At 35.2% G+C, this 72,089-nt stretch overlaps 1 protein-coding gene across 1 annotated transcript; it reads left to right on the top strand.

Moving 5' to 3' along the window:
• Positions 1-12,113: 12,113 nt before the first annotated feature.
• Positions 12,114-51,213, top strand: HAS2 (hyaluronan synthase 2). The gene is made up of 4 exons (XM_003760357.2): positions 12,114-12,719; positions 32,623-33,249; positions 46,164-46,265; positions 48,264-51,213. The coding sequence occupies exons 2-4, from the start codon at positions 32,623-32,625 to the stop codon at positions 49,191-49,193; spliced, it is 1,659 nt and encodes a 552-aa protein (XP_003760405.1). The 5' UTR covers positions 12,114-12,719; the 3' UTR covers positions 49,194-51,213.
• The last annotated feature ends 20,876 nt before the right edge of the window (positions 51,214-72,089 follow it).

Below are 72,089 nucleotides of genomic sequence, written 5' to 3'. Positions count from 1 at the left end.
ATATTCGAAGGCACAAGAACTGAGATGCAGCCAAGAAGAAACTACCCAGCTAAGCTGAGCATTTTCTTCCAGGGAAGAAGATGGACATTTAATGAAACAAATGAATTCCATTTGTTTCTGAAGAAAAACCAGAACTAAACAAAAAATTTGATCTCCAAGAATAGAACCCAAGAGATGCAGAAAAGGTAAAAATAACTCTTGAGAACTGTATTTCTGTTGTGGATATACAAAAAGAATACATGTATAATTTGATTGTACTGATATAACATAAAAAAGGGAAGTAGATATGGAAAAGGGATGATGGCAGAATAAGGTGGGAAGGAGGGATAAAAGAGGAAACCACATCCCACAAAGAGGCAAAGGAAACTTATCATATCTGAGGGAATTTAGAGAGGGGAGGAACATTGTGTGAATCTTACTCTCATCAGAGTTGGCTCAAAGAAAAAAATAATTGACATTTGTTTTAGAGAAAATTCTCTCTGCCTCATTAAAACGGGAGAGGAAAAGGAAAAGAAAAAGAGTAATAAGGGAAGGAAGGGGAAAGACTCAAAGGGGGAGGAGGGATTATAAAGAGGATAAGTATCGTGATACAAGAGGGGTACATAAGTTTAAAAGGGGAAAGAGGGTTGGGGAGGCAAGAATAAGTAAAGCACAATCTGGGGTTATTAGGATGGCAGGAAATACAGATTTAGTAATTCTAACCGTAATGTAAATGGGATGAACTCCCCATAAAGAGGAGGCAGATAGCAGACTGATCAAAAGTCAGAACCCTACAATATGTTGTTTACAAGAAACACATTTAAAGCAGGGGATGCATATAGAGTAAAAGTAAAAGGCTGAGCAAAATCTATTATGCTTCAGGTGAGCAAGTCAAAAGAGGGTAGCCATCCTTATCTCAGATCAAGCAAAAGTAAAAATTGATCTAATTAAAAGAGATAAGGAAGGAAACTACATCCTGCTAAAGGGTACATAAACAACGAAGCAATATCAATATTAAACATATATGCACCAAGTGGTATGGCACTCAACTTCCTAAAGGAGAAGTTTAGAGAGTTGCAAGAAGAAATAGACAACAAAACTGTAATAGTAGGAGATCTCAACCTTGCACTCTCAGAATTAGACAAATCAAACCACAAAACAAATAAGAAAGAAATTAAAGAAGTAAATAGAATATTAGAAAAATTAGGTATGTTGGATCTTTGGAGAAAATTGAATGGAGATAGAAGGGAATATACTTTCTTCTCAGCAGTTCATGGAACCTATTCAAAATTGACCATATATTAGGACATAAAGACCTAAATTAAATGCAAGAAAGCAGAAATAGTAAATGCTTTCTTTTCAGATCATGATGCAATAAAAACTACATTCAACAAAAAGTGGGGGAAATAGACCAAAAGTAATTGAAACTAAACAATCTCATCTTAAAGAATGATTAGTGGAAGCAGCAAATTATAGATACAATTAATAATTTCACTCAAGATAATGACAATGATGAGACATCATACCAAAATTTGTGGATGCAGCCAAAGCGTAATAAGAGGGAATTTTATATCCTTAGAGGCTTACTTGAATAAAACAGAGAAAGAAAAGATTAATGAATTGGCTTGCAACTAAAAAACTAAAAAGACCAAATTAAAAACCCCCAATCAAATACTAAATTGAAATTCTAAAATTAAAAGGAGAAATTAAAATATTGAAAGTAAAAAACTATTGAACTAATTAATAAAACTAAGAGTTGGTTCTATGAAAAAGCCAATAAAATAGATAAGCCTTTGGTAAATCTGATTAGAAAAAGGAGGGAGGAAAATGAAATTAGTAGTCTTAAAATGAAAAGGAGAACTTTCCACCAATGAAGAGGAAATTAGAGAAATAATAAGGAGTTATTTTGCTCAACTTTATGCCAATAAATTTGATAACCTAAGTGAAATGGATGACTACCTCCAAAAATACAGACTTCCCAGACTAACAGAGGAAGAAGTAAATTGCTTGAATAGTCCCATTTCAGAAAAAGAAATAGAACAGGCAATTAAACAACTCCCTAAGAAAAAATCCCCAGGACCAGATGGATTTACATGTGAATTTTACCAAACATTTAAAGAACAATTGGCCCCAATGCTATACAAATTATTTGATAAAATAGGGAATGAAGGAGTCCTACCAAATTCCTTCTATGACACAGACATGGTACTGATACCTAAACCAGGTAGGCTGAAAACAGAGAAAGAAAATTATAGACCAATCTCCTAATGAATATTGATGCTAAAATCTTAAATAAGATATTAGCAAAAGACTACAGAAAATCATCTCCAAGATAATACACTATGATCAAGTAGGATTTATACCAGGAATGCAGGGCTGGTTCAATATTAGGAAAACTATCAATATAATTGGCCATGTTAATAACCAAATTAACAAAACCATATGATCATCTCAATAGATGCAGAAAAGCATTTGATAAAATCCAACATCCATTCCTATTAAAACACTTGAGTATAGGAATAAATGGACTTTTCCTTAAAATAATCAGCAGCATCTATTTAAAACCATCAGTAAGCATCATATGTAATGGAGACAAACTGCAACCATTCCCAATAAGATCTGGAGTGAAACAAGGTTGCCCACTATCACGCTACTATTTAATATTGTATTAGAAACGTTAGCTATAGCAATAAGAGCTGAGAAAGAGATTAAAGGAATAAGAATAGGCAATGAGGAAGCCAAATTATCACTCTTTGCCGATGACATGATGGTATACTTAGAGAACCCCAGAGATTCTGCTAAAAAGTTATTAGAAATAATCCACAACTTTAGCAAAGTTGCTGGTTATAAAATAAACCCACATAAGTCATCAGCATTCTTATATATCACTAACAAAATCCAACAGTCAGAGTTACAAAGAGAAATTCCATTTAAAGTAACTACTGATAATATAAAATATTTAGGAATCTATCTGCCAAGGGAAAATCAGAAACTTTATGAGCAAAATTACAGACCACTTTTCACACAAATTAAGTCTGATCTAACCAATTGGAAAAATATTAAATGCTCTTGGATAGGGCGAGCAAATATAATAAAGATGACAATATTACCTAAACTAATCTATTTATTTAGCGCTATACCAATCAGACTCCCAAAAACTATTTTAATGACCTAGAAAAAATAACAACAAAGTTCATATGGAAAAACAAAAGGTCAAGAATTTCAAGGGAATTAATGAAAAAAAAAATCAAATGATGGTGGCTTAGCTGTACCAGATCTAAAACTATATTATAGAGCAGCAGTTACCAAAACTATTTGGTATTGGCTAAGGAATAGATTAGTTGATCAGTGGAATAGATTAGGTTCAAGGGATAAAACAGTCAACAAATATAACAACCTAGTCTTTAACAAACCCAAAGATGCCAGCTTTTGGGATAAGAACTTACTGTTTGATAAAAATTGCTGGGAAAATTGGAAACTAATATGGCAGAAACTAGGCATTGATCCATACTTAACGCCGTACACCAAGATAAGGTCAAAATGGGTTCATGACCTAGGCATAAAGAATGAAATTATTAATAAATTAGAGGAACATAGGATAGTTTACCTCTCAGACCTGTGGAAGGGGAAGGTTTTTATGACCAAAGCAGAACTAGAGATCATTACTGATCACAAAATAGAAAATTTCGATTATACCAAACTGAAAAGTTTTGTACAAACAAAACTAATGCAGACAAGATTAGAAGGAAGAATAAACTGGGAAAATATTTTACAGTCAAAGGTTCTGATAAAGGCCTCATTTCCAAAATATATAGAGAATTAACTCTATTTTATAAAAAATCAAGCCATTCTCTAATTGAAAAATGGTCAAAGGATATGAACAGACAATTCTCAGATGAAGAAATTGAAACTATTTCTAGTCATATGAAAAGATGCTCCAAGTCATTATTAATCAGAGAAATGCAAATTAAGACAACTCTAAAATACCACTACACACCTGTCAGATTGGCTAAGATGACAGGAAAAATAATGATGATTGTTGAGGGATGTGGGAAAACTGGGACATTGATTCATTGTTGGTGGAGTTGTGAACGAATCCAACCATTTTGAGAGTAGTTTGGAACTATGCTCAAAAATTATCAAACTGTGCATACCCTTTGATCCAGCAGTGTTACTACTGGGATTATATCCCAAGAGATTATAAAGAAGGGAAAGGGACCTGTATGTCACGAATGTTTGTGGCAGCCCTTTTGTAGTGGCTAGAAACTGGAAACTGAATGGATGTCCATCAGTTGGAGAATGGCTGAATAAATTGTGGTATATAAAAATTATGGAATATTACTGTTCTGTAAGAAATGACCAACAGGATGATTTCAGAAAGGCCTGGAGAGACTTACACGAACTGATGCTGAGTGAAATGAGCAGGACCAGGAGATCATTATATACTTCAACAACAATACTAGATGATGACCAGTTCTGATGGATCAGGCCATCCTCAGCAACGAGATCAACCAAATCATTTCTAATGGAGCAGTAATGAACTGAACTAGCTATACCCAGAAAAAGAACTCTGGAGATGACTAAAACCATTACATTGAATTCCTAATCCCTATATTTATGCACACCTGCATCTTTGATTTCCTTCACAAGCTAATTGTACAATAATTCAGAGTTTGATTCTTTTTGTACAGCAAAATAATGTTTTGGTCATGTATACTTATTGTGTATCTAAGTTATATTTTAATATATTTAACATCTACTGGTCATCCTGCCATTTAGGGGGGGGTGGGGGGAGGTAAGAGGTGAAAAATTGGAACAAGAGGTTTGGCAATTGTTAATGCTGTAAAGTTACCCATGTATATATCCTGTAAATAAAAGGCTATTAAATTTAAAAAAAAAAAAAAAAAAAAAAGAATATATAATGATCTCCTGGTCCTCCTCATTTTGCTCAGCATCAGTTCGTGTAAGTCTCTCCAGGCCTTTCTGAAATCATCCTGCTGGTCATTTCTTACTGAACAATAATATTCCATAATATTCATATACCACAATTTATTCAGCCATTCTCCAATTGATGGGCATCCACTCAGTTTCCAGTTTCTAGCCACTACAAAGAGAGCTGCCACAAATATTCTTGCACACACAGGTCTTTTTTTCCTTCTTTAAAATCTCTTTGGGATATAAGCCCAGTAGTAACACTGCTGGATGAAAGAATATGCACAGTTTGATAACTTTTTGAGCATAGTTCCAAATTGCTCTCCAGAATGGCTGGATGTATTCACAATTCCACCAACAATGGATATACCGAATTTTTAATCATTGGAAGTCTTCATAAAAGATTGGATTACCAAAGGGAATCTTATCCAAGAATACCTATCCAGGTATCTCATGTCAAAAATTAAACCTGATATCTCTTTCAAATCAAAAGTTTTATGGGGAAAAATGTCTTTATATCCAATCTAACTTTTTGGGAACATTCTAGATTTGGGATCACAAGGCCTGCCCAAAGGTCAGTCTTTTTTTTTTCTCTGACCAATGGTCTCTATAATAAAAGGCAGCCATGTGAAAGAAGGATCAGACTTTTTCAATGTTTCTGCAGAGAGTACAACTAAAGACAATGGCAGGAAAGAGCAGAGAAGCAGTTTTCAGGTTACTTCCTAATAATTTGAATTACTGAGGAATGGAAAAGGACATCTTAGATGGTAGTGGTTTGGATATCCTTAACTGGAATTTTTTCAAAGTCTGGTGGCCACTTATCAAGAATATTCATTATAATTATTGATGGAACTGTAAATGGATCTAGCCATTCTGGAGAGCAATTTGGAACTATGCTCAAAAAGTTATCAAACTGTGCATTCCCTTTGACCCAGCAGTGTTTCTACTGGGTTTATATCCTAGAGTTTTTAAAGGAGGAAAAGGGACCCAAATGTGCAAAAATGTTTGTGGCAGCCCTTTTTGTGATGGCAAGAAATTGGAAACTGAGTGGTTGCCCATCAGTTGGAGAATGGTTGAATAAGTTTTGGTATGCGAATGTTATGAACTGTAATATTGTTCTATTATTGTTCTATGAGAAATGATTAGCAGGATGGTTTTAGAGAGGCTTGGGGAGACTTACATGAATTGATGCTGAGTGAAATGAGCAGAACCAGAAGATCATTGTACACAGCAACAACAAGATTATATGATGATCAATTCTTCTGGATGTAGCTCGTTACAACAGTGAGATGATTAAGATAAATTCTAATAATCTTGTGATAGAGAGAGCCATCTACATCTAGAGAGAGGACTCTGGAAACTGAGTGGTTCCCAATATAGCATTTTCACTCTTTCTGTTGTTCTTTGCTTTCATTTTGTTTTCTTTCTCAGTTTTTTTTTGTTTTGTTCTTAATCTGATTTTTTTTGTGCAGCAAAATAACTATATAAACGTGTATCCATATATTGAATTTAACATATATTTTAACATATTTAACATGTTTTAGATTACCTGACATCTAGAGGAGGGGATGGGGGGAAGGAGGGGAAAATTTAGAATGTATGGTTTTACAAGGGTCAATGTTGAAAATTTACCCATGCATATGTTTTGTAAATAAAAAAAAACTTTAATTAATAAAAAATTGAAAAAAGAATATTAGTTGTAGACATGATTCATATTTAGGAACAAGTTAGAGACCTTCCAAGATTCCCTTCAATTCTGAAATTATATAGTTCTATACTTTGTCTAACTGGCCAAGCTAATTGTTTTAAGTAAATGTAGATATTTTATGATGAAGAACATTCTGATATTTAAAGGTAACTCTGAGTGTTAGTACGTATCTCTATCTGCTAAAATTGCTCGATTACTCTTATCAACGTTACTCTTTCCATTGCAGATGCTCATGCAGAAATTAGATGACTAGTGTATACACACACACACACACACACATATATATATTTAAAATCATTCTATATATACTTCTATTTATCAGTTCTTTTTTTGGATGCAGATAGTGTCTTCATAGGTCCTTTGTAGTTAATTTGAGAATTCATAATAATCAAAATAACTGTCGCTCAAAATTATTGTTAAAACAATATTGCTGTTACTTATACATTGCTCATTTCACTCTTCATTATTTTGAGCCAGTCTGTCCATGTTCTTCTAAGATTATTGAGCTCATCATTTCTTACAGCTCAGTAGTATTCCATCACTATTATATACCACATATTCAACTATTTACCAACTAATGATTCTTTGCCACTACAAAGAAGGGTTACTATAAATATTTAAGACCATATAGTGCCTTTTCTTCTTTTCCCATGGTCATTATCTTTGGAAATAGACCTGGTAGTGATATTGGTGGTGATTTTATATAGGGGATTTATATTTCCTTTTGAGTTTGAACTACATCATCTCTGAAGAAAATTTCCTCCTATTTGAGCATGCTATGATCTACTCATGTTATCTAAATTATTATTTTTTTATTTCTAAGGCTTGTTATTTTCAAATATATGTATAGATAGTTTTCAACATTCACCCTTGCATAAACTTGTGTTCCAAATTATTTTCTCTCTCCCTTCTCTCATCCCCTCCCCTAGATGGCAAGTAATACAATATATGTTAAACATGTGATGCTATGATCTACTCATGTTATCTAAATTATTATTTTTTTATTTCTAAGGCTTGTTATTTTCAAATATATGTATAGATAGGTTTCAACATTCACCCTTGCATAAACTTGTGTTCCAAATTATTTTCTCTCTCCCTTCTCTCATCCCCTCCCCTAGATGGCAAGTAATACAATATATGTTAAACATGTGAAATTCTTCTATATATATTTCCACATTTATCATGCTGCACAAGAAAAATCAGATCAAAAAGTAAAAAAAAGGAGAAAGAAAACAAAATGCAAGCAAATAATAATAAAAATAAATATATTATGCTGTGATCCATACTCAATCCCTAAAGTCTTCCCTTTGGAGGCAGATAGCTCTCTATATCACAAGACCATTGGAACTAGACTGAATCAGCTCACTGTTGAAAAGAGCCACTAACATCAGAATTAATCATCATATGATCTTGCCATTACTGTATACAATGTTCTCTTGATTCTACTCAATGCATTTAACATAAATTTATGTAAATCTCCCCATGTCTTTCTGAAATTATCCTTCTGATAGTTTCTTGTAGAAAAATAATATTTCATGACATTAATATACCATAACTTATTCAGCCGTTCTCCAACTGAAAAGCATCCACTCAGTTTCTAGTTCCTTGCTGCTGCAAAAAGAGTTGCTACAAACATTTTTGCACATGTAGCTCCTTTTCCCTTTTTTATGATCTCTTTGGGATACAGGTCCAGTTATTTAAATTCTTTAAGAAGGAAAAATTATGTAGTGATTTGTAAAATGAAAAACTCTGATGACTATTTTCTAGCTGGTAAAAAAGAATGAAGTCATTTCAAAGAATTCCCATAACTGGAAAAAAATGTGTAATAATAAGACAATTTTTTAAAAAGTTTATTTGGGTTTTGTTTTAATATGACTTTTATTTTTCAAAATTTTTCCTTCAGCTCCCTTCTCGGCAAACTATATCTTTTAAGAAAGAATTTACAAAAGAGGGGGGGGCAGAAGGAGTACAACAGTAAAAAATTACCAATATATCAATTATGTATGATAGTATATAATATGTTCCACATCTATAGTCTTTTACCTTAGCAATGAAAGTGAAGTGCATATTATCATTTTCTGAGGCCAAATTTAGTCTTATAATTATTTAGTGGCAACAAATTTATTTTCAATTTAATTTTTATTTTCTTCTTGCAATGATAGCTAGTTAAGAAATTAAGAGCATGTGTATGGGGGGGGGTATGGAAAATGGAGAATGGACATGAGGTAACATGTTGTTGATGGAAATGTACATTGATGCAATCTTCTTGGAATAAATAAGGCAATATCCCTTACTAGAAAATCTGCAGAACTGGCCTTTGACCTGATAATCCAACTATTGGGCATAAGTAGTAAGGCCATAGCAGAAAGAAAGAATAATGACTTGTTGATAGATGTTTATAGCTGCGCTATTTATAATAAGGAAACAGAAGATCAGAGATATGAATTAAGTTGTCCACTGTGTCAAGCTGTCTGGTATGGTTCTGCCACTGATCAACTTGTGACCCTGGACAACTCACTTTTATTCTTTTCTTATCAAGAGAGTTAGTTGATTTCTACCACCACAAGTCTTCAAATAGATTTTGTAGGATAAATTGCTTGAGGTAACATGACAAGATTTTATAGGAAAATCTCTGCCTAAATTTTCCATTTTACCACTTCTTTTTAAAAATCATATGATTGCATCTTTTAATCATTCAAGAGCTCCAAATTCCAGTTTATCCAAGGCAATTGTTTTCTAAAAGTCCATTTCAAAAGTTGGTTCCTATTTAATTGGCACATGGGTAGGATATATAGAAATTGGAGTTCAATGTCTAATTACTTAAATTTGTTTACATCTTGGGGGTAAGAAGAGTTTGGGAAGTAAAGAACAATTAAAATCCTTGTGAATGTGTAATAATAATAATGACAATTATGCTAATGTTAAAAAAACTTTCAAGGGTGCATTTGATATCAACTTAAAGCAGTGTAAGTTGTAGAAAGGAACATTGTGGTTCAAATATGAAGAAGAATGTTCAAAATCAGAGCTATACAGATAGGAAATGAGCAACTTTGTGGGGGTAGTGAGTTCCCCATCACAGAAAGTATTCAAGTTTACTTGTCTAGGTGAAGAGGATCTGCTTCTTACTATTTGTGTGATTTTTGCCTAATAATGTTCTTTATATAGGCCTCAGTTTCCAGAGCTCTAAAATGATCATGTTGAATAAATAAATAGAGATTTTTAAACTTGGGGTAGACTTTGAAGTTCATTTAACTTCCCTTCTTCACCCTGTCTTCCATTCCTTTTTTAGAGATGAGTGTTTAAGCCCAAAGAGACAAATGAAGTAAAGATTATCCATTTAGGTATTATCAGAAGTCACAAAAACTAAGACTTCCTGATTCTCCAGTACTTCTTTCTAGCTTCTCATTCATTTTTGTTTTGTTTAGCTTTGTTTTGTTTTTTCTCATTCATTCTTATAATTTGTTCTGGAACTACAATTTCTTTCTTGTGGAGGAATTCTGGATATGGAAACTTCCTTCAGCAATGCAGATCTGCAACCCCTCTGTAACTTCTCATTTTGAGACAGTTTCCTGAAGACAGTTGTGACTCACTCAGAATCATACAGCCCTAGTGTGTCACAGGAAGAATGTGAACCTAAATCTTTGTGACTCATAAGAAGCCCCTCCACCTTTGAAAATCTCATGCATTTAGAATGTATAAAGGTATCCAGAATAAGTAACACAAACCAAAAGGGATACTGAAATATCAAAAACTAAGCTAAAGTAAAAAGTGTATCTTATCTAAAAGCTTTCTTATCTAAAATTTTACAGGTTGGTTTCAGGAGAAAGAAACCTCTGAAATTTGCAAGATACTTTTATGAGGTCATTTGTCTACTGAAATGAAGGCAATTTTAGGAAGTTTGCCAGGACAGATGGTTGCATGTGTCTATAGAACCAGGTGAAGTCATAGGACCCATGTAATTAATGTTCCCTTTGGTGTACCAAGGAAAACTCTGTTTCAGGCTGAACTGTGTGTGTGGCTATTTATATCAGGTTGAACAGGGAGCGGCCTCTGATCTTGCCTCTAACCCCTCCTCGGAGATTGGTCGGCTTGCATTCAAGAAGAACCAGTACCCAGATTCTCGTGAAAAATGATGAAGCATCCCTATCATTATCTTGGTTTGCCTTTCTCACTTGTGATATTATTTCAGGGAATTAGGAAAACCTTAGTAGACAGACACACATGAATTCCAACGTCACACACACACACACACACACACACACACACAGAGTCCCCTCGAGCGGTTCCTACTATGCTTCAACTGGAGCATCATCCAGGGCCTGTCGAGTTAATGGAGAAGTCCTCTCATTATTTCCTAAACAGTGCCATCTTCTGGTCGTTCGGAGTCAGCACGAGACTGTCTGGAAGAAGTAGGGGGCGGGGTGGGGCAGTGACCACGCCGGGGAAGTCCTCGGGATTGGGGCATTGGTTCGGGAGACTGTTGCAGTGTTTGCAGATACCAGCACCCAGCCTCTGGGCTGCTAATATTCGAGGAAGGCATTGAGGAAACGAAGGGCAGTTAACGAGATTTCCGCGGCAATTGCGGTGATTGTCTTTAGGCAGACAGACCGTTCCTTTTCCTTTTGTAGAGGGATTTTAAAAACACTCTGTTTTAACATTTTTACTCCGAGAGAAGGCGAGATTTAACAAAGTGTATTGTACTTAGTTTATCATAATTATGACTTTCTTAACCCGCTCAACTCCGCTAATTCCGGAAAGGGGGAGGGACTTTTCCTCATGCCGAATTTAGTATCTATCAGGGGAAAGAAATGGGGCTGGGGAGTGCAGTGTGGGGGTAAGGGGAGACTGAGGGAGAAGCAGACAGAAATACGAGGCTTGGTATTAAAAGTTTCTTGCCACTTCCTTACCTTCTGACCCTTAACATATAAGTTATAAATACAAAGATAAATTTATATGTGCATATATAAGCACAAATATATAGATATGTTGTCTATACGTATATGTATGTGTGTGTATATATACACATATATATGTATATGTATCTCCCATTCAATTCAGCCGAAATCTGTGAATGGTATCATTCCCCTCTTCTTCCACCCCCCCTCCCCGTAAAATACCATACAGAAATGGTCCATGAAGTTCAGAAACTGCTAAAATGTGCTTTAAAAAAAAAAAAATTCAGATTATTGTACATGAAGAGGAAATCAAATTGTGCTAATATGTGTGTATAGCATTTTTTTTTTTTTGCAAACTTTTGCAATTAAATTAAAAAAAAAATTCATTGGCGTTTGAACTAGCCCCAAAACTAAGAAAGTGACTTTCTGTGAATCTCTCTCTCTCTCTCTCCCCTCTCCTCTCTCTCTCCTCCTCCTTCTCTCTCCTTCTCTCCTTCCTCCCTTCCTCATTCCCTTCTTCCCTTCTCTTTCTTCCCTCCCCTCCCTTCCCCACCCGCCCTCCCCCAACACACCTCCTTTCTCCACTCCCCTCACCCCCACCCCCATCGTCCGCCCTATTAAAACAACCAGCAAGTCTCACTTGTTTAAAGACCCCCTTAAGTTGGAGAAGGCAGAAAGGCAATAGCAGGAAAGAAAAAGTCAAGACGTCTGGAAAAAATTACCCAGCCCCTACTCTGAGAAGCTCATTGAACTAGGGACTTGAACTGGTCGGCATCAGCCAAAGAAGACTTTCTCCTGATGCTGCACATCTTGGGAAGACTTCTGCTGACTCTTCATGAGAGCAGCTTTTGAAACTGAAAGGACACTTTCTCATATATAGAGCCGGGAGAAAGAGGGGGAAAATTAGTAATTTATTTCAAGGGCACAAACATTATACGTCGAGACTTTGAGACCCGACTCTGAATTTAAATAAGTACAGAAAATAATAATTACAATATCCACTAAAAGTGGGAAGAACAGTCCATCTTAGGATTTTCACAGAACCCCTCTTTTTAATGTTATTTTTTATTTTTTTAATTTTTTTGGCCGGTCGTCTCAAATTCATCTGATCTCGTATTACCTCAATTTTGGGAACTGCTCACTACCAACACTTTGGGACCACACAGCAGGCTGAAGAAGACCTTTATGACCAAAAGCTGAACAAGGTAAGTTATTTATGGTGGCATTTCAGTGCATAGGACGGGTCTGAAATAAAACAGAGATAGGCAGAAAGATATGCATGTATAGAGATATTTGCATATTTATTTTTAAAATATCCTTAAGAAAAAGTTGGAGTTTCAAAGGTTATAATCAATAGAAAATTTCAGGTAACTTTTTTAAAAGTGCATTTTAGGTTGAGCAAATCATCTTTTCTTTCCCCACTAAATCTGAGCTCCCTTAGATAAATTCCCTTTTTATGGAGGTGCATGCAGGTGAGAGAAAAAAGGGAGGGAGAGAAGGAGGGAAAGAGAGAGAGAGAGAGAGAGAGAGAGAGAGAGAGAGAGAGAGAGAGAGAGAATGTAAGAGCACTGCATGTCTCAGGATGGAGTTTCCTATCTTTGCCTCATGGGAGCTTTGCAATGGCTTACAGTTTAGAAAATCAAAAATCCCAGGAAGAGAGAAAAGCACCCATTGACAGCTTTTTCTCTCATCCCATTGTCTTTTCATTTCACCTACTCCTCTCACGTATCTGTACATCGACAAATATCTTAACTCTGTCATTAGTTCTCTTCTTGCTACGCTCACCTCTTTTCTTAGCGGAAAATAAAGGGTTAAGAAATCTTGGTCCTTCTCTCGAAGGAGAAGGGATCCCAGCGAGGGAGGGCCCTAGTGCCACCTCGTATGTTCGCGGTAATGCGCGACCCGGCGGGGACGCAGCCACTCCCACTCTCCTTCCCCTAGACTATCCTCCCTCACAAGCTCTACATCAAACCTCTTCCCGGCTTTAGAGCGCGGGGACTCAGTCCTTTTCTGTGTAACTTTCTTTTGGAGCATCTGTTCTTTCTGCTAATGCACATCTGGCTAAGCACCCTTAGAGAGAAAGGAGGAGGTGGGAGGATGAACTAGCTGGCTGGGCCGACGCCTCTCAGTTAATTGGGTCCGTCCTTAGAACATCCCACTGTGTCCAGAGATCAAGTCTTGATTGGGGGGTTGGGGAAGAGGGGAGGAAGAAGACCAGCTTCAGGGAAAGTCGTGGAGGCAGCTTCCAGAAGACAACCCACCTCCGTATAAACTGAACTCCGTGGTCTAGTTCGCTCTCTGATACTCCACGGTTTGGCGGTTGCGGGAATTGTTGGGGCTCGGGATTTGGGAAAGAAGCAGAGGGCACCAGCCCTGGGGGTAGCGGGGGTGGACATGGGAGCAAGATTGTGAGACTGAGTCGGGATTTATCCACACCTTAAAACTGAATTCGTCACGCTGGTTCCCGCCCAGCCTCATTAAGAGGAGAGCGCTCTCCAAAAGGCGTCCCTAGAAGCAGGAGGGCGGGTCTGAAAAGTGGGTTTGTGTGAGCGTTAAGAGACTTTCTTGGAGCCCAGAAACGACCCCGAGGGGAAGTCGCGCTGAAAAGATAATTAGGGCTTGAGAGAAGGGGCTGTGACTGGGTGGAGAAGGGAGATGGGAGGAGGGCTTAAGAAGGCTGGCTCATGTTACACTACTGAGGTTGCCAACTACCCCATCTCAAATGCCCTGACTGAGAAATAGGTGCGCCATGGAATGCCTCCCGGGCTAAGGGACAGGGTTTAGGCTGCCGACCAAGTCTAAAATTTGGAGCCTTTGGGGTAGGTGTGGAGAATCCTCAGCTCTTCCTCTCCTTTCAATTCCCCACAGAGCTGGATGCTGAGCAATAGTCGGTGGTGTCTCCCAGCAGCTGCGAGCGAATAGGGAAACTCAAATCTCAGATATTCCCCTTCCCCTACAAAACCCACGTGGCAGGGCAGGGAATGCCTTTGACGTCACATGGGGGGTGGGGGAGAGATGTGACACAATAGATCTGAAGGTTCCCGATTGGGTAAAAGGGGCTTTCCCAGAGTTGGCTGAGTGAAAAGACGCTTCTCAAAAAGTAGAAGAGACTGGGTTCTAAAATTTTAGAGAATTTCCTTTACTTGAAATGCAGTTAAGTTTCTTTTAGCTTAGCTTTCGAGAGAATAACTTCCAATTTCCATTTCAAGACTGTATCTAAGGTTTCAGTCTGCCTTAAAGTCATAGAGAGTATCTTTGAAGGTATTAATAGAGATTATGATTTTCAAATGACCCTTTTAAGATTAAAGCATTCTAGATTCAAGACAAACCCAAGCCAAAAATTTCAGTTACAAATGTCATCTTTTAAAATAAGTTCAATGTAAGCTTCAGCCAGCTAGAATGCAAACTTTAAAAAAAGGGGGGGGGGGGGGAAGTGAATGGTGATGGCTGCATATAATTTTTAAATCATTTAAATTTTACTTCAAATTTTGCACTAAAGAATCAATCAAATAATTTCTTATTTTTGAAAGTCTCCTGATTTAAATGTTCACAAGTCTACTTCATGTCTTTTTGTTGTTGTTGTTGGGTTAGGGAGGCTCAATGTCCCAAAGAAACTCACAAGATAACCCACAGAAAAAAAGTTCTGTGCTTCAAGAATTGTAGTTATCCATGCAAAGTAACCTTTGACTCAATAGATTTCCCCAGTAGTTTTCCTTTAATCCTTTAATAGATGAAGATATGTATATTCATCATTAGCATGCACTAATAAAAATATATACATTATGCAATATGCATTATTAAAATAAGTTAGCATTAAAAAGTGCACACACACACACATACACACACAGAGAGAAATATGTCCATCATAGTATATGTCTAATGATAACAATAAAAGAATCCTTGTTATGAAAATCCTTTGGTTAAAGCAATGGAAAAAAAATTCAAAGGCAAAGCATTCATGTCTCAATCCTGAATCAGTATTTGTCTCTAATTAGCTGTGTGACTAGAAAAAGCATTCTACTCTATTTTTACCTTACTTTCTCTGTAAAATGAAGGGATTGGAATTGGAATACCTTTCTCAATGTCTCTTCCAGCTTGTGAAGTATTATTTCCTTTGAAATACTTTGTCTCAGGGTGATGCATTCTGATACCTTCGCTACAAAAATAAACCACAATTTGAACTATAATATTATCCTGTGAATAAAGTTAGATTATATTTGTATATGAACTTGAAGTTTGCAAAGCATTTCATATCCTTTATCTCATTTTATAGGTAGGACAGTCAAGTGAGGTATGTATAGGGAGCTGGACCTAGTTTCAGCAAGACTCTTTTCTTGAGTTCAAATCTGTCCTCAGATATTTACTATCAGTATGATCCTGGTCAAGTCACTTAAATAGATTTGCCTTGGTTTCCTCATCTGTAGAATGAGCTGGAGAAGGAAATGGCAAAACTGCCCCATATCTTTGCCAAGAAAACCTCAAATGGGGGTCACAAAAAGTCAAACAAGACCAGAAGCAACTAAACTTCAACAAATTCCTATCCATCATCCTTTAGGGAAAAGAGAACTGCATTTGGAGGAACTCATAAGATCATAGACTAAGAGCCAGAAGTTAATATAGTATAGTTACTCAAAAAGCAAAATACTCCTCATTTTACAGTTTTGGAAACTGAGACCCAGAAAGGTTATAATTTGGTCCAGGTCCCACAGGTAATCAGCTACAGAGACATGATGTGGACCTAGATCCTTTAGCATAATAGAGCTATAGATTCAGAGGAAGGAGGAACCTCAGAGGTTACCTAGTCAATTTCTCTCCTCTCCCCCTTAATTTCATAGATGGCATAGTGAATGATAAAAGACAAAATTTGAATCCCATTTCTCTGATTTCAGAGCCAATACTTATTTTATTTCATTGGACCAAAGTTTTCCCCTATCAAAAGAACTGGTTTTAAATCCTTGCTCTGTAACCAAAAAGTGGCTCTTTTTCTAATGCCATCTTAATCACATAATAGCTGTGTGATCCTGAGTAAGTTATAAATGGAGAGAATAACTCCTATTTTATAGAACTATTGCAAGGTACATATACTGTGCCACCTAGCTGACCCATACATATAAAGTACTTTGTAAACCTTAAAGTACTATCTCTTTATTACTTATCTATGTGACCTGGAAATTTAAGGTAATATTAATAATGATGATGATGATTATAACTAATATTTACATAGATAACACTAAGTTTTGAAAGGTGTTTTATAAATATTATCTCACTTTATCTTCACATGGGAAGTAGGTGCTATTATCTCCATTTTATAGGTGGCATATTTGACAAAGTGAAGAAGAGGTTAAGTATTTTTTCCCAGAGTCACATAGCTGAGGCAAGATTTGATTTCAAGTCTTCTTTCCTCTAGGTCCAGTGTGTTATCCATTGCAGCAATTAACTGCAATTTTCCATGAGCCTCAGTTGTTGTTTTTATCAGGTGCTAAAAGAGGAGATTGGATTAAATGATTTATGAGATCCCTTCCAGCTCTACATGTACAGATGAGGAACCTGAAGCAAAGTTAAATGACTTGCACAGAGAGAAACAATTAGTTAATGTCAGAGATATTAACAATGTGATTTGAAGTATATAGAGGCATTAGTAAAACAAAAACTGGGTTCATTTAATAGCCAGTCACTGAAATACTGAAATCTTATTTATAATGTTAAAGGACAGGATTCCCTTTGAAAATTCTCAAATAGATAAGAGAAAACATTAGGCAATAAGGAACCTGAGATCTCATCCATTGTCTGGCCAACAGGAGCCAGTTTTCAAGCTGCATCAGTATATATGTCCACCGCATATTTCCTTCTACTCCAGAAGTTTGCAAAGGAATCTTCTGACCTAGCAGTAATGGAAGTGATGATGGTGATAGTAATAGTAGTAATAGTAGTAGTAGTAGTAGTAGTAGTAATCATAGTAGTTGTAATAGTAGTGATGGTGGTGGTGGTGGTGGTGGTGCTGCTGCTGCTGGTAATGGTAATTGGTAGTAGTGGCAGTAGTTATATGCTTACATGTACATAAAACTTTAAGGTTTACAAACAAATCACATTCCTTCACAACAATCCTTTGGGGTTATTAGCAATATTTTATACATTAAAACAACCGGAGAAATTGTGAATTGTTTAATGTTCCATACAACTCTCTCTGCCTTTCCTCAGGACATTATCCAGATCTAACCTGACCTGACTTGAGCAACCTCCTTTCTAGTTCACTTCACCTTTCTAACCCTCAATTTTCCTATTTATAAACATCAAGACAATAACGCCTGTAGGTCATAAATAATGATAAATAAAGTGCCGGACCTGGAATTAGGAAGACTCATCTTCCTAATGCTCAAATGAGGTCATGTATATTAAACAATTTACAAATTTTAATATATTATGTATGTCATCTATATGTATGCATAGACATAGACATATATTGATATCTATGTAAATATTTCTCCAAGATTACAAAAGCAAACATTACTGTGATAGCAATATGAGCTATTAGCTGTGTTATATACATACTTATATTTGTACATATACACATAGTATAAACTAATTTAAATATGTATGGAATGAGAAACAGAAACACACATGTGGAGAGAAAGAGAGAGATAGAAAAAGAAGAAGGGTGGGAAGGAGAGAAAGCTGGCTTGAAGTTGGGAAGATCTGTATTGAATTCTCCATTCTGACATGTGGCAAATCATTTAACCTCTCAATGTCACTAGGTAACTCTCTAAGACAAGAATTTACAGTGCAGGTATCCATCTGCACTGATAGAAAATTCCTCAATAGGAGCTTCCAGTAGTAAAGAAATCACTTTGCTTCAGGTTCCTCACCTGTACATGTAGAGATGGAAGGGATCTCATAAATGCATGTATGCATATCTATATCTATATCTGTCTACCTATTTACCTATCTATATCCATGTATGTTCGTGTGTAGGCATAAAAAGGGGCAGCCAAGTGGTATAATGAATGTTGTACCAGGCCTAGATTTAGAAAGCCTATCTTCCTAATTTCAAATCTGGCCTCAGACACTCATAAGCTGTGTCATCCTGGGAAAATCATTTAACTCTGTTTGCCTCAGTTTCCTCATCTGGTAAAATAAGCTAGAGAGGGAAGTGGAAAAGCCAGCCCAGAATCTTTGCCAAGAAAAATCCAAATGGGATCATCAAGAGTCATGTACTAGTGAATGATGATCTTAAATTGTATCCATTTTGAAAGCTGCCTATCCCCCTCCCCAGTAGGATTTATGTAAGGAGGCAGGTAGCCCATTTCCTCTCTTCCTTTGTTTTGTAACCACAAATTGTCTAACTGTTCTAAAGCAATCATATGATTTTCTCCTTTCCTTTGCTCAAAAAAGCCTTAATTAAATATAGAATCTAGGTAACTTGTAGGTTACTGAAGTTTGCCTCGGCCCCCGAGGCAGAGTGTGTGGACCCCGGAAGAAAAGAGATAAGGGCAAGAGAGAGGGGAAATGGAGGCAAGTCAAATCATTCTGATCAAGCCTCATTTTAATGGGTGCAATAGTACAGATATATATAGCAGTAGAAAAGAAGGCAGGGTTGTACAAACACAGTACAGGGTGGGGGTCCATGACAAAGGGTTGGTATCCCGCCCAAGGATGAGCTGCTCAGATGTTTCTGGTGGCAGGAAGCTCTATGATGTGATTAGGGGATGCCAAGATATCTGCCTATTCAAAGTTAGGATGTGATTAGGAGATTCCTATTCAGGAAGTCTTTGGTATGATGCGATTAGGAGATTCAACCTATTCAAGGTTGGCCTTATGTGGCTGTAGATTAGTGCCGGCTCCCAACAGAAGTTCATATCCTTTACTCAACATCTGTCTTCATCAACCACAAAATGTCTCAATTTGAGTACTTAGGAAAAGCCTAGACATAGAAGGCTTCCTGCTTCCTCACAAGTTCTGCCTTATCTTCCTCTGATGCGTAAAGTTACCTTAGACAGTCCTCCCATTCCATTCAGTCAGACTTGTTTGTTGACAATTCTTTCTGTGTAGCTCCTAGTGGACAAACATGACCCTGAATGGCCATACCCAGGAGGTCTAGCAGCTATATGAGGGACAACACTTCTACTGGGAACTTGTTAGGACTGCTTTGATATGATTTAATTCTTCCTTCTCCTTGCACCTTGCACAACCTGCACTACACATCTGCAACTTCATTACCTTTACCTCAGATGTCCTGTAGTTAAATCAAGAAAGCAAGTCCTTATTGAGTCTTCACCATGTACCCTACTGCCAGCAAGCCATGAAAGAGATACAAAGTAAGTACGTTCATGTGCTGACAACTTTGCTGGGGAGGCAAAATTCATATGCCTAAAGAAATTAGATAATTGAAATCTTCAGTTGTATGGTATTGACGTAAGGGCAAAAGCAGTTGAGCCTCTAGAAGAAAACAAAGCATGCTCTAGAATTAGAGAATTCTCTATAATTAAAGAATGATGAAGATCTGAGTTATTGGAGGATTTTTGAATTGAGTTTAGGAGGATTGGTTAGGACTTAGGTGAGAAAAGAGGGGGAAAGAAGGCATTTCAAATAGGGGAACAAATGTCAGTGATGTTGGGGAGGGAATTCCTGAATCAGGTAAGGAGTTGTATCAAATGGCCTCTGAGATCCCTCCCATCTTTCTAAGATTTTGTACTTATATGAGATTGGTTTGAGCTTGGAGAGTGTTGGGAGATTAAAGCTAAACCATTAGAATAGAACTTCAGAGAAAGTCACAGCATTCATTCTTTACAGAGGTAAGGAACTATTAGTGTTGTTCTTGGCATATGCTATTAGGCTAGATTGATATGTTGGTTAGTTTTGCAGAATTTATTATTTTGTTTCTTTTTTGTCCCAAGGGATGACTTTCTAGATAGAAGAGAATAAATATATTCAGAAATGAAGATGTTAAAAACAAAAGATAAATTGTTTTAAAAGATAGGTGTAGGATTTAAAAATAAACTTGCTATATTAAAAATAAAAATAAAAACCTGTGGATCAAAGATTCATGTAAAAGGTCAGGCTGGTGGCAGTGGCATAAAAATGACTATTCCATCAATCAAGATTTATTAAACATGTGTCAACTGTGCTAGGTACTTGGGATATGAATTTGAAAAAGAAAAAAAGACAACCTCTATGCTTATAGAATTTAAAGGCTAATGGGAGAAGACAATGCACAAAAGGAAGTTTGAAAATTGGGCTATTGGGGTAGGAGAGAAGATACCCTATGGGAGAAGGGGCCTTGGTGGGAAAGTCAGAAAAGTCTCAAAGTAGTCTAGCCAGATGAGAAATGAGGAATAATGAAAAAGAATAATTAATCTCAAAGATTAATTAATTAATTAATGAGTGCTGATGCACTCATCAGCAAAAAGACGCTTCAGTCAAGAAAAAAAAAATCTTGAATGTTGTGAATAGTGATAAGGTACTAGATTCAGAGAAAATAATGGAAATGGAGATTAAATGATAAACCTTAAATAGTGATGGACAGAATATCATGCAAAAAGAGGGAATTTGTTAAAAGGGCAGAGATGCTGGTATGTAAGTGGCACAGGACTTGAGAATTAGAACACCCAATTTATAAGCCATATATAGCTTTTGGCAAGCCAGTTGTCCTTTCTGCCTCTCAATTTTCCCAGCTATAAAATGGGATTAATGATATTTTAAACTTGGAAAACACTTCCTAATCTGTAAAGTTCTAGATCAAAGTTATTGTTTTAGTAATTACTACTAATCCTTTGAGTCTGAAAGGGACAGTGACATTTAATGTTTTCCATTTATGAAGCATTTTGAGGGCACTTCATTTGTTTGATACTTCTCCCTCTATTCTCAGCCTTTAGTCAGATAGTCAATGTTGTCAGATACTTCAGAGCTTCACACCATAAATATGTATCCATGCAAATTGTAGCCAGCATCTTTCTTTGAAATAAATTTAATTTGACCTTTGGCTAGACATTAATGCCAAAGCCAGTATGATCATGAAGAAGAGAACCCACCTGAAGGCTTAGACCTCTAAAGATATCTAAATGTGTCTAAAGATGTCTAAAGATATAGTTTTGTCTTATGCTTTAGCTATGTTCCTGAGCAGCTATATGAATATAATGAATATTTGATTCCTCTCCACCCTCCCACTCAATGATCTGAGACACCTACCCTCAAATATATTAAATTATATTTATTATATCAATTCAACTTACCATGCCAAGGGGCTTAAATTTTCACGTTAGACATTGATTTGAGTTAAGGCAGTAAAACCGTTATCAAATGAGGTAATATTTCTAAAGTGCTTGGCACAATGACCGGCAAATAATTAAGTGCTTAATAAATTCACGTTCCCTTTCCCCTTGCCCTTAAATTGCAAACATGAAAGTATCCTAATGTAAAAGTTGAAAGAATTCTTGATCAGATGATTTGATACTGAATCCTGCCCTTACACTTTATTAACTATGTGATCATAAGCAAATCAATTAACTTCTCTGAGTCTCAGTATCCTGGATAGCATGTCCAACCCAAGTGAGAGACTAAGACCAGAGAATTATCACTTTTTTAGCTCCAGAATTTTCATCCCATCCTTTTTCTGACAAGTGTTCATCATGCCCTCTCTTTCCAGTTCAGCAACCACCATCAAAGTAAACTCTGGCATTGTTCCTAGATAGACCTTTTGCTCTAATCAACTTTGGCTCCATTCACTCTTCCAGTAACTTTACACACTAAAGTGCCCCTTCCTGGCCATCACTCTCCTAGGTATATTGTCTGTCTATTGTAGATCATAAGCTCCAGAGGGTAGAGACTCTCAGGTTTTGTATTTGTATCCCACTCTGTTTCTCTTGTGGCGAGGGTATAATAACTAAAGCTCCTGTTGTTGCAGTGAATATAGCCCTGGTCTAGGAGATTCTAAAACTTTTTGGTTCTGGGAAACTTTGTGATCCTAAAAGTTATTGAGGACCCCAAAGAGCTTTTGTTTGTATATGTTATTGCTATTGCTACTTACTGTATTTTAAATGAAAAAATCTTACTACTTTGTGATAATAACATTTGACCTAAGGGATCTCCTGAACAGGACTCCATGCTCCCCTTTGAGAACCACTATTCTACGATACTTGCAAAGGGGAAATATGTATACATTATATCTTTTATATAATTCAGCAAATTATAAAATTATTAAGTGGCTATTTCTGCACTGTGCAAGCTAGGAATACCATGTCAAGAAACAAAAACAAGCACTGTTCTCAAAAAATTTACATTCTACTGGATATGGGGAATACTAAGAGATTCACATATGCAAATAGCTGAAAATTAATATATTTTTTCTAATTATTACCAAACCCCCTATGAAACTGGATTCTAAAGAGTCAGGTAGATTTTGATGGGGAAAATAGATAAGAAAAAAGAACTATCATATTATCATCATCTCTTTTTGTAGAGTTCAATAGAAATGGTTTAGGTATATCATGCCATTATCCTACTATTAGTCTTTTCTATTTAATGTTTTGGACTGTTGTACAGATTGATAAAACAATAACTTTTGTAGCTGAAGAAAAAACATTAGGGTGTAATTCCATTTTCTGTATGTTCACTGAAAAACCTCCTCAATGCAGTTCAAGTAGGAGAAAGCACTACAGACATGACAATTAACATCCTATTCCCCATAATTTCATCTTCTTTCTAGATCTCTTAAATTTTTCATTTCTTGAATCTTAGAGATTATGAATATGTTGATATCTATGAATATGTTTTTAAATATGTATGAATCAATATTATATCTAGGTCATTGATTATATATAAAGACTTTGGGCTGTGAATCAATAGTCTTGTTCTAGTAGAGTTTATTAGTTAAGTTCTATAAAGTAGTTTTGAGGTCTATATTTGTAATATTAATATTTGTACTTGTCAGCTGACTGACTAAATCTATATCCTATTAACCCATGAAAGTAGTAGGCAAATGACACCTCTTCTTACAGTATTAGGGCTCAGTACTCAGGCTTTAGCAATAGGAGGAATAGAAATATTGCTAATGATTTATCTCAATTCCACATTCTTTGTTGAAATAGATCAGAGGAGGAGGATGTAGACTTGGGGTATTTATAGAGGCTTTCCTAGTTATGTATACTTGCCAAGCAGCTGGGCTTAGAGTTAGTTCTTTATGATTTCAAATCTAGCCTCAGATTCTATCTTGCTATGTGACCCTGAGCAGGTCACTTAAATCTGTATTCCTCAATTCTCTCATCTATAAAATGAGCTAGAGAAGGAAATGGTAATGATCTCAGTATCTTTGTCAAGAAAATCCTAAATGGGATCATGAATATGAACTGAACAACAACCAAGCTGGATGATATGTAAAGAATTTATCAAGTTACAGAACTGTTTAGTTGGAAGAGACTTTAGAGGCCATTTCATACAAACTCCTCCCATTCTTCATCTATCTATCTATCTATCTATCTTTCCATGTAGCTATCTATCTACTTTTCTATCTCTTTATCTCCCTTTTTGTTTGAGGAGACTGAGATTTCAGAAAAGTCCCTTTATGGGACTAGATAAATTTGAGACTGATTTGACCTATTCATTATCATCATTATCATCATCATCATTATTATCATCACCATGTGAAATGTTTCATTTTTTTCATAAAGTTTAAAAAAACTGTCCAGGAATGTTGATATTCAGTGTTTTTATGGACGATTGTAAGGGTGGATAAAAGAGCCACTTATTTTTTTTGTACGTGGAGACGAATGGTAGGATGTAATTTCATCTTCTACATATTAAATGAAAATCTTCTCAGTGCAATTCAAGTAGCAGACAGTACATAGTGACTTCCTCAAGATTATTAGGCTTTTCAATGACAGAACAAGAATTAGGATCCAGATCTTCTGATTCCCATTCTAGTGGATTAGAACTTACTTATTGTACAACATGGAAAATGAGAGGCAGCAAGATGTGGTGATTTATAGCAGATGGACATATAAGTGTAAGGTACATTCATGTGTCCTCAGTATTCCATGAATGTGAAATCTAACATTGCCCTGCTCTTCATTTGTGTGGAGGATGGATCTCTTCCATCACAACTGAAAGAATTTCAAGATAAAATAGCTATCATTTCTACTATCACCTAGCTACCTAATCCTGAATTCTGAAAGCATTGTTTTTTTTTTTCCTCAGTTCCATGTGGTGGTCAATAGCTAGTAGTTATATAATGTATGTTTTACATACTTGAGACCTGCTAAAGGTTTTACATATGTTAATATTTTTTGGTGCCTTCATAAACCCTTTGGGACAGTTGCTATTATTCCTCCTTTTAAAGCTGAGGGAACTTATGTGCTTGCCTAGAATCACAAAGCCATTGGGTGGCTAAGGGAAGATTAACTCAGTTTTTCCTTGACTCAAATACAGCAATATATTCATTGTGTCACCTAGCTGCTCAGACCTAATCACTGCCGAAGTCCTATCATTCTACCTCTCTATTGGGTCTATAATGTCATCTCTCTCTTTATATCCTCACTTGGACTATTTTAATCAAGATCTTTACTTTCTTAAGATCAGACTATTGCAGTGGTCTCCTAATAAATCTTTTTTCCTATAATGTCTCTGTCTGGCTCTCTACTATACTTATATACAACACTCCAAAATAATCTTGAAGGACAGTCATGATCATTATATCCTTTACTCAAAATTTTTCAATACCTCCCCATTTTCTACTGAATCAAGACCGACGACTTATCCTTGATCATACCTATTTTCTCAATATAATATTCCACTACTTATTTTCCTGTATATAGTAGGAAACTTAACTTATAAAGTTGTCTTGAGATTTTTATTGTTACAGTTAGATATATACCCAGCATATAAGATAACTGAACTATTTGCTCTCTTTCTCTCTGTTTCTGTCTCTCTGTCTCTTATCTCTGTCTCTTTGTCCCTCCCTCCCTCTTTCTCTCTCTCTTTTTCTCCCTCCCCCCTCTTCCCCTCTTCCCCTTTCCCCCCTCTCTCACACACACACACACACATACTTAATGGTTTCCTGACTCCATATTTTTAAACATGGTGATCCTTTCCCTTGAGATTTTTTTTTTGACCACCAATTCCTGCTTTTCACAATTTTACTTATTCAAGCACCATCTCAAACTTTACTTCCTTTGAAAAGCCTTCTCTGATACTCCAAGATAGCTAAAAGTCTTCCTCTTCAAACCCTAGAGTACTTTTTCATATTTTCATGTTCTGAGCATTAGTTTAATCTTATCTTGTATCATTACTAAATTGTAAAGTCCTTGAGATTAAGCGTTGTTCTCTCATTCATTCTTCTCTGTCAGGAAAACTCTGTGTATAGTAGGCATTCAATAAGCATTTATTGAATAAAAAAGGGAGGCAATGAAATGTTTAGTTATATTGCATTCCATATAATTCTATTTTTTTCTAAGAAATCATGAAGTTCATCTGTGATTGGCAACTGGCTACTGTCCTTGGATCATATATAATTGATAGCTGAAAAATTATAGCTATTAATTAGGCAAAGCTACTGACTTTGGGGAACACTTATAGAAAAGTTATAGATCAGAACAGAGAAGGGAGGAATTGAACATTTAGAGAGTACTTGTTGTATGAATACTTACAACTATAAAGAGGCCATGGAGCATAAGGGAAAGAGTGCTGGATGTGGAGACCAAGTGTGGAGTTTACAATGCTGACTCCTGCTTTCTATGTATGAGATCATGGACAGATCAGACCAAAATCACTTCATCTATAAGAAGAAGAAATAATTTCCTTCCTCCCCATCCCAATTTAAACAAAGAATAATTTCTGAGGGGATTAGACAGAGTTAAGGATTGATTTTTTAAAAAATAACAAATTACAGAAAAAAGGGGTAAAAGGCCTTTTTTATCCAAAAAGCTTGATAGTCAAATTGAAAGGCATTGTGCTTTAATAATAGTGCTCCAAGATCAACTAAGCCCTTTCCTTTCAACAAGTTATAAAGTAGATAGATTGTAAGAAAGAGTTCATCTATGTCTATACTCTGAATCATACAAAACATTTTATATATTATCTTGTCCAAGCAGCAGAGCAAGCCTATGAAGTATATGGAATAGTTATTATTATTCCCATTTTACAAACAAGCAATTTGTGTCTCCAAGAAGTAAAATGATTTGGGTCAGGTCATATATATTATAGATATCAGAGATGGGCTTTGAAATCAGGTCTCCTGACTACAAATTTAAGTTGTACTACCTCACTGAAAGTACTTTGAGAGTCAAGAATTTCCATAAAATATAATAGGGCTATAGTTTACCTATCGAGAGCAACTCTTGATGTACCTAACAACTCATATACTTCAAGGGTCAAATAAAATAAATGAATGATCATTTTATAACTATAAATACTATTTAAATAAATACTAGTAAGAAAATTTTGATCATCTAATGTTCTAAATCTCTTCCTTTTCTTTCTTGTCTTTTTATTGTTCTTTTTTCCTTTTTCTTCTTCCTTTTCCATCTTCCCACCTTTCCCTCCTCCTCCTTCTTCATCAGGTTCTGCGACAACACATTCATTTTTCTTAAAATTGGGACTTGAACTTTCTACATCTCTTATTTTAGTTTAAAACTCCTTCCCAGTCTCAATCATTTGTTGATATATAACACATATTCACTGAATACCTATATTGTGAATAGAACCATGATGGCCCAAAGCAAATATAAAATAAATTATAAGACCTATAAAATCTCAAGGAGTTTACAGTATAATTGTATCTATAGCCTACATATTTGGGAAGGAATTTTATAATAATAATAATAATAATAACAATAAGGTAAGGATTCATTTTTTTATCTGCATAAGTGCTTTGTCTCTAATCACAATCTCATCTCTGTTTTTGATGGCTTCACGATTTGCTTTGCCAAAAAAATATCAATCCCCTTTTTAGGGTTACACATTTCTTCAAGAAAGCAAGGTTGCCCATGAGTCCTGTCTTGAAAGCTTTCCATTTGACAAGGACCTGGCTCATGTTCCTTCCTTTCACAGGCACTGTTAAGCTTTTTTTTTTTTTCAAATGATATTTCATTTGATCCTCTCAATCCTATGGGGTAAGTCCTATGATTCCCCATTTTACAATTTAGTAAATTGAGGTAGTCAAGTGACTTGTTCAGGATCATACAACTGACAAGTATCTGAGGCTGAATTTGAACTCAGCTCTTCCTAAATCCAAGAAATTGTAGTTAAGGAGGATCAAGATAGGCTCCATGAAGTAGGTGGTGAGCCCTTATCCTCTCCCTCAGATCCTCTGTGTTGAAGTGAAGAGGCTGTGTTAGCATTAGCATTTCATGTGCAGCACAAATGATTGATATCAGTGACTTATCTCCCATTTCCTAGCAACTTTTCCCAAGATAATTTCAATGGGATGATTAAGAGGCCCTACCAAGGTCAGCAGGCTGTGTTTCAGTTTCAGCACAAGTTGTGGTAAAGCCCATCAGTGCTTCATACACTGATAAATACAAGGAAAATGTGAATAACGGAAAGCCAAGAAGAGGAGCTCCAGCGGCTGCCCTTGGCACTTGTTAAACACACCCATACACACTTAAGCTTCTCCCTGGCAAAGTGTCTGAACTGTGTTGGATTTTTTTCACAGTTGTGAGAATGACTCATTTCTTTGAAATGAAAAGTTCTGAGACTGAGACTGTGCTCCTGGGGTCCTTATGGTCCTGGTTCACAGAGCCCTTGGGACCTACCAGCATGCCAACTGCCCAGCACTATTTATGAGGAGATACCATGCTTGCAGGTCTGGCGCTAAATGTTAAGCATTTCTCCAATTCATTTCACTGCTCTGATTTCCAGTGATGTCATAAGTTCCCTCCCGCCCAGGAGAATGAGAGCCAAAAACTCTTTTGAAAGTGAGAAGAGGGAAGAGGTAGGAGGTAGCCTGGTTAAATGAATCCAAAGCTTGATTGGATGTCAAGGCACTAGGAATCTACTCTTGATTCTTCTTTTTCTTTTTTTTTTAATAGTAACTTTTTATTTTCAAAATATCTGCAAAGATAGTTTTCAGCATTCACCCTTGCAAAACCTTGTTTCAATTTTTTCTCCCTCCCTTCCCCCCATCCTCTCCCCTAGACAGCAAGTTATCCAATATATGTTAAACATGTGCAATTCTTCTATACATATTTCCACAATTATTATGCTGCACAAGAAAAATCAGATCAAAAGAGGGAAAATGAGAAAGAAAACAAAAAGCAAGTAAACAACAACAACAAAAAAAAGTGAAAATATTTTGTTGTGATTCACATTCAGTCCCCATAGTCCTCTCTCTGGATGTAAATGGCTCTCTCCATCACAAGTCTATTGGAATTGGCCTGAATCTTCTTATTTTTGAGCCAAGTCCATCTGAATTAATCATTGCATAATCTTCTTGTTGCTGTGTACAATGCTCTCTTGTTCTATTTGCTTCACTTAGCTTCAGTTCATGCAAGCTTCTCCAGACCTTTCTGAAATCTTTCTGCTGATCGTTTCTTATAAAACAATAATATTCCATAATATTCATATACCATAACTTATTCAGCCATTCCCCAACTGATGGGCATCCACTCAGTTTCCACCTACTCTTGATTCTTCTGCTAATAACCATATAACTTTGGGCAAATTAATTCTCTTATTTCCATCATTTGTGAGATGGAGAAGTTGAATTTCTGGTTTTAATTTTTTATACCCAAGGAAATTATACTATTATTATTTTCTTCATCTTCTTTTCCTTTTGTCTTATGGAGGGTACAGGTGCAGTTGGTAAGAAAAATTAGAATTAGTTTTAATTAAAAAGCTAATGTTCAAGATTTTCAAATACTTTACCTAGGTTATCTCATTTAATCCTTACAATTGTCATACCTGCCCTGTGAGGCAGGTGTTATAATTTAAGGCTTCTTAAACTTTTTCTACTCAAGACCCCTTTTTGCATGAGAAATTTTTATGTGACCCTAGATATGTTGACATACAAAATAAGTATACAAATCAAACATTTATTTGTTGATAATAAATCATAATTTTGTGGCACCCACATTCAGGTACATAACCCCACATGGGGTCACAATTCATAGTTTACAAAGCTTTACTATAATTATCCCTTCAGGAGGGTGAAGATTAAGTAATAATATTAGTAATGGTGCTGCTGATGATAGATAACACTTATATAGCACTTACTATGTTATCAAATATTATCTCATTTGATCATCACAAGTCTGGGAGGTTGATACTGTTGTTATCCTCATTTTGCAGTTGAAGAAAGTGAGGTAGGCTGAGATAAAGTTACTTGTCCAGGGTCACATAGCTAATAACAATCTAAGGTCAGATGTGAACTCACAATTCCTGGATTCCACATCTAGCTCTCTGCTCCCTGTGTCACTTAGAAGTCTTAGTAGGGGTTCTAGGAATTAAGGAAGAAGTACATAAGGGAGACAGTACTTAAATTAGATCAGAAAAATTTGTGATTGAGTCCTGAGTCACTACTTGTGCAATAATGGGAAATTCACTTAACCTTTCCGAACCTGTTTCTTAACATATAAAATATGGATAATTATTCCTAAATAATTATTGCTATCTTATAAGCTTGCTAGGAGTATCAAAATAGATAAAATATTTAAATTATTCAGGAGATATTAAAGTATTGTGTAAATGTCAAATGAGAGAACCTTTGCAGGCATGCCATTAGATGTTCTCCTAACACATCTTCCATTACTCTAGATTATGACACATAGGCTACTGCCAATGTTTTTGGAAACCTTGAGGAAGAACTCTCTTCCATGTAAAAAAATTAACTCAATAGTAAAAATAATCCTTTGTAACACAAACAGGTATTGAATAATTACTTACTCTGGCCCTACCACTGTTTTACATACCATGGAGTATACAGATATCAGAGCTAACTAACAGGCTCATTTGGGAGTCTAGACTAATGGGAATAGAAATTGACAACAGAAAAAGTAATTCTCAATGAAGGGCTAAATTTCCTAGTGTAGATTATGTTGATTATAAAAATTCAAAGAATAAGATTAGTGAAAGGGCAGAAATAAAGTTAATTTGTATATCTATCCTTTCTCTACACTTCCCTAATTTTTTGAGATCTCTTCATCTCTCCAGTCACTAAGACTCATACTATTTAAATAATTCTTAACTCTTCCTTCATGGTTAATTATTTGCCAAGTCTTACAACAATTTCCACATCTGTCTCCACTCACCTGCTTACCATGCTAGTTGAATTCTTCATCCCATCATCCCTGAACTATTACAATTATTTCTAAATTGGTCTCCCTGTCTCTAGGTATGTTTGGGCATGGTACACATTGAGGATAGAGGAGAGGGAGAGTAGAGAGATGGAAGAGCTATCATAATAGAACCTTATATACAAAAGGTGTTAAACAAACAGCAAACATTTATTAAGTGCTTTGGCAGCTACATGGAACAGTGGATAGAGTGCTGGGCATGGAGTCAGGAAGACATGAGTTCAAATCCAGCCAACTAACTGCCAGACCCTGAGCAAGTCACTTAATTCTGTTTGCCTCAGTTTTCTTAGCTGTAAAATTACCTAGCTTGGGGAGCCACCCAAGAAAAGCCCCAAAATGGGATCATGAAAAAGGTGACCATGGCTGAAATGATTCAACAGCAATAAAGATGTCAAGCAATGTGCTAAATATTAGGAACACACACACACACACACATACACACACACACACACACACAAAACAGCAAAAGACAAACCATACACTCACAGAGACCCAGCTCCCAGTCTAATGGGAAAGAACAGGAATACATATATATTTATGTATAAATAATATACATATTGACAGGATGAATTGGAGATAATCAGCATAAGGAAGATAGCATTAAAGGGATCAGAAAAGGTTTCTAATAGATAATTTGAAGGAATTGAAAAACCAGAGGTGAGGAATGAGAGTATTCCAGGTGTGAACAGTTAGTGAAAAGGCTTAGAATGTGGAAGTGGTTTGACTTGTGCCAGGAACAATGAGGAGGCCAGTGTCACTATATGGAAGAAGATGTGTGTGGAAGAGGGGAGGGTTTAGTGGGATTGGAGAACAGGAGGTGGCTTAAGGTGTAAGAACACTAGAGGAATAACTAGGTTAAGAAATTGTGTGTTTAATCTTAGAAGTGGTAAGGAATCACTGAACTTTATTGAATAGAAAAGTATACAGAATGGTCAGATCTGTGAAGTCTGATAAGTGCTTGTCCTAGCTCTGTAATCCTGGGAAGGTCATTAAACCTGATTGTCTCAACAAAAAAGAAAAATACTTACCAAGAACCTACTGTGTGAAGCCCCTGGTACTAGCTAGGTGCTAGCTGAAATATTAGAGATGTTACATGACTGGATCTTGGTCAAACATCAATGAAGCATCATAAGTCTCTAGATCTATAGATTGCTTCTAAGTGTAAATTTATACACACATTATATATGTACAAATACATGCATACACATATGTGTGTTTATATTGTATATATAAAATGAATGATCAGTCCCACCCCTTTATCTCTCCTTATTTTGCTCATTTTTTTTTGAAATATTGGAATATGTGGTTATTGAATGTAATTTCTTGATTCCTCCAATGGTTACTGGCTTCTTTCCTCAAATACTTTGTATTTAACTGCTTTGCATAAGTTTTATTTCTTTATGCTGTAGATGTTTATATAACTACAAACTGTTTCCTCTCCATTGGAATGGAAATTCATCGATGTTTGCTATGTTCCCAATGCTTAGTGCAATTCCTGGCCCAAAATAGGTACTTAAATTAAATACTTTATTGCCAGACACAGTGCTGAAATATGAGAATACAAATATTGAAAAGAATAGTCCCTTCCTCAGGAATCTTATTCAGACAAAAGAGGAGGAGAATACATCTTGCTTATCAATAAACTTTCCCAGTTTGCTTTGATATCCTTTAACTAGTTACCACATGGGCACATATGGCCAGACCTTCTAAGCTCTAGTGGATATGAGAAAATGGAAATTTTAAAAATATATCTTTCTAGGAATAACCCAAAAATGTATGGCAAGACATTTGCCAAGCTCTGGTTCACTCTGTTTATTTTATTCTATTGCAGATGCATTGTGAGAGGTTTATCTGTATCCTGAGAATAATTGGAACTACCCTTTTTGGAGTCTCCCTCCTCCTGGGGATCACAGCTGCTTATATTGTTGGCTACCAGTTTTTCCAAACAGAAAATTATTATTTCTCTTTTGGACTCTATGGTGCTTTCTTAGCTTCACATCTTATCATCCAAAGCCTATTTGCCTTTCTAGAGCACAGGAAAATGAGAAGATCACTAGAAACTCCTATTAAGTTGAACAAATCTGTGGCTCTTTGCATTGCTGCATACCAAGAAGACCCTGATTACTTAAGAAAATGTTTACTTTCTGTGAAAAGGCTAACCTATCCTGGGATTAAGGTGGTCATGGTCATTGATGGCAATTCAGATGATGACCTGTATATGCTGGAGATCTTCAAAGACGTCATGGGCAGGGACACTGCGGCCACTTACATCTGGAAGAATAACTTCCACACAAAGGGCCCTGGTGAGACGGACGAGTCACATAAAGAGAGCTCACAGTACATAACCCAACTGGTCTTGTCCAACAAAAGTGTTTGCATCATGCAAAAATGGGGTGGAAAAAGAGAAGTAATGTACACAGCATTCAAAGCACTGGGGAGGAGTGTGGATTATGTGCAGGTACGTCTTCTAGACTCATTCCAATGCAAACATCCATTTAAATAAAGCCACTTTTGTATCTCTCCTGCAGTATGCTATAGACCATCCTAGGGCCTTCTGAACACAGTGTTTCTTTCAGTCTGTTTGAAAACAGCATGACTGTTGAAAGCATGTTTAAAAAAAAAAAACTACTGCAAAGCTGTTAGAAAGTATCTATGAAAATCCTTCATTTGTGCTGTATGATTGGTTAGAAATCAAGACTATTTTGAACACGAGACCTTTTTTCTGTCACTCCCTCCCTTTCCCCGCCCTCTCTCTTTAGCCAAGTCAAATCCAAGGTCATTTTCCACAACTTTTCAAAACCTCCAGCCCTCTAAGCAAATAGTCTCTTATACTGGCTGCCCCTGGTACAAAGCTATTAGGAGTCTGTTCTATTCCACCAGCCAGACAAAAAGGAAGGCACTGTGTGGCCTTTAAAAACATTTTGCACAAAGATGAGTGAGATAGAAGAGGGTGCAATTTAGAGATTAGGGGGGAGGGAGACAGAGCAGATGAGAAGAAAGGAAAAAAAAAAAAAAAGAAGAAAAACACCCATTTGCAAAAAGCCAAAATGGTGTTTACTTCATCCTAATAACAGCATTACCTCATTCCCAACAGCCTGACCTTTGAAAACTTTCATGATGAGATTCATGTCCACACAAATAATTACCCCATGTCCTTTATTATTCCCTGAGCATACACTGTAGGGTGGGATCCTTCCATTTGTACATCAATCCTTATCTCTTACTAGAACTTTTACTGGGCCTTGGTATTGTTATAAATGTCCTTATGTGATGATGCAGATATCTCATGAATTTTCAAGTGTCAGCTTTTCCTAGATTTTAAAAATAAGAACAGAGAAAAGTTCTTGCAAAGTAAAAATTAACAGGACTATTTCTCTGCTGTCATTTTCTTTATTTTTATTTATTTAGTTTTGCAATATCATTGATGTCTTTTGTTTTTATATTACACTCATTTTAGGCCTTACTAACCTACCCACCCTCCCCTTGAGCCTTCCCTGGTAACAAGAAACCAGTGGACACAGAAATTTGCCCTGACCATGTATATAATCATCCACATCCATATTCTGACCTTCCACCCCAACTAGGAAGAAGAGGTCCATAGCTTTCCTTTAGGGTCAATATTGGTCATTGTAATTAAATTGCATTTCATTTTTTAAGTGTTGTCTTTTAAATTATTGTATTTATGTTTTCTCCTGGGTCTGCAATAGTTTATACAGATCTGCCCATGAGTCTTTAAATTTTTCATATTCCTTTTTTTCCTTATTGTTGTTGTTGAATTGTGTCACTGCAGGATGGTTTGCCATTTTCTTCTTCAGCTCACTTTACAGATGAGAAAACTGAGGAAAACAGGCTTAAATAACTTGCTCAGGGTGATACAGCTATTAAGTATCTGAGGCTGGATTTGAACTCAAAAAGAGGAATCTTCTTGGCTTTAGGTCAAGCACTCTTTAACTATTATACTACATACATACCTCCTGATAAATTCTTTTTTTAGAATTTTATAATTGAAATTAATTAGCAATTAATTTTATTGCATTATTAGTTATAGTAGTCACAGTTGGTTAATAATATAAGTAGCTATAATTTACCCATAAATAAGTACCCACTTTGTATCTAGTTCTTTGCTATCACAATAGATGCTTAATATACCTATTTTGAAATGTATGACGTTTTGGATTTTTAATTTTTTTTTCCTGTCTGGCTTAACCCAATTCTCCTTTAAATAGTAATACTACTTTAAAGAGTAATAGAGCTATATCATATAGCTTGCCATCTTGAGGAGAAGAGAGGGGAAAAAACTGGAAATTAAAATCTTATAAAAGTAAATGTAAAAACATTAAAAACAAAAGAAACAAAAAAGTGATATTACATACTACCGACATTTTTGATAATTCTATAAAAGACCTTCTGTTCATTGCTCTCTAAGGTAGCTTGATTAACAACATGATACAGAGGAAAGCCTAGGGCTCAGGTGATCTGATTGAGTAGAACTCAATATCTGAAACTCAGGTAACCTCACTGGGTTCTATCATTACATATGTGTGTGACTTTGGGCAAATGGTTTAGTCACTTAGTGCCTCAGTTTCTTTCTTTTTAAAATAGGAGGTTTGGATACCTAAATAGCAGAGAGGAGAATCTTGGACTTGGCCAGGACATCCTGAGTCCAAATTCTGTCTCAGTTTTCTCATTTATAAAATGGTGATAATATCATTAATCTGACGGGCATTATGAAGATCTAATGAGAAAAATAAATGAAGAGCTTTGCAAACCTTAAAGTTCATTATAAATGCTAGCTCATTTTAGATGGCTTTGAGAAGTTTGAGAAATTTGCCCAAGTGATTCAAACTTCTTAATTTGTGTCGTTATTATTCATTTTTTCCAATTGTGTCCAAATCTTTGTGATCCCATTTGTGGTTTTCTTGCCAAAGAAAACACTAGAGTAATTTGTCATTTCCTTTTTCAATTCATTTTGCAGATGAGGAAATTGAGGCAAAGTTACTTCTCTAAGGTCATACAACTAGTCAGTGCCTGAGACCAGAGTTCTGGTATTCCTGACTCCAGGCTTGGTGCAAATACTTCCTACTTTTACCTTCTTTGTAACATCATAAGAAAGTTTTCTCCTACTTTCTTTCCTTGCTCATTCTTGTCAAATATTATGATATATGTGACTTTCACAGCAAAATAAAGGCTGTCGCCACAATATATTTAAGGACAATATTAATAGTAATTGTAATTAATAGCAATAGTAAGAACAATATTATAATAATTCTTATTTCTGTAGAGAATTAAGGTTTAATTAAATACAGTCTTTACAGACACCATTGTAAGGTATCATTATTCCCATTTTTCAGATGAAGAAACTGAGGCTTATAAAAGTAATTTTCCTTTTAGAGGATATGATTTGCCCATGGGTATGTAGCTTATTAGTATTAAAGTTATAATAATCTGTGAAGTCCCCTTATAGTGAACAGGACAAAATGACCTCTTCCTCTGCTTTTAACTCTAGCTAAATCTTATAGGAGTGATTTCTAACTGCTTTAAGCAGTTCTTATTTTCATTGGAACCTCTCCTCTTATAATTTTGACTTTGGATTTTGCTTGTATCCTTGACAACCTACACTGTGCCTGTCCAGGAAAAAAAAATACAAACTTTTGAAAACGTGAAAGGGCTGATTTTCTGCTAAGGCAGTGATCAGACTTGGGAATAACAGAACTGGGGCCCTGCCCATTGTGACATAATCAACCTGGCTGAGTTAATGCTTTCTTTTGAAACAGCAGGATATTTTTTAAAATGAAATTCAAATAATAATGCTGATTATGATATGAGTATGTCTATATATATACATATATATGTGAATATGTTTGTTTATATGTATATGTGTGTGTGTGTGTGTGTGTGTGTGTGTGTATGCTAGATTCAGAGCTCTAATTTCTTTCTGTAGGAAATTTCCCATGAGAGAATCTTGTTTATCAAAGCAAATCAGTGTCTCTTCTCAAACTTATGGTTGTTTCATATATTAAGAATAAAGTGACTTGCCTCAGGCATCACAAGGAATATGTGTCAGAGTCAGAACTTAACCTTCACCTGCCTAGAGAAGCAGCTAAGTGGTATTGTGAATAGAGATTAGATTGATTTAGAAAGATCTGAATTCAAACCTGACCTCAGACACTGTGCCTCATTCTTAAAATTACATGAATTGTGATTCAAGCCTAGGTCCTTAATTCCGATTCTAATTTTCATTACATTGATCTCAAATTGCTACTCTAAGAAAACAAAAAGATATACTTGATGGTGAATAGTAATCAAGCTCCTTCCCATGCACTACCCAGGTTTGCCTTAGATTATTTTTAGAGATGTTTTCCAACAGGACTGTCTAATATGATTTAAAGAAAGGTAACAGACTAATTGACTCTTAAATGTTCCTTTTGATGCTTAAAGTATTACATTAAAATTATGGTACATTATTAAATATCGAAGCTATAAGGGTGAGGAAGAGGGACTGGCCTTATAATTTCATAAGTTATAGAAAATTTCCAAGTGAGGAAATTCTATATCCTTATGAAAATTGGACCTTCCCTGTAACTTACAGTCTTAGAGTAAGTTGTCTTATATGAGAGGTTAAGTGACAGGATCTTATAGTGTCAGACATGGGACTTGATTGCAGGATTTATACCTAGGAGACATTAAATGAATGCTTATTGAATACTTGACCTAATCTAGTCTTCCTGTCTTTGAGAACAGCTCTTCTGTCCAATTCCCTGAGCTCCTTATCATAGATAAAAACTAAATCACCACCAGGATGTATTGCAGAGAACTTTGGGGGATTCCCCACTCCACTGGCTCTGGTATATGTCTTAGGTATCCACAAGTAGCAAATATCTAGATGAGAATAGATTAAGTATGAAGGAGTCGTTTTGGTAGCTTTACAATTCTATCCATTCCAGAATTCTTGGAAGAAAATCAGACCTCAAACCTCAAAATATTCATGATGTTTTAATTAGTGCACAGTTTAAGGGATATCTCTTAAAATGTTCTCTGTCTTAAAATCCATCTATTTGTTTATTTTTCTCCTAACTTCCCTTTGTACTAATTCATACTTTTAGAAAATTTGAGGATAAGCAATCATGGGGAAACAGTTAAAGTAGAAGGTTGTAAAGGGATTTGTGTTTCTGGATAGGGTCAGACCAGATAAACTTTATCTGGTGGCTCCATGATGAATAATCTTCTTTTCTCAATATCCTTCAATTCTGAAATGGGATAAGAGCTCTGAGGAAGGACCCAAGCTACACAGGAAGTTGTCCTGATTGTAACCTTAGGCAAGGAGTCAGTCACGTTAGGTTTCTATAAGGGCCTTAGGTTTTTTTCTCATCTATAAAAGGAGGGAGTTGTACAAGATGATTCCAAAGTTCTTTGCAGATTTAATATTCTAGGACTCAGTGGTATAAAAACCAACAAAACAATTTGATGATTCTTCATGCTACTATCTCTTTACAGATTATTAGTCATATTGTTTCATCTCTAATGGTCTTTTGTACTATCTCTTCCACATGCTTGGAATGCTTTTCTTCCTTTCAATTGTTTATTCTTAGAATGTTGGGTGACTTCCTTTAGAACTCAGCTTAAAAGTTATCTTCTCTAGGACACCTTTCCTAGTCTTCTCAGCTGCTAGTGCCACTCCCTCTAATAATACTGCTAGAATTTATATGTGTATGTTCATTTATTTTGCAATTAAGACTTTTTTTCAATTACCTGTAAATATAGTTTTCAACATTCATCTTTGTAGGATTTTGAGTTCCAATTTTTTCCCTCCCTTCTTCATTTCCTTCCCCTCTCCCCAAGATAGCAAGGAATTTGATATTATTATCATTGTAAATATATTTCTACATTAGTCATGTTGTAAAAAAAACAAATAAACAAAAGAATCAGAAGAAAAGAAAAGACACAAGAAAGGAAAAACAAAAAAAAAGTGAAAATAGTAGGCTTTGATCTACATTCAGACTCTATAGGGTTTTTTTTGTTTGTTTTTGTTTTGCTTTGTTTTGTTTTGCTTTTTCTTTTCCCTCTGGATGTAGATAGCATTTTCCATCACAAGCTTCTTGGAACTGTCTTGGATTATTACATTGTAGTGAAGAGATAATTCAGTCATAATTGATCAGTGTACAATGTCACTATTACTGTATATAATGTTCTTCTGATTCTGAATAGCTAACATTTATATAACACTTGAAGGTTTGCAAAGTATTTTTACAAATATTGCCTCATTTGATCCTCACTATATCACTGAAAAGTGAGTTATACTATTATCCCCATTTTAAAGTTGAGAAAACTGAGGCAGAAGTTAAATGATTTAGCCAGCCTCACCTAGTTAGTAAGTATCTAAAGCTGGATTTGAACTCATGGATTCTTCAAGAGAGTTAACACTTTTTCCACTGTTAGCATTTTTAAATTCTGATGAGAGGGAAGGAAGGTAAATAGTGACAAAATTTTACACACTTTCTACTTATTTCTGGATTGACACTCTGGGAAAGTATCTTTTAACATACTTTCTTAAATTTATATAATTCTATATACAAATTCCTGCAAGAAGAGTAGCAAAGACCACATGAAAAGTTCAGAATATTTCTCAAATACAAGCATCATGGGTTGGTTTGATCATAATTAAGAGCACTAAATAGATGGGAAAAGAAAATCTATTTCTTTGTAAAAGAATTTTACAAAGAAATTGAATTGTAAAATGAATCTTTACCCCATCCTTAAAGATAACGCCCTCTGAAAAAAATAAAATCTGTGGCATACTTTAAGTTTCAAATTAAATCTCACCTTTTATAGGAACTCTTTCCCTATCCATATAGTAGGTCTTAAGCTGACTCACAACCTACTCTATATGTTATCTCATTTTTACCAAATTTTTTACATGTTGCTTTGCCTATAAAATGTAAGCTTTTTGAGAGGAAGAACTGTTTTTATCTTTTCATTAATCATGGAAGTTAGCAAAACCTTTAGAACATAGGAAGAACTTTTTTTTTTCATTAGTGAGGCAATGGGGGTTAAGTGACTTGCACAGGATCATACAGCTAGCAAATATTAAGTGTCTGAGGCTGGATTTGAATTCAGGTCCTCCTGACTCCAAGGATGGGTCTCTCCACTGTGCTGCCTCTAGGGAGAACTTAATAAATGTTTCTTGATTGGCCAGACTCCTGAGAATAAGTTGGGCTTATGAGCTGTCACATGTAAATGAACAATTCCCACAATCCAAATGATCACCTAAACAGATGTTTGTCTCAATGCAATATGTGATAGTCAAAATGATTTTTCCAGTGTTTTACTTATTACATCTTAAAGGGTAATTTGCAGTATTAAAGATCATGAGATTATACATTTACAGTTGGAAAAGATCTTGGAAATATTTTAGCCTAACCGCATCATTTTAAGATAAAGAATTCAAGTACTAGAAAACTTTAAAAATTTGTAGAGCCATACACATGGAAAGTGGCTGAGTCAGGATGTAACCTTGGGATCTTTAGCTACAGGTACAGTGTTCCTTCTTCTACACCATTATACCAAACTCTCATCTGTATGGTCTAATAAGATGTGTATTTTGTTATATTTTGATTCTTCTAACATTTACCATGTGATATGGTTATTGTATACATGCTCTGGCCTGGACTATCCCATCCTGTAAACAAAGTTTATGGGAGACATGTCAGAAATATCTATGAAATGATTGGTGGTATTTCTTTTAATCTTATTTTGGCATGTAATTCCCTCATTTCATTCAATTATAGAGAGAGGAACTGAATTCTTGAAAGCTCATTTTTCCAGGGCAGGGTCTGTCACACTGACAGTTGAATGTCTTAGGACATCTGTTCCAACCTGGACATAACCAAAAATCCTTAGTTTTTCTCAAACATATAGTTACCTTGAAAATCTTAATTGAGGACAGTCCTGTTATGCCCACAACAAGGCCCCCTTTCTACTTTTTAACAGATTTATTTGTTGGGAGATTTTTCCCTTATATGGAGTTGAAATCTACCTCCCTCTAATTATGACCCAGTGCCCTTAATTCTGTCCTCTGGAGCTGAACAGAATGTCACCTCCCTAGAGCCTCACACACAAAAGGCACTTCATAATTATTTGTTAGATTTCAATTTATCTCTATTTATACATATAATTTATTTAAATTATAAAACATATTTAAATATGAAATTTGTTTATTTTATAAAAATATAAAGCTTGACAGCAAAATTGTATTAGTGACTATGATCAAGGATTAACTTCCCTGTCTAGCCTGAGGGTAGATGATCTTACTTGCCAGGGTTAAGATATAAGGTCAAAGTTGAGATATCGGGTTCTAGGACATCACAAATATCAGCCTGACTGTGGAGCAGCAATAGAAGGTTGCGTTGATTTATTTCCATCCTGTTTACGCAGTGAAGTCAGTCAGGGTAATTAAGATTTCCTTTTGTTCTGTTAGCTCTTATAGCCAACCCTTTGAAGTAATAGTAAAAGGAATATCCCAACCAGTCAGCCTGAAAGGACTTGGGTCTGAGGGCCTCACAGCTAATCGCACAAATTATATTGTAGTAGAGTTTTTCATTCCAATCAATTGGTTCTTAGCCTAGGATTTATGAATTTAAAAATATTTTAAATTGTTTTTCAATATAATTGGTCTAAAATGTGGAAAAAAGATAACTATGTGAGCTAAAAACAATCTCAGATGGGCCTTTTTTTATTTTTAAGAAAATAACTCAAAATCTATCTCCTCTTAGACAGACAAGAGTGGAGTATCAGCTGGATTAAGAAGGATAAGAAAAATTTAATGTTCAGTTATATTCAACTCTGTGACCCTACTTAGGTTTTCCTTGGCAGAGATGCTGGTGTAGTTTACCATTTCCTTCTCTAGCTCATTTTTCAAATGAGGAAAATGAGGCAAATAGGCTTAAATGACTTGTTTAGGGTCATGAAGCTAGTAAGCATCTGAGACAAATCTGAATTTAGGAAAATGAGATTTACTGACTCTAGACTTGCCACTCTACTACATGATGTAGCTGCCCCATAAGAAAAAAGTTATCAAATGAATTAACAGGGACAATAATAGTTTGTGTTTGCCTTATTTTTTTCTTTCTTTTAATGAAGAAGAGAAAAGTATTTATTAAGCACCTACTATGTACCTGGCCTGAAGCTAAGTAAATATTTTGCCAAAATTATCTCATTGATCCTTACAACAATCCTGTGAGGCAGGTGCTTATTATCATCCCATTTTACAGTTAAAGAAACTGGGGAAGCCATCCATTAAGGGTTACATAGCTAATAAATGTCTAAAACTAGGTCTAAAATAATATCTCCCTAACTCAATGCCTACTACTCAATGCCGTCTACTTGATTCCTAAATAGAAATTTCCCTGCATTCCTAAATAAAAATTTAACTGCATTTGTGCTGAACAGGATATAGTCTTTTCTTTCCTGTTTTTAAATTATGGGAATATAGAATAAAGTCATAATAAGAGAACATCATAAGAACACAAAATGTAGAAATTTAACAATATCCAATGGCAGGTGTCAAATGTGGGCTGCAAGACTCCTGATGGAAGCCCAAAATAGATTAAACTGTAATTTATTTAATTAATACTTTACAAAATGAGAATGCAGCAAAACAAAATCATATTTTAAAGCTGTCAGTATGCTGCTTGTAGAATTCTTTGCATATAGTTTAGCCATCACTTTTTCTATTTGATTTAGATACCCCTCTTCAAGGGCAGCTAAGTAGCCCAGTGGATAGAGCACTGGCCCTGTAGTCACAGGACCTGAGTTCAAATGCAGCTTCAGGAATAAATTAGTTCTGTAACCCTAATCAAGTCACTTAACCAATCTGTTTGTTCCAATTTTCTTATCTGTAAGAAAAGTAAAGGCAAATCTTGTCAGCCAAGAAAATTTCAGATGGAGTCACAGAGAATCAAACAGCACTGAAACAACAACAAAAAAATTGTTGTGGGCAAAATTGGAACCCAATTTTTCTTGATCCCAAACCCAGTGCTTTCCCTATTATGTAAACCCCACTGGATTTATTAGGCTGGGTATTTTCTGATTATTTAAAAAAAAACTCAATAAAACCAGTAATACTTTATTAACAAGGGAATGCTAAGGGTCAAATGGTTTTGGCCAGTAGTATCGTGGTCAGAAGCCTTGAATTCAAACTCAGACTTTGGCAAATACTTGCTTCCTATGTGAATTGGAACTAAGTTAATCTATAAGCCTCAGTTTCCTCATCTATAAAATGAAGCAATTGAATTATATTGGATATGTCATACTTAAGGCTAGTCATCATCCCCATGCACTGGAATAAGATTAAAATGTGATTGGAAATTTTTGACAAAATAAAAATTACAATATAACAGAGACAGTGTTAGTCATGACTTTTCTAAGTCTATAAGAATCCATTTGTAACTACAAGGATCCATGTCCACTTGAGTTTGATACCAGTGGATGAGATATATCACAAAGGCCCCTGACCACTTTGAATCTTATGAAATTTTAGATATATTTTGATTATTTCCTTGCTTCAAGTACATAAGTCTTACCCTACTCTATAAGATAGTAGATTCTTTAAGGATAGCCCTCCCATTTCCTCTGATTTTTTGTATCCCCTAAGATACCAGATGCTGAATAGATATTAAGTACTGAATGATTTTGACTATTTAAAAGTCAAATAAAATTCCCTATATAGAGAGGGTCAGGTTTTTTTTTTTTTCCTAAACATCTAGTGTTGCCAATTTTTTCCCTTTATACTTGCACAATGCTATATATCTTCAGTCTGTTAAAGGAGGTGATAAATATTAATTTGGAGTTTTTTAGGGCAAGAGTCTCAGGTCCATAGCAATCCAAGTCATATGAAGCCACTCTTTCTGAGAGATTATCATGAGAATTGACATCAGGATATCTGGGTTTCAAATCTTACTTTCTGTGTAACTTTTACTTTGTCAATTCATTTTTTTGAGTTTCAGTTTCTCGATCTGTAAAATGGGGAAAATAACAAAAGAACTACTGACCTCACAAGAACTTAATCAATCTGAGTAATTATTTGGTGGGCTCTGTAATGAGATTAAAGGCTTTAGATAGGAGCGGGATAAAAAAAAAATTAATTCTGGGAGGTGAACACAAACATGTGAGTTGAGTTTAAAGCAACTGGTATAAAATCTGAGATTTTGAGCAGCTTCTTCCAATGTCCCAGATCTCTTAGTGGCAAACTCTTTCCCAGGGGATTTTTGACAGTTATGACTGAAAAAGTCATGAGAACAGTCTTTCTCACAGAATTTTTGGCACTCTGCTTTTGGAAACTGGGAGGAGACTGGGGATATTCAACATTTTAGAACCTCATAGATTTCCTTCAAGTTTAGCTTTTTATAAGAGGCAGTTTTAACTTGCTCACATTCACTAACTGTTATGGCAATTTGAACATTAATTTTGGATTGCTCTTTCCTGTTGTCCTTAGTCTTATTTTAGCTCAATTTTACCTTTCCTGGCTTAAGTCAATACCAGTGGGTGTGTCACTAATGCATCCAGATGCTGAATTCTGAAGGTGGTTTTGGAAATATGCCTTCACCTTTTGCTGCCCTCCTCTTAGGCCTTCTGCCCAGATTGTAGCACTGTGCGTGACCAGTGACTGACACCCCTTGAAAGGGGTGGGCATACAGCTTGGGGAAAACCACCTGGTCTCTTTTGCCTAAAAGATTTAGAATGCCAATTTAGGTATAAGACATCCTTGAAATTTTGTTACTAGGAATCATGTTAGAGTTTCCAATCTAAAATATTGTCTATCTTTAATTTCTCTATTCTAAAATCAGAGAGAACAAGGAAACCAGTCATCCACCCAAATGTAGAAACAAACCACTCTTTTAAGTAGCTCTCATATTTGAACATGTGCATTTATTCCCAGAATAGATAACTCATTTTATAAAAGGATTCATCATGAAATATTTATTGATTTAAAATTATGCTATTTATGATTTTTTAAAAAAATATGTATAAAGGGAAGTTACATATACATATATAGCATATACATATACATATATATATAAAAGAATATGCAAACATATAATATATATATATATATATTATATGTTTGTACATTCTTTCCTTCCACAAATTCTATACACATACATATGTATATATGTATGTATATACATATACTTTCTAAACCATCCTCAAAACAATATTTAAGTATATGTATGTATATATGCATGTGTGTATGAGTGTATGTATGTATGATATCCTTTTACTTTAAAACTATATATCTTTAAATATGAGCTACCAAACTGACGAGGGGAAAGAAACACAAACTTGCTTACTCTTCATCTATTCCTTACATACACATACATTATATATCTATCTACATATACACAAGTTGCATGTATAATATTACATATAGTATATAAAGATTAGAATACATTATATACACAAATTTTATTATATTGTATAATTTGGGATTTGTTATAGGAGCTACCTACTGGGTGACTACTGGATATCTAATTATGACCAGAAGAATAGATTTCCTTTAATGTGAGAGGATAATAATGATACAAGGAGACTTAAGGCAGTTGCATACTCTGACCTCTCTCCTCTTCCCTCTTGCCTCCTATTTATTTCATTCCTAATTCACAACCCACATCTACGTCAGTAAAAGATGTTTTGCAATTCTTTCAAGTGTGTTATGATACAGAGCTGTGGGGTTTTTTGGAGAATCAACCTGCCCCTTCACACTTAGGCATAGTCCTTAACAAGTAGTGGGAATAATTTAAAGGAATTATATAATATATACAGCATATATATGTATGTATTTTTTCATTATATAGACATATAGACACATACATACATGCATACATAGATATATACATGCACACATACATACATATCCACATATTGGTAGGTATGAATGGGAACAAGGCAGGTTTGCAGGTTTCCCCTCCTCAGAGATAAGGGCATTTTCCCTATTTCTATGTACTAAAGAAAATGGAGCAAACTCCGCTATTGTATTTCACATACTCTTTTCTATCTGCACATGTGTTTCCCCCCTTCTGGGCCTTCATAAGAATGTCCCCAGAAGTTCTTTCAACACAGATAACAGCATCCTAAGTAATTCCAAGAATCCAGCCATCCCATCCAGCAGATCTCTAAATACATTGCCTTGTGGAAAACAAGAGGGCTTTTTAGATGCCAGAGTTATGGTATCCAAAATCTTAGCAGGAAGCTTGAAAGTAGTAAGGGAAAGTATGTAATATCAAAGTGCAAATGAGTCTGAGCTCTTGTCTTTGGAAATTTTTCTAAGTTTCCTTCTCCTCATTCATCCTTCTTTCTATTGTCACTTTCTATTGTCAGGTGTGTGATTCAGATACCATGCTTGACCCAGCCTCATCTGTGGAAATGGTCAAAGTCTTGGAGGAAGACCCTATGGTTGGAGGTGTTGGTGGAGATGTGCAGGTGACTATAACTGATATTTGACTTGAATAAAACAAGATTATACTATAGCATATGGTTTCTGGACCCCTTAAAATACCTGAAATTGAGTTCTTTTAGAATTCCATGGATCATTTCTTAAACATTCTATATTTAAAGAGAAATTTCCTAGTATAAATGTATACTAATTGTTCCAAAATGAGAGATAGCATGACATAGTGGATAAAAGGCCAGCCTTGAATTCAAGAAGAACAGAGTTCAAGGATGATCTTTGAAAAGTATTAATTGTGTGAACTCAGGGAAATTATTTAATCTCTTAATGCCCTAGGCAACTCGCTATGATTCTTAAGTTACAGAAGAATTGCCACACTAATTGTGGAAGAAGTTTCCACACCAGAAATTACCACATCATTGAAATCAGAAGTTCAAACCAATGCTTAAAATAATTTTATGCAGTTCCATAAAGGCTGCCTGTAGAAAGCTAAGAAGTTGATTGTGCTTGTATACATACATACATATATGTATATACATAAATGTGTATATGTTTTAAGTTTTTTATTATATACTTATAATGAGCAGATATTTTAAACATGAAAACAAGAAAATAGTACATGTAATTCAATTTTTAATGCATATATTGAATTCAATTAGGTGGCAACAAACAAGAACTAATTCATTACCAGTGTTTTCAAATTTCCAAATTTATATATATATTTTTTACATACATCTACATATTTTATATTGTTTGTGTCCCCTTTTGAATTACTTTCCATCTCTTTCACAATGTTTCCATCCCCACAAAAAAGTATGTCCCATCACTCTAATAAGTAACTACTATAAATCAAAGCAGATCAGCCCATCAGTCATTTCTGAAAAATGCATTTTGCATGTGTAGGCCATGAAGATAGATAAGTGATAGTAAGTAGACATCTTGTATCCTTGTGCAAATGATGCTTCTAAGGGGAAAAAATGTCTAATCTTTGCTAAAACAGAAATCCAAAACAAAAAGTAAGGAGTATATTCAAATGCCACACTAGAGATAAAGGGAAAAAATCATAAAAATCAGGGGGCTCCCATTATTTTGATTAAGTTTTTTTCAGGATGGAGAAAAAAAAAACATTAATAATGGATTTTAAAAGAGGAGGAAGTACTCAAAATAAAAAAGGGGAAATCACTATTAGAAGAATGGAAAAGAAAATGACATATAAGGTAGAAGACAATAGTGAAAGAAAACAGTTGTTCTTTTTAGGGACAGAACAAAGGGCAAAAGAAGTGGTTGGAATGTGGCGGGGAGTGAGCAGTGGGAGAACTCAAAAAGGACCTTTGGGAAACTCAAATCAACAATGGAAGCACATGAGAAAGGAAATCTATAAGCTTATGGTGATAATAGAATGTCAAGTAAGACTCAGAAGAGAAAATAGAGGCAGTCAAATATCCACAAGGGAGAGAGAATCTATGATCCAAGTGAGGGATGAATGGAATGGATTTGAGAGTCCCTGAAGCATTCTGCTATAGTTGCAGTCTTTAAAAAATATAAAATTTAAAAAATAAAAAATATATAGTTGACAGTCTTTAAAATACACAGTTATTTCAAGATTTTGCCTTTTTGGGGGAAACAATTGTTTATATTGACAGTGAAAACCTCTAGGAGAAATGTGGGAGAGAGAAGGCATTTTAAGATAAGTTGGAAATTGGGCGGAGCTGGAGCAAATCAGGTTTCAAGTCTTCCATGTTAAGCTATAAACTTGAAGGAGAGAAGAATAAGAGACTAAAAATTGAACTCAAAAAATCACAATTAAAAAAGATTACTAAAAGAACCATTTTCCAAAAGATGTCCTACTGTGATATTCAGAAAAGCAAGACAGAGAAGATATTAGAAACTTAGGAAGGAGGAACTGAAAGACCTATTGAGCTCATCAGGGTTGAAGGTGGTAAAAAGGTACTCATTAGATTTAGACCTGGGTATTGAACTTTGCATATATTCCTTTTTAAACTGCTTAATCTTTCTTTTTCTGATTGCAGATTTTAAACAAATATGATTCTTGGATCTCGTTCCTTAGCAGCGTGAGATACTGGATGGCTTTTAACATAGAGAGAGCTTGTCAGTCCTATTTTGGCTGTGTGCAGTGCATCAGTGGACCCCTGGGAATGTACAGAAACTCTTTGCTTCATGAATTTGTAGAAGACTGGTACAATCAAGAATTCATGGGCAATCAATGTAGCTTTGGAGATGACAGACATCTGACTAATCGAGTACTAAGCCTGGGGTATGCCACAAAATATACTGCCAGATCTAAGTGCCTTACAGAAACACCAATAGAATACCTGAGATGGCTGAACCAGCAGACCCGATGGAGCAAGTCATACTTTCGGGAGTGGCTGTACAATGCCATGTGGTTCCATAAACATCATTTGTGGATGACCTATGAAGCTGTTATCACTGGATTCTTTCCTTTCTTCCTCATTGCCACAGTTATCCAGCTCTTCTACAGAGGGAAAATTTGGAACATTCTCCTTTTTCTATTGACTGTCCAGTTTGTGGGCCTCATCAAGGCTTCTTTTGCCAGCTGCCTAAGAGGGAATATCGTCATGGTTTTCATGTCCTTATATTCAGTATTGTACATGTCAAGTTTACTCCCAGCAAAAATTTTTGCCATTGCCACAATAAACAAGGCAGGGTGGGGCACATCAGGAAGGAAAACTATTGTCGTTAACTTCATTGGACTCATCCCAGTGTCCATTTGGTTTACAATCCTTCTGGGTGGTGTAATTTTCACCATTTACAGGGAGTCAAAAAAGGAATTTAGTGATTCTAAACAGACAGTTCTTATCATTGGTTCATTAGTCTATGCATGCTATTGGGTTATGCTCTTGACTCTGTATGTGGTTCTCATCAGCAAGTGTGGCAGGCGGAAGAAGGAGCAACAATATGACATGGTGCTTGATGTATGAGCTTACTTTTCCTAAAGTTTGCAAACACACACACATACACACAACACTTTCGTCATCTTCTATAGGGACTGTAATGAACTGGGGGCATTGGGTAATGTCACCAAGGGAAATACTTCACTGCTGCTGGAACTTGAACATTCAATTTCTATGGGTTTATTTTGATTTTGCCAAAGTAAAATGATAGATCACACAAGGATAAACTCAGACTTAGCCTGTTATTTCTATGAAAATGAGATGAATTCTTTGTTTATGCACTTTTTTCCTTACTGTGCATATGCCTGACAGTGTTTTGCCTCATATACCTCACTAGTCATGCTTATGTGGGTTCTCAAGCAAGAAAAGCATTGGAAATCTCAAGGAAAAGTTCTTTCAACTTTTACAACCTAATTTATGGACTGTTTTGATAGATTTTTTTAAAAAGATTTTTTTTAGAAAAGGTCTTCTGTCTTAGTCTGCCAAATACAATGCCAAAGGATAATATGAAAGCCCAATGGCTTGGCTGTATTTTTCTACTATTGTATTGTGTGTCTTTGTTTTGTATGATGACTTTTCCAGTACAATTTTTGCATATTCCTCATTCTACTTTTCTGCCAAAACCCACCTGTACTCTTTTTTAAACAGATTTCAAAAGAATTCATGCTTAAAAAACAAAAAAAAAACAAAAAACAAACCTGCCCAAAATGTGAAGCTTTGTTGGCTGATGCTGTTCATGATAGAAAGAATAAAACATTTCTCTCTGCCTTTTAAAATTGAACAGTTATTTCTATGAGAAGGCAATTTAGATTTCTGTCTTTTACTTTTGGACTTCCATTCTATGTCAAAAAAAAAAAAACTAATAAAATTATCCAATTTTTATGGAGGAAAAATCATATTTTTGTATGTATCCAAAAATATGTCATTTTAAATCAAGGCCAAAGGGGTAAGTAAGTGCAATTTTGTCATAACTGAGTTAAAGGGAACACTGGTTCTTAAAAGCCAATGCTAGAGACACATCAGTGCTCAGAATGTGTGTGTTTTTGTGGGTTTAAAAATGCATAGGGGATAAAGTTTAATATCCTTTGGACCTACAGCTAATATCTACACAGATCAAATAAAGTGAAGAGCTAAAGTAATTATTTGGTTCCTGACATATCATATATTTTTCCAAACAGATAATTGTTTAATTTGCACTTGACTTTGCCTGTGTAGACAGAGAATAAAATCAGCACTCTTGGTCAAAATCAAAAAAGAGTTGGGCATAATGTAGTGGTCTTGGAGCCTGTTGTTCAATATCCTTTTGAATTCAAATCAGAAAATTTCCCTCCAAAAGTATTTGGTTATGGATTATACAAGATTACCTCAACTTTCCCTCCCTTGACATATCTACACAGTACAAGGAAAGGAGAAGGCTGGTACCTATTTCTTGAAACTGAGCATATAAAAAGCCAAACTGGATATTATGGGTCCCCACCTTCTACAACCCCTAAAACACACACACACACACACACACACACACACACACACAGCTCCACTTTGGCACCTCAGTTATCCAAAATGGCAACTAGCATTGCAAATCATTTCTTGTATTTTGTGCTGTGTAGATTTGGCCTAAACATGTGTTTGGAACCCATAGACCAAGTAGCCATCCTTTGTATTATGACATTAAAAAGCCCTGTGGTAAAGCAGAAACCTTTGGGTGTTTTAATGAATTAGCCATCTTTTCTGCTTCTTTTTTATATGTGGGCACCCACATGAAATTCTGCTCTAGAGAGCTGCACATACTCACTGCCTTCTGGTTTGTCTTAATTCAAGGTTCACAGTTATTTGAAAAAACAATGCTCAATGAGCCTGTGAGAAAACAACACAGCCATTCAAAAATAAAACTAGATTAAAACTTGATTTTACCTTTTTAACTATTTATGTTCTAAATTAAGCTTTGATAACATTCAAATGTCAAATTCTTTCATTCTATAAAATGGTTGAATTAATTGCCTGTATTTATTTTAGCAATTATTCAATGTATTTCCAGTATAGGATGTATAGTAAAAATTGATTCTTTTTGTAAATAAAATATTTTTGATAAAATTCTTGCTATTTTCTTTTATCCCCTTGGGTTTGATTTAAGAGTTTGACTTTATGGCAATGGTTACAGCTGCCGAGGGCACAAAAATTATTGATGATTTATGTCATCTTAAAGCAGAAATTTACAACTTTATTAAATCTAGCTTTTGAGATGTCAAAATTGCCCATTTCAATTAATTATCAGTACTAGTTAACTTAGGACATCTACATTACTGAGTTCCTGAGTTCAATTTTGGCTTCAGAAGTTAACTGGTTATGGGATCTTGGACAAATCACTTAACCTTGTTTATCTCAGTTTCTTCATTTGTAAAAGGAGTTGGAGTAAAATGGCAAACTGTTGCGGTATCTTTGCCAAGAAAATCTGAAATGGTGTCACAAAGATTTGGACATGACTGAATAACAACACAATTTTTCAACCTGGTTAATTAACTCCCACCCCTTCTTCCTTTTTTCTCTTTCCCCCTCTGTTCTTTTAAAAAAAAACTTTTTGGAAAAATTATTATAAAACAATAGATTTCACTTGGGGAATGATTGACTATGAGTTTGAATATTTTAAAGGGTAATTATACTCCCATTTCTCTACTACTTTTTTCTCTTCTCTTTTCATATGATTCTTTTCCCTTTCTATTATTAGACACTTCTATATCTTTCAGGATTTTAACCAGTCAACCAATGTGTATTGTGCTTGTTCTGTATCTGGCATTATGCTAAATTACAGGATTACAAACAAAGGCAATAAGTTAAAACCTATCCTTAAAAAGAAGACATTCTAAAGGGGGAACAACATAGAAATGACTATGTACATTAAAGATATATAAAGTATACATAGAAAGCAATTCCCTAAAAGAGAAAGCAATGGAGTTTTTTAAGCCTGTGGAGGGAGGAGTGGGATAGGGACGTGGGAAAGGTCTCCTGCAGGATGTGATATGCAAGCTGAATTATGAAGGTAACCAAGGAAGCCAGAAGATGGAGGAGAAGCAAAATGCCAAGCAAAATACTGAGAATATGTTAATACCTGGAAAAAGATGCTGAATTTCATTGGCATGAGTATTTCCCCCATCTACTTAGAGTGAAATTTCCCTCCACCTAAATGACACTCTATCGAGCTCTCATCTGATGACCCTTTTGAAACTCACCTAATCTGGTCTGAGGATCACAATCCATAGCCAGGCAATACTGAGTCTTTCTAACCTGGTAGGTCTGAACAGAGCTTTGCCATTGGCATACCACTGACATAGTCATTAAAAACACATCCTCCTTGGCAATTAACATTTAATGTCATATAAATAATACCATTAGTATATAATATAATACTTTCAGTATTGGCAATGCCATGAGATAGGTAAAAGACATATCTTAGTCTATTTTACATGTAAGGAAATTGAGATCTAGAGAGGCTAAATGAATTTTCCCATCTCCATAGAAGCTAACGTCAGGGAGGGTTTGAAACTAAGTCTTCCTGACTCTATTTCCATCATTATCTACTGCACTACTCTGCCTTTCTATGAGGTATATAAGAATCATCCTTCAGTTACAGAATACTAATGATAATTGTGCTTGATCTTATTTGTCTAGTGTTGTATCCCAACTGTGAGGTAAATAATGTAATTTTTCTTTATCCTTATTTTATATGTAGGGGTGTGTGATATGGTGTTTTGCTCATGTAGGTCATGTATATCCATATGGGTCTGTCTGGTTGTGATTTTCAGGGAAACATGAATAGTAATCTCCAGAGTCATTCCCCTCATCCTCCTTCAAGGGAGTCTCTTGAAGGCTGGTCATTATGTTCTACTTAGTGAGAGAGTGTTTCTGACTAGAATTACATCTTTCCACCTCCCCCTTAACATTGTTCATCTGGGTGAAATATTTTTTTTAAGTTTGAGCTGAATACCTTATCATTCTTTTTTAATAAGGAAGTGCCTCAACCTACATATCCAAGGCTTGACTCCCCTCTCAAATATGAGTACCTGTTCTTTTTTTAACATTATAAAATTTGTTCTTTTTTTTCCTGTTCTTTTTTTTTTACCTGTTCTTTTTTTAAAACCTCTTTATCTTTGAGGAATTTTGCTTATCATTTTATATCCAATTTTTTAATTCTTTGTCATCTGTTATTCATCTCAATCAAGTCGATTCCCTCTTTAGCCCTCTATTCAATTAGTCCTGGACATAGTTTTTTTTTTTTTTTTTTAAATTTCATTTGTGTGTGTTCTTTTCCAGAGAGTTTCACTCACTCTCTTCATTATCCATTCTCTCTTTGTTTACTTTAAGCCACCATTCTCTGGCTCATGCACCCTATGTTTATCTAATCTTTCCCTATCTCTGGTAATCCTCATGGACTTTATGGGGTGTCTAAGAAAGACTAGTACCTCTGGTGTAAGGGCTCATAGAGCCCTTTTCAGCAACACTAATTCACCTTTGGTGCCTATTAGGCATACAACTCTTACCTGTGGCTCCAAGAAGCTGTAGCATCAGCAACAGCCACACAGTGATATAGCAACAACTATATCAGCAGACAGGCTAAACAATAATTAAGGATAATTGATGGGCTTCAATTACATTGAGGAGTTAGGGGGCATCTACCCTAAGGATGTAAAGACTACCCCAGTAGAAGTGATAGATGAGAACATTGTTTCAGCCAGTCATGAAGGCTGCTGAAGCAGATGCTGTGGAATACTTAAAAATATTGACAATAACAAGATCATCCATTGAATCCTAGGCCATTGACAGACGTTTTGACTTTTGTTTCCCACTGGAACTAGATGAATCTGAAAAAGTGAAGCTGATGACTTTGTACAACTCTGGCTCACTCGAATTCAATTCACCTATGAGACACATCACTCCATTATGTCAATGGTCCTCTTCCAAAAGAAAGGACAAAAAACAATTTTCATGGAATTAAAACTTTCAAGATACCCATTATGGGCTCTGTTTTTTTTAATTATTTTTGCCACTTCTTTGCAAAGCTTGATCTGAAAATTCCTTTTTTTTTCTATTGTGCTTCACTCCCAGAACAATACTAATTCATGCAAGTAACATAGATGACCTTGTCATATATTAGGCCCTCTCCCCCAAAAAATATTACTAATTATACAGAGCATTGTTGATCTATGCCCTCTCCTTGTTGTGTGTTTTTTTAATTTTCTTCAAATTCTCTTCTCTCCATACAAGTCCTCCCTTTTGTTCTGGAGAGTATCTATGAATTCTTTCAAATGGAATTTTTTTTTCTACGTTCAAAACTGCTAAGAAGTTTTCTTCTATTATATCCTGTATTATGATGTTAAGGTTTTTTGTCTGTCATGTTTTTCTGGGAGCCCTATGATCTTTATGATGTCTTTACACATTTTATGCTTTGTTTTGCTTGCACAGTGAGTATATTTTCTTTTAATGTTATTATATTTTGTTTCTCTTTTTCTAGAAAGTTCTTTATATCCCTTTATTGTATTCATAATCCATCATTCTCTATTTTGGGTCTTTATTATGACTTATCAGGAAAAATTCAAGTTTTCTATTCTACCTATTATTTTTGGCCATAAATTTTGCTCTGATAATTCTCATTTATTTTTTAAACAATCTGGTTCCATAATTCTCCTCAAATATCACAGGGCCCAGTGTTTCATGAGTTATAGAATTATTTCTTTTGTTTTACAGTATTTATTCATGGGAGTTTACTAGGTCTGGAAGTCATATTTCCTTCTTCTGTTAGTGTTTTCCCTGTTAATTTATCTGCTTATGTTTCTTTCAGTTTTCTTCTTTTTGAGATCTTTGGTAATCTCAGTCTCTCCCAATTTTTTGACATCTAATGCTTAGCTTCTGACTCCCTCCCTTCTGATGGTCATTTACATGGGAGTTGAATCTCAAATCTCCACCTCTTCTAGTTCTGGATAATTCATGATTCACACACCTAGATCTCTGTCCTAAGTGACTTTTGGAAGGAACACAGCTGCTTTCAGCTAGATGCTGAGATCTTTCCCCTAGGCTTAGTTAAGTGTCCCCCAGCAGCTTTTATATAATAAAATCTATTATGGTATGCTGTTCTCCCTTTCACCCTCAATTCTCTGGTCTAGCAATGGCAGTTCACAAAGCTATCATATTGGTGCTACGATATTGATTTCTGTAATTTGGATCTCTGCAGCTCTGGGAGCAGGACAGTGTGCAGTGTGGGATCAAACTATTTTGAGTACAGACACCTTTCCTGCCCAGCACCTTTTGTTTCTCTGCTTTCTTGCTTCCATCATTGTGCTTGTCTATAAGAACCCTAGCAAGACTCTCTCTCTCACTCTCTCTCCATCTCCTTCTATCTCCCTTTTTCTGGGTCTCCCTCTCCATCTCCCTCCCCCAATGACATGTCATGAAGATGTGTCTAGGACATGGGCTTCATATTCTCTTTGGAACTATCACTATAGAATTTTAGAATGATGTTATATTAAAAGGAGTCTTCAACCATAGGAAGTTTTACTTTTGGACCTTTCCATTTGGTCTTTCATACAGAAGCTGGACAATAATTTACATGACATACTGTGATTCTTTTCTCTTCATGTATGAGTTGAATTAAATGACTGTTAAAGTCTCTTTCAACTCTCAACTTCTCTTGTTCTGTAAAATCTCAAGGATGAGATACCAATTTAGAGAAATGGGAAAGGAAGAAAAAATGGTAGCTGTGTAATAATCTCTCGCATCCCAATTAGGATTTGATCATGACAGTAATAAAAATGGCAGAGAATGACATTCAGTATTTCCCTGACCAGATAGGTCAGTACCTTCAAGTCTATTCTTGGAAAAATGGATGGAACTTGTTGCTGTGACAGTCTAACTTCTATGTGGAAAAACCTAGTGTTCCCTTGGCTGTACTCAAGTTTTCCTATCATTTTATCTGATATATTCCTCTCCTCTTGGGTTGAGGAGATAATTAAATAGAATGTAAGTTAGATGTTCCCTATGAAATAGAAACAGTAGTTGATGGCATAAACAGTTAATATGTTGCTTCCTTTCACTGACTTGTAATTTAGTCCAAGAAATGTCTTTGCTTTGAATTCATGATTATGCCTCTTAATCTTATTTAAAAAAAAACAAACAAACAGTAGAAGGATCATAAACCTGGGTTTGAATAGATGATTATTCTAACAGTACCATGCACCTTGATCTAGTTGAGTGGGGGTCAGATTGAAAGATCTCCAGAAGCTACTCTTATATTAATATGACATTTTACATTTTACATTGTCCTTTCATAGACAATATTTCCTTTGATTCTTAAAACAACTATATGTTCAAAGTAAAAACAAGGGATATTATCTCCCTTATAATATGGAAAATTAAGATTCACTAATAGAGATAACATAATTTATACAAGGTCAGAGAACTAGTAAGTGTCAATGCTGGGATTTGAATATCAGTCTATTGCTCTTTATGCCACAATATAGGAAGTACTTATAAATAATACTTTCAGACTAGCCTTTTTTTGTTTTAAAGACAGACCTCACCTTTGCATTCATAATTAAACTAATTAACATTTTACATTTCTACATGATCCTTTCATAGACAGTATTTTTTGATTCTTAAACATGAATATATGGTTCAAAGTAAAAGGATATATCTCCTTATAATATGGAAATCTAAGATTCAGCTAATAGATAATCCTATTATACAAGGTCAGAGAATCTTCATAAGTCTCAATGCTGGACTTTAATATCAGTCTAACTCTCTTTAATGTCACAAAAGAAGTACTTATATCCTAATACTTCTAGAAACTTTTGTTTGTAAGAGAGACTCCTTTGCATCTATTAAACTAATTGGAACAGTTTGAGTAAATTTTGTCAGTGCTGACAGGAAATCTCTAGTCAGAATTTGATATGTTGTCATGAATGTTGTAAAGAAATGGTAGTCACTCGGATTTTCTGGTGTCATTTCCCAATTTGACTCTAAGATCTTAAACTCAGTCTGTTTGATTAACTTGTAGTCAAAGTAATTATATCCTAAAATTCTAGAGAATTTAGTTAAGTTTAAATCTGTCTATTTGAACAGTTTGTCAGAATTTTGTAGTTGAATGGAAGAGTAATGATTGTTCCAGAAAGGTAGAGGGGATTGCTTTTGGAGATTTGACTTAGACTGAACATACAGTCTGTTGATTTGAGTTAGCCTAAAGTAAACACTTTAACTTTAGTTGAAATATAATATAAATTTCATATTTTTCTCAGAAAGTTGAATGGAAGGTAAATTGTCCAGACAGAAAATTGTCTCTTTTTGGGAGGACATAGGATAAAAATAACAGTTCCTAAGATGAGTGCCTAAAAGAAACAGCTTTTCTTTGTTGAAAAGAACCTTTTTTTTTTCTTTTTGAAGGTTGAGTAAAGGGGCAGCTAGGTGGTACAGTGAATAGAGAACCAGCCCTGAAGTCAGGAGGACCTAAATTCAAATCTGGTCTCAGACACTTAACATGCTCTAACTGTGTGACCCTAGGCAAGTCACTTAACCCCAATTGCCTCAGAAAAAGAAAAGAAAAGAAAGAAAAGAAAAGAAAGGAAAAAGGAAAGGAAAGGAGAGGAGAGGAGAGGAGAGGAGAGGAGAGGAGAGGAGAGGAGAGGAGAGGAGAGGAGAGGAGAGGAGAGGAGAGGAGAGGAGAGGAGAGGAGAGGAGAGGAGAGGAAAGGAACAACATGTTAGCATGATAGCTAAGTGCCCAGTCCAAGGCTGATAAAAGTAGGACAAGATCTTAGAGATAATTATCTGTCCAGGGGTTCCTAATCTGCAATTGATAAACTTAAAAAAATTATTATAGCTGTCTTTCAGTATTTATCAATGCATAAAGCACTCAAGAATATTATTTCGAAAAGTGGTTCAAAGATTGACTACATTGTCAAAGGAGTCCATGACACACAAAATCGCTAAGAACCCCTGATATAAACTAAACCACTCATTTCATTGATGTGAAAACTGAAATACATAGAGGTATTATGGAATAATGATAATTTTGTGTGGGTTTTTGTTTGGCAGGTAAGGCTTATAGCTCTACGAGGCAAAGTGTTCAGTTTGGGATGTGGCTTTTGAAAACTTTACCAAAAATGCTTGGGTTTTGTGAATGCTATAACATGCTAATTAAAAGGGGAAACACAAACATGTTATAGTGTCAATCAGCCTCAGGATGTCTGCTGGGGTTCAGACTTTCCTGAGTACCAAAGTTGGCTTATCTTGTGGTTACTGAAGTAAGAGGGAAAGAACAGGTCATTGCAAAGACCATTGCAGGATCACCTAAGGGTTTCTAAGTTTTATGTTGTTTCTGTAGTTGGGTAGCACTTTCCTGGGCACCAGAAAGCAGAACCCTTGATGCTTACTAAAGAAAATGGGGCAATTTGTGGTAAGAAAATGAAGTTTTATCAAGATTAATAAAGGATAGCTTTTATAGAAATAGAAATACTTAAATAAAGCCGGCTTCTGCAGAAGTAAAAAGTCACAGAATCCATAATAAGTAATTTTAAGATCATAGATTTAGAGTTAGAAGAAAATTTAGAGGTCATCCAGTCCAATCTGTTCATGTTGTAGTGGAAGAAACTGAATCTCAGAAATAACAAGGGGCTTAGCAAACTCAGAGAAGTAGCAAATAGAGATGTCATCTAAATGCAGATTTTTTGATTTTTTTTATCCAAAAGTCTTGTGTTTGGAGGATCTTTTTAAATAATCCAGACTGATAAATCTCAAATATCTCTACTCTAAAACATATGCATTTGCCCTAAATACTAAAAGCAAGCACTTCATAGAATACTTCAATAAGCTCCAGGTCTTGACTATCATCTGAACTCTATTTAAAGCTTCTTGGCCATTCTTATTGCTTAGTCCATATTTTCTGAAGGAATCTAAATTGGCTTAATGATGACACTCAGAATGTGGAATGATATCCATGGGACTGTTCAATGTGTGTATTAAACTCTTAGATGAATACATTAGAAAGTACAGCATGTTTATCCACTTTGAAAATAACAGGATGTTTATAGGGCCAGTTAATGATTTATATGACAGATTTGGGTTCTGAATATTTTTCAACAGGCTAGAGGGATAAAAAAATCCTATATTTGGGTTCAATACAATGGAACTACATCAAAGCCTCAGGGGAAAAAAACACTAAACTCCATGCCATATTTATCAGATTTAAAGATGATAGGAAGGTGGTAGGGTTTAACAACTTATAAGGCAGAATTGGGATCCAAAAAGATCTCAACAGGCTAGAATAATGAAGCCTTACTCTTGGGTTCAAAATCTCAACTGTATAAGATATGGGGGGAAGGGGCTGACAAGAAAAATATTTATATAAAAATGATATTTTTTTAGGAATGAAAACTTAATATGATCCATGATAGTTGACAAAAGACTTGAACTTCAAGCTTATTTATGGCAGCTGCATGAAGAATAGATTGGAAAAGGGAGAAAACTGCCAACAAGAAGACCAATTAGGAGACTCTTGCCATATGGTGATTCTAATGAAAGCCTGAACTAGGGTGGGAGGTAGGGTTGTTGTATGTGAAGAAGGAAGGAGAGATTTATGAAAGATAAATAAATTGATTTGGTAAGGAAATTGATTGATTGGTTGGGAGAATTGAGGGAGAATAACAAATCAAGGAAGATCTCAAGGTTGTAAGCCTGAAAAATCAGAAGTATGCCAGTGCCCTCAATAGAAAGAGAGAAGTTTGAAAGAGAATTAGGGTTTTTGGGGAGAGATATTAAATTCTATGAGGGAAAATAAAAATCTTTAAAGAGGACCCAATAACTTTCTTCGACTATTTAAAGAATTGTCATGTAAAGTATTTTGTTTAGGGCCAAAAAGAAGAGCCAGAAATAGTAGATAATCAATAATCAATAAACACTTATTAAGCTAAGGGATAAGGATATAAATGAGTAAAAGATCTGTCCTCAAGAAGCTTACAATCTAATAGGGTAGGGGAGGACAATTCATTAAAAAAGAAAATAAAAAAGTGGAAGAAATGGAGTTGGCTGCCAGAAAGTACCCATTGTAAGGGCATAAATTTGGTGGTCAAAACAAATGAATCAGCTGATGAAAAGCAAAATATTTAGACATTTTGGACAAGTCTGGAGGCCTATATAAAAGAAAACTTTGAAAGTTTATTCCTTTCTCTTCAAGTCTTCCTATAAAAGGTAAGAGGAAATTGAGGATATTGCAGTCTTGAGTAATAGCGTGTTCCAACAAGGATTGAAACAAGTTTGCTTGCTTAAATTTTCAATGTGAAAATCAATAAATAAAAGGCCATGAAGAAGCCTCCTGCACATTGTGTAGTACCTCTGAAAAGTGTAGCTATATTGACAAGATCATTGATACAATAGAAAGACACATAATTCAAGGTATTTTTCCAATAGTACTCTAATTTTTGATATTTATCACTGATTAATTTCTGTGCTCATTTTATTTATGAAACATATTGAAACAATAAAAAAAATTCAAGTGATGTATATATTAATTCAATGTTTGCATTTAAATCTTAGAAATAACAAATGCGACAAATCAAGACTCAATTTGTTTTGCAGATGACCTACACACAAGGAAATGATGGATAAAATGTAATAATATGGAATAAATATAAAAGTGGATTGTACACACATTTTCACTCAAAAGATCATGCTCTTAAATATTTAATAACACACTACTAGAGAGAACTGCTGTGTATTGGAAAAGAACACTCAATTCAAAGTCATTTGACTTTGGTTCAAACTTTGGCTGCAGAATCATTAGTCACTTTTTGTGAGAGACCTCACATAGGAGCTCCAGGTTCTTAATCTGTAAAATAAGAGAAGATTCCTGCCAGCCCAGTAGCCATGATTCCACATTTGAAATTTTTGCCACAGCCTGAATCAATTTATCAGCATGAACATCCTGGGCTCAGATGGAGAATAGTTTGAGTGGAGAACAGAATAAATTCTTTCTAGAGGAACTCCTGATTAAATGGTGAGACAAGATAGCATCCAGAATTCCAGGAAAGATCATAAAACTCCTGGATCAGAAGAATATTTGGCCTGTGGATTGTTGAGATATCTGCTCTCTTTATCTTCCAGTACAGAAAGGAGTAAGTAGTTTGATTCACCCTGTATCTACAGCTTTCTCATTCAACAAACAATCCAGGAAGCAGGAAAAAAAAAAAGTAATCTGCAATCGAAGGGACTGCCACTTTCTAGGCAATATAGGTCAAATCACTTCATTTTTGTGAGTCTCATTTTCCTAATCTTTAAAATGAAGAACCTGGACTAGTTGTTCTCTAAGATATCTTCCAGCTCTGACATTTTATGTTCCTATGACTTTCTTCTCAGTTTAGGAATTAATTCCCAAAAGTCTTGGTTTTCTAAAGCATGATTTTTTTTAACTGACCACAAAACAATGAAATTCAAAACATTTCAAGAATGGTGTACATAAGCATAATAATACTTATTCTCCATTATCTTCAATCTTGGTATTCTTTGAAGGCATTTGTACAGAGTAATGCAAAGGATAGAGTGCTGAGCTAGAATCAGGAAGACTTGAGTTCAAATTTGACTTCAGACTCATACTGGTTTGTAGATATTGAAAAAAGTTATGTAACCTTTGTCTTAAGTTTTGTTAACTGGAAAATAAGGATGCCAATAGCACTTAACTCTCAGGATTGTACCTGAAGCATAATAGATGCTTAAGTTTTTTTTTCCTTCTCTTCCTCTTTCTCTCCCTTCCTCCATTCATTCATTCCCTTTCTCTTTCCCTTCTTTCTTCCCTCCCTCCTTCCTTCCTTCTTTTCTTCCTTAAGTCCTCCCTTCCTCTTCTCCTCTCTCCTCCCTTCATTCCTCCCTCCCTCCTTCCCTCTGTTCCTTTTTCTTGCTTTTTTCCCTCCTTCTGGTAAAGGGCTGAAACTCTGAAAAGGTGTGCTTGAATCAGTAAATAGAGCACTTAAGGTTAATTACCTATCGGACAATGATTCTATTAGCATATGTTTGGAAAAATGGCCTTCTCACTGTTCCCTGCTGGATCCATATTTTGGTGTATACAGATAATGGTAGGAGGGATTAGAGGATGGTGTAAGACAAGCCAGACTCACTTTGCAGCAGGACCAGGAGAAGGGAGCTTGGTGACAAGCTTGTGGCAGTTTTGTCCATCTCCTTCACTTCTTCCCCTAAAGATCAAGGACTTTGGCTTATCCTGATTCTGGCTGATCCTGAGACCTCCAGGGAGCTAGCTCGAACTTCACCTTCCTCCCTTTTTCCTTCCTTCCTTCCTTCTTTTCTTCCTTCCTTCCTTTTTGGTTCCTTTTCTCTCTTTCTTTCTTTTTCTTTTTTTCTTCCTCTTCTTTCTTCTTTTTCTTTCTTTCTTCCTCTTATTTTCTTTCTTTCTTTCTTTCTTTCTTTCTTTCTTTCTTTCTTTCTTTCTTTCTTTCTTTCTTTCTTTCTTTCTTTCTTTCTTTCCTCCTTCCCTCTTTCTTTCCTTCCTTCCTTTTTCCTTTCTTTCTATATTTCTTTCTAAGATTTCTAAGATCTTTCTAAGATTTCTAAGGTCCTCATTCTATGACTCTGTGACTTTCAGTCAGACTTTTAGTACTGGTATTGTGGTTAATATTGTTTAGTTCTAGCTGAGCCAATAAAGTGTATTAGGCATATACATAAGATTTGGCATGTTTGACAAAAATATTATTATCATCATTACTATATTAATGATATTAATATGTATAATAATCTCCTGAATTTGGAGAATCAGATTCCATTCAAAATATGGAAAACTTTTGAATTTGTACCATAGCAGAACTGGGACAATAACCTTTGGCTCCTGTCTGTTGCTACACAATCATTGGGATTCCAATTTACATTCTATTTCTCTATCTATTGAATGAGCTACAGGGCCAAAAGGAAGGTCCAAGATAGTAAAAATGAGGAAAATCCTAAGATTTAGAATTGGAAAAGATATTAACAATGATTTTGTTCAATCTTTGATGTAAAAAAAGAATTAGGGGTAGAAGTAGAGGTATGCTGAAATAAGCTTGAACTGTCTCTCAAGAGGTAATTGTTTAATTTTCAGTGTAGCATTTAATCCCTGGTAAATGTTACAAATCCGCATTTTAAAATTTTTTTTCTGGACTTGGGAAAGTAATAGAGAAATATTAATAAAGCAAATAAAGTTTAAAAGTATGTGGCTTGATTTTTTTCATGGAAAGTTAGTTATTAAACATTTAATGGCACATTATAGCAGAACAGAACTTAAGGAAAATTTAGTTTGATCCTCTTCTTTAGAGGAGAAAGCTGAATTCTGTTGAGATAGAGCTTGCTTAAGGTCACCCAAGTATCAAGTAGAAGAGCTGAGATTTGTCTCCAGATCATCAATTATCAAATTTGTCATTCTTTCTACTGAAACATGTGAAAATGCCACTCATCTCACCTCTGTAAGTTAAGAATGCATGGGATAGAGTAAGAAATTGGGCTGCTATTTCAATGGTACAGGAAACATTCAAGTGAGAAAACTACTTCTACCAAAGCAGGTTGGCACCTTGTCAGCAACTTAGAATCTCAAGGAATTGCCTATAGCAAGAAGAAATTAAATGACTTGCCTGGGGACCATCAGCCATTATGTGTCACCAGGTCTTCCTGGCTTTCAAAATAACTTCACTATGTACAATGCCTCTTTAATTTTATTGTTGTTGTTTAGCTTATTAGTAATGTCCAATTCTTTGTGACCCTATTTGTGGTTATCTTGGCAAAGATCCTAGAGTGGTTTGTTATTTCCTTCTCTAGCTCATTTTACACATAAAGAAACTAAGGCAAACAGGGATTTGCCCAGGTTCACATAGTTAGTAATTATGATATCAGATTTGTACTTAAGAAGATGAATTTTCCTAACTTCAGACTTAGTTTTCTATCCATTGAGCCTAATTGCTTAGAATGCTTTTCTTGGGAAGAGTCAAGCCAACTGAATTTTTCTGACTGCCTATGAAGCTCTGTCTCTATCTCTGTCAGTCTTTCTGTCTTTGTCTTTCTGTCTGTCTGTCTCTGTCTCTGCTCCTGTTTCTCTCTTTTTGTTTTTCTTTCTTTCTTTGTCTCTCTCTCTGTGTTTCTCTCTCCATCTCGGTCTCTGTCTCTTTTTGTCTCTCTGTCTCTGTGTCTCTGTCTGACTCTACACACACACACACACACACACACACACACACACACATACACACACAGGCATCTTGACAGGGTATTAAAGCTCAACAAAATATAAATTCTCTCTTTTATTTTCTTCTACTATAGTAAATGAAAATGTCACAGAGTTCTTTTTTCCTGAAATTCACTGGAGGAAAATGAAAACCACAGTATTAGATAATTTAAGATGATTAAGCAATGCTATATGATATGATTCATATGATGGAGGTGGGGAGAAACAAAATAGTGAAGTAGGGATGAGAAAACTTATGTCCTACTTTTGATTTATCATTTTTTAATTGTGTGACCTGAGCAAGACATAGGTTCAAAGATATAGATTACAAAGTAAAGGGCCTTAGTATTTAATCCAATCTTTCATTTTACAGGTCGAAAAAAGTTAAGCCTAGACAAGTTAATTCATTTACTGTAACATTATATTATAGCATATAACATAGTAAGTGAAGGAGTTTGAATTTAATTTCCCATTTGAATCCAGGTCTAGAACTTTTTTACTTTCACCTAAGCTGCCACCTTTCTTTAAAATATCTGTCAGTTTCTCAAGATTCTTCCTTCTGGCCAGCACCTGGGCAACATTGCAGCCTTACTAGAGGATGGAGGAGGTTGGAACGTGCTATGGCTGTATGGAATGGAGCTGAGCACACATTCTTCTTCTAAATATCAGTAGTGATCAGGGAGCAGATGTGGCAAAGGAGACTGAGAAGAGCTCAGCAGAGCAAGAAAGGAATTATTCAGGATTCCAGGTGAACAGCAAAGTTGGTTTGCTTGGGAGAAACAACATAGGACGTTTTCATCTGTACAAATGGGAGAGGGAGAATATAAGGATTATGGGACCACAGTTATAGATCTAAAAGGGATCCTAGAGATTGAGTCCATTGAATTAAAAGGAAGGAAACTATAACCCAGAGAAGTTAAATGACTTGCCTCTGTTCATATAGCTAGTATCTTAGGTAGAATGTGACTACAGATTTTCTTGGTTCCAGGTCCAATATTCTAACCATCATAGTATGCTTCCACCAAAGGGATTGTGATGATCACTAGAGGGAAAAAATATATGTGTATACATAAGGTCACACATATACATACATATATATATGTATGTGTATCTATACATGCATAGGTACACATATGTATGGATATATATATATTTGTGTATGTCTCTCTGTGCATACATATGCAAATAAAATTAGCAACACATATTATGGCTTCTCTGTAAGCCCTCTTGAATAATTGCCAACATTAAGCGAAAATATGAAAAAATTAGTCTGTATAGTTAGCTGAATATATATATAAAAGTTCAACGGCAAAATCTCTTTTATCTTCATCCAGTTTCTTTTAGATTTTTCTCATATTACTAAAATAAATGTGAAATAAGAGTGAGCTATCATTATTATTACTGTTGCTCTATGGCATATTTTTATTCTCCCCTCAAAATGTGGTTAAAGTGGGTCTGCCTAACATAAAGTAAAACTTGGCAATTTGCCACCTTTTGTTGGAACTCATTAGCATCTCTGGAAGTATAACTTGAGCTGGCAAAGTCAGAGTGGAAATTCAGGGATCATGAAGATTCATTTTCCCCATTCTGTGCTCCTTTGCCAGATGACTCAGGACCAAACTACTGTACCTTTTTTCATGTGCTAATTTCTTTGTAAGACAAATGAAAATTACTAGAATAGTTATGCTTTTTAACAGTTCCTGGGAACTAGGCAAAGAACTGTAGATTCATGGTTATGTCACAAGGGCTAAGGAAAATGTATGGAAATGGGTCTTTGTTTTGGCCCTCTTTAGCTGGTTACATTTCTTTAGTCCATTACTAAAAATATATATACAGCTAGATGCTCCTGATTGGTTCTTTAGTCCTCTTATTAAGGAAGGAGCCAAATTTCAAAAATAACTGGTAAAATGATAAATAGAAGTATGTACAGAATGACTTTGCATATGTTAATATATATTAATATTTCACAGATATATATGTGTGTGTATGTATGTGTGTGTATCTGTATCTATCTATGTATCTATTTATTTATGTCTAATCTCTAGAGTGAGGGAAAGGAATAAAGAAAAAAAAAGAAATTTACACAATAACTTTATTTTATGTATTAAGAAGACTGGCAAGTTATACACAATAGTTTTGCAGTTTCATATGCAATCATCTTTTTTTAATTAAACTATGTTATGCATATTTAACATGTATTGGTCAACCTGCCATATGGGGGAAGGGGTGGGGGCAAGGAGGGGAAAAGTTGGAACAAAAGGTTTTGCAATTGTCAATGCTGAAAAGTTACCCATGCATATATCTTGTAAATAAAAACTGTAATAAAAAATAAAATAAACTATGTTATGGAAATGCTTGTTTCCATAAGTTAAAAATAAATAAATAAACAAACAAATAAATAAATGATAGCTGATAGGTGAGTGAGCCAGGAAGAGCTACCACTTATTCCAGTCATATCTTCTTTAAGGACATAGACAATTCTTGCTTTCTCACTTTTAACATGAAAGATAGGGATTTACATTACTATCTATTCCTTACCAATATATATATGGTGTCAATGACCATGTGGCAGTGAGAACCACTTCTCCTCCCAGTGAGCCTGAGGTGCTACCTTAGATCCCTGACTGATTCTCCTACTATGTGTTAATATTTTTTCCATGGGCACAGCCAACGAGAAATCTAGCCAGAGGTGTTCCTTGTAACTTACCTTCTCAGAGAAAATAATCACTGCCAAGAACATGAGCCATGCATGCCTGGCTGGCCAGAAGATATAGATCTTGAATTAATGCTCAAATACTATGGATCTTTGCAATTTGCAAAATGTTTTCAGCCAGCCTACAAGTCTTTACTACCAAAAGTATTATAATAGAGGTGATGGGTTATGTGTATACTTTGAGTATGTATTAAGGTTTAATTAAATTCTTGTGTTTTAAAAGTCTTCTTTCTACTTTATATGTAACATCTTTTACTTTTTACATTGGGCAACTTTTTTAGAAGGAACCTACAAAAATTTTCTTTTGTGAAGATTCTAGACATAAGCAAAACAGAAGTTTTATTTAAGAGATTACGTTAAGGTTGGAAAAATCTCTTAACAAAGAAATTCATTTAGGGGTGGAGGCATAATTAAGCCAGAGAGTGTGATTTTTAAAAAAATATGATTCTCTTGTTTAAAATCAGACTCATGCCCTTTTTATTCCCTCTAGAATGAATTTGGGTACAATGTTGACTCCAGAACCAATATCCTTCTGTGAGACAGAGTGAGATCCACACTATTGCATGGATATATGTAGAGAGAGACTTGGAAAGCTCATTCAAGACCAGGTAAGTCAAAGTTTTCTAATCACTTGTTTTGACAATATTTTTGCTGATTTATATAACTTTAATTATCATGTCTATAGGCCTTTAAATCCATAAATTTAAAAACAAGAATGATAGCATGCCATATATACAAGGGAATCTCAGAGGTCATCTAGTCCAATTAATATCTGAACATGCTTCTAAGCAAATACATATATTTTCTGAGCCATGTTATGTCAATTCCCTACCTGATCAAAAAAAATATTTCTAATTATTTCTAGATTTCTTAGATTTTTGTTAGCTACGTGACTCAGGAGTAAATCATTTAATCTTTTTCAGACTTAGTTTCTTCATCTGTAAAATGAGGATAATAATAGCACCTATCTCACAGATTTTGTGAGGAACAAGTAAGATAACACCCATAAAGCACTTTACAAGCCTTAAAGTTCTATTTAAATATTATCATTGACATTTCCATTACAACTGGTTTTAATAATTATTATCCCATTTTAATCACAAACAACACATGTGTTGTTTCCCATGCTGCTTGCCTGCTTTGTGCCTCAGTTTTCTTTTCTTTAACTTAGAAGTATTGGAGTAGATGGTTTTGTGATTCTGTAACCCACAATTATAAGATTTAAGTGGGTTACTATTATGTCCTTGATAGATGCACTAGGAAGAAGAAAGATCTCACTATCATTACATGAGGTCTTAAGAAATCTCAGTAGAGAGTAATCAACGATATTATCTCTTCTCTTTCTGTTCATTTCTGGGCAGTTTATTTGATAGCCTCTTCAGATCCATTATCACTATTCCTTAGTGAACAAAAAGCTGTTTCTTCTAACTTTCTCCTCTACAAAAGAATTCTCACTGCTTAAGTCTAAATATTCAATGATACTTTCCCCCTTTCCTTCCCCATTTCACATCTTTCATCCATCTAAATTCTGAGATAGATTAGCATATGGGACAGATATTCAGTGTTAAATATCAGTCAGTAAGAATTTCTTAAGTACTTGTTCTCTTCCAGACATTATCTTAATAATGGGAATTATTAACCCTAGAAATACACATAGAAGCAGAAAGAAAGACAACCCCTGCTTTCAAGGACCTCATATAATAATGAGGAAGACATCACATAAAAGGAAATTCAAGGAGTGGTGATAGAGAAAAAATGGTATATGGCAATAGGGACATGATAGAGAAAATCAGGAGTGCTGTCTGGAGGGGAATAAGATACAGCTGACTTTCTGTCATCCTTAAATAGAGGTCCTATAAAGGAACCTTTCAATCAGATGAAGAGACTGTTGGGGTAGAAGGTACTTTCTCCATAGAAATTTAAAGGATGGAATGAACTTTCAAGGATGAGGATTTTTTAGGGAAAGCAAAGTATAAAGATTGAGAACAAATCTAGTAATTGAGACATCCCTAGTAAATTTGGAGGGAGCATTTTCAGTAGACTGGTGTTTTTTAGAAGCCACATTGCAAAGGTGTAGAAAAATTGAAATTTGACAAAAATTAAAGGACTAGATGAGCCAATAAAAAAAAAACTAGGCTTTGTGTTGGGGAAGGAATATAGAATGATAGCTTGTAAAATAGTACATACATATCCTATAAATGGCCCATCTAGTCTTTGCTTAAACACCTTTTGGAGGGGAGAGCAAAGAGAAATGACATTCTCTCCAGACTCTCCCCATTGCATTTTCAGACTTTGCTATGTTTTGGGCAATAATGCCTTGTGTCAAATCTAAATCTATCTTTTTGCAACTTCCATGCCCAAAACCATGGTAACTAGGTCCTGTATCAGGGGCCAGGGAGAATGCATTTTATCTCTCTTCCAAATTACATATCTTTTAATACTTAAAGATTTTTGATCTTTTAGATAGAATTAGCATATATTCCTAAGACTTCTTTTTGTCAGGCTAATCATCTCCTATGTTTTTTAACTGTTCCCTATGTGGAATGATGTGAAGTTCCTCAAATATCCAGGTTAGCCTACTCTGAATCTGTCCAATTTTTCAATATTATTTCTAAAATATTTAAATATAGTACTCACAAATGTAGTACTCCAGACTGAGCTATCCAGAGCACAATAAAATGGGACTATCACCTCCCTTAAATCAATCAAGTCAATTAAGCGTGGTATATGGAGTGCTGGGTGCCGAGCCAGGAAGATTCAAATTCATTAGTTCAAATCTGGCCTCAGACATTTTCCAGCTGGGTGACCCCACATAAGTCACTTAACAGTGTTTGCCTCAATTTCCTCATCTATAAAAAAAAATCTGGAAACAGAAATGGAAGTGCATTCTATGAGTATCTTCTCCAAGAAAATCTGAAACAGGTTCAGAAAGAATTGAATATGATTGAAACAAGTAAACAACAATTACATTCTTTACTCTGAACGTTATGCCTTTCTAATGTAGCCTCTTTTTTTTTCTTTTTTCTTTTGGAGGGTAAAGCTAGCTATAGTAGAAGATTTAGTTCCATACTATAATATAGGCTGAGAACTATTGAATTTTCTACCACTACCCCCAATTTGTTTTACAGATTACGTAATTGTTGATCCAATACATTAATTGATTTGTCTAAATTCACATTGCTTAGAAGAAAATTCTTCTCTCATTATCATATGAATCAGACATGAGCCTAAGAGTCAGGAAGAATTGAGTTCTAATCCTTCCTTAGTTACTAAAAAAAAAAAAAAAAAAAAGGAAATAGAGGGAGGGAGGGAGGGAAGGAAGGAAGGAAGGAAGGAAGGAGAGTGGTGATGATGATAATAATAATAATAAACACCTACTTTTCAGGATTATTGTGAGTGAAATATGAGAGATAATATTTGTAAAAACCTTTGAAAAACTTAAAAGCATTATATTAATGTTAGCTATTATTATTTACCATTGCTTTATACTGTGACCATTCTAATCCACAATTATATATTTCTGTCTCTCTATTTGGCTGCCTCTCTCTATTGCTCCCTCTATCTCTGTCTCCCTTTATCTCTCTCCCCAACCTTCTCTATTTTTATATCTTTTCCTCTCTCTGTCTCTCTCTTTTTTCCTTTCTGGTTCTTTCTCTGTCTCTCTGTCTATCTCTCTTCTTTCTTTCAGAGTTGTGAAATTATCCAACTGTTCTGGAGAGCAATTTGAAATGATGTCTAGAGGGCTATAAAACTGTGCATACTGTTTGAGGCAGCCATTATTGTCTCCGTATCCCCAGAAATCATAAAGGAGGAAAAAGGATCCACATCTGTATAAATGTAAGAATTGGAAAATGAATAGTCATCAACTGGGGAATGGCTGAACAAGTTGTGGTATGTGAAGGTAATGGAATATTATTGTTCTATAAAAAAATTATGAACAAGCTGATTTTAGAAAGGTCTGGAAAGATTTACATGAACTGATGCTGAGTAAAACAAGCAGACCCAGGCATACAGTGTACACAATAACAGCAAGAATTTCAATGTTCAACTATGAAAGACATGGTTCTTTTAAGTGGTACAGTGATCTAAAGCAATTCCAATAAACTTTGGACAGAAATTGCCATCTGCCTCCAGAAAAAGAACTAAGGAGACTGAATGTAAAACAACATAGCATATTGATTGATAATAATGATGATGAACAAGCTGATTTTAGAAAGGTCTGGAAAGATTTATATGAACTGATACTGACCGAAACAAGCAGAACTAGGAATAAATTGTAGGACAATAATAGCAAGAATGTGCAGTGTTCAGCTATGAAAGACATGGTTCTTCTCAGTGATGTAAATAAATTTTGGACACAAATCGCCATGTGCATCCAGAAAAAGAACTAAGGAGACTAAATGTAAATAACTCATGCTATACACTTAGTTTTGCTGTTTTTTTTTTTATCTCTCCCATAGTTTTCCCCTTTTGCTCTGATTTTTCTCTCCCAACATGCTTAATAAAGCAATATGTGTTAAAAAATTTATCACTAAAATTTTCTTTAAATTTAAATCACTTAAGGCACAGTTCTTATATCTTCCTCTCCCTCCCTTCCTCCTTCTCTTCCTCCCTCCTTTCCTTCCTTCCCTCTTTCCTTCCTCCTTTCTTTCTTCTTTCCTTCCTTCCTTCCCTCTTCTTACTTCCTTGCCTCTTCTTCCTTCCTTGCTTTCATCCTTCCTTTCTTCCTTTCTTCCTTTCTTCCTTCCTTCTTTCCTTCCCTCCTTCCTTTCTTCCTTCTTTCCTTTATTCCTTTCTTCCTACATTTCTTCTTTCCTTCCTTCCTTCCTTCCTTCCTTCCTTCCTTCCTTCCTTCCATCCTTCCTTCCTTCTTTCTTTCCTTCCTGCTTTCTTTTCTTTAATTTCTTCCCTTAGGACAAATCTTATGTTCCTTGTCTTCTGGCAATAGCAAGCCTTCAGAAGACTGAGCATGCCTGTTTGTGATG

This window comes from Sarcophilus harrisii, chromosome 1 (assembly GCF_902635505.1).
Source record: "Sarcophilus harrisii chromosome 1, mSarHar1.11, whole genome shotgun sequence".
NCBI lineage: Eukaryota > Metazoa > Chordata > Mammalia > Dasyuromorphia > Dasyuridae > Sarcophilus > Sarcophilus harrisii.
This window is presented reverse-complemented; position numbering and strand designations above follow the sequence as displayed.

Bases quoted from the DNA above. Each gene is read 5' to 3' on its own strand.
- HAS2 (XM_003760357.2), top strand. From the start codon at position 32,623: ATGCATTGTGAGAGGTTTATCTGTATCCTGAGAATAATTGGAACTACC. The intron at 33,250-46,163 runs GTACGTCTTCTA...TTCTATTGTCAG, and splicing joins GGAGTGTGGATTATGTGCAG to GTGTGTGATTCAGATACCAT. The intron at 46,266-48,263 runs GTGACTATAACT...TTCTGATTGCAG, and splicing joins GTGTTGGTGGAGATGTGCAG to ATTTTAAACAAATATGATTC.